General features: G+C 45.8%; 3 protein-coding genes and 2 pseudogenes across 5 annotated transcripts; 2 read left to right on the top strand and 3 right to left on the bottom strand.

Moving 5' to 3' along the window:
- Positions 1–25,845: 25,845 nt before the first annotated feature.
- LOC308170872 (septin-4-like) lies at positions 25,846–66,491 on the bottom strand (the record flags this gene model as incomplete). Its single annotated transcript, XM_080545729.1, has 7 exons — positions 25,846–26,009; positions 31,972–32,193; positions 33,650–33,659; positions 33,810–33,959; positions 34,661–35,017; positions 65,378–66,244; positions 66,363–66,491. 7 exons carry the CDS (start codon positions 66,489–66,491, stop codon positions 25,846–25,848), a joined length of 1,899 nt encoding a protein of 632 aa, XP_080401855.1.
- On the bottom strand, positions 47,045–48,136 carry LOC308170876 (protein regulator of cytokinesis 1-like; annotated as a pseudogene). Its single transcript has one exon. The product of its transcript is annotated as a protein regulator of cytokinesis 1-like (transcript).
- LOC308170875 (leucine-rich repeat-containing protein 28-like) lies at positions 48,650–50,428 on the top strand (the record flags this gene model as incomplete). The annotated part of the gene is made up of 4 exons (XM_080545731.1): positions 48,650–48,835; positions 49,069–49,764; positions 49,888–50,219; positions 50,416–50,428. 4 exons carry the CDS (start codon positions 48,650–48,652, stop codon positions 50,426–50,428), a joined length of 1,227 nt encoding a protein of 408 aa, XP_080401857.1.
- Positions 50,629–51,681, top strand: LOC308170874 (leucine-rich repeat-containing protein 28-like; the record flags this gene model as incomplete). The annotated part of the gene is made up of 1 exon (XM_080545730.1): positions 50,629–51,681. The coding sequence occupies exon 1, from the start codon at positions 50,692–50,694 to the stop codon at positions 51,679–51,681; it is 990 nt and encodes a 329-aa protein (XP_080401856.1). The 5' UTR covers positions 50,629–50,691.
- LOC308170873 (protein regulator of cytokinesis 1-like) lies at positions 61,501–63,604 on the bottom strand (annotated as a pseudogene). Its single transcript has 2 exons — positions 62,198–63,604; positions 61,501–62,022 (listed from the first exon to the last, which is right to left on the bottom strand). The product of its transcript is annotated as a protein regulator of cytokinesis 1-like (transcript).
- Positions 66,492–72,089: the final 5,598 nt, after the last annotated feature.

The raw sequence follows: 72,089 nt of genomic DNA, 5'->3' as shown, positions 1-72,089 counted from the left end.
TCAATGCATTACCTTGGAGGCCTCCTCGTGCAGGCTGCAGTACTGGATGCTGCGAGAGCGACCGCGGACAGAGCTCTGGGGCCTCTCTCTCTCCCCCAGGCCATACTGCACACTGAGGGAACGGAGCTTAGGCCTGCCCTGGCAGTGGTGGTGGCAGTGGCGGTGGTGGTGGTGGTGGTGGTGCTTTTCCCTGGGGCGATGGGGGAGGTGGGGGTGGAGGGGAGGAGGAGGAGGCGGTGTGGAGCAGCCTGGCCGGGTGGAAGAGAAGGAGGAGGAGGAGGAGGAGTGGGCTGGTGGTGGGGGTTCCTCCAGGAGGATGGTGTACTGGCTGTGGCTGGAGGAGAGTGACCCGCCCAGACCCGGAGGCTTCTGCTGCTGCTGCTAGAGTGCATAAAGCCCTATACTTACATAGGAGAGCGGTGGATGTGCCCTGGTGTGATGCAGCATCAAGGACGCACGCTGCCGTTAAAACCAAAACAACAAGAAGAAGAAGACGATGACGTGGTGTATTCCCGCGATACCAGGGAACGAGAAGTCGATCTAAGATGGCGGAGTCAGTAAACACACACCGTGCTGAAGACCTTACGAGTGATTATTAAGTTTACAACTGTGACAGAGGGCAAACATTAGTCACATCTAGTTCCATCCATAGATAGTTACATCTCTGTATTTGGTTTCCTTTACTGCGGATGAAAACATGTCAACAGTCAACAAGGAGAACGGGAGACTGAGTGTCGGAGGTCAGTAGAAGCCTTTGTCTCAGCTCGCTGCCTCACTGTCTAACATGTTATGTTGCCAGCTGTTTAGACATTAACAGTTATCTGATGATCTGTGTGAAACCCGCCTGGGCTTCACCTGGGGACGCCGGCCAACGGTTTGGTTCAACAGCACAAGTCCAGCTGATGGCGCTGCTGCTCTGGGCGGTTGGGAAGATCACGTTGATTGTCCGAGCTCCTCTCCGACTCTAAATTGGCGATTCTTTGGGACCTCCGACGTGGGCGGGAACGGCGTAATAATGCGATGGCTGCTTGTATGATCTGCGTCGGGGTCATCGTCGAAGACTGCGGTGGCTGCGGTGGTACAGGGGCATACACACTCACCCTCTCTCTGTTTCAGGTGTCTGCACATACACACACACACACTCACCCTCTCTCCCTGTTTCAGGTGTCTGCACACACACACACTGACCCTCTCTCTCTCTCTCTCTCCCTCTTCCAGGTGTGTTTGGCCGCGGTGGGACTGGTGTAAGGCTGCCACGATTAGTCGACTAGTCACGACGACGTCGACTACCAAAATCGTCGCCGACATATTTGGTAATCGCCGTAGTCGCATGTTTTTTTGGAGCTGAAATAAGCTTTTTTTTTTTTTTTTTTGGCCTAGCACCAGGGGAGCCCCCCCTCCCAAATTTCGTTGTTTGGTACCTGTACTATATCAATGACAATAAAGACCATTCATTTCATTCGATAAGCATTCGTTTTTCTTCCCTGAAGCTGCCACTGGCTAGCGTCTCCCAGTGTCTTTGATGTACATGCGCAGTGTCGGTCATCCGGGGCACACGTGACTTCCTCGGAAAAACAAACAGAGAAATGTCTTCCTGTCCTCGTACCTCTAAAGTGTGGGAGCATTTCAACCACAACGTTGAAAAAAAGAATGTAAAATGTAAAATTTGCAAAGCTGAACTCGCTTATCATGGCAGCACGTCTATGATGCGCGAGCATCTAAAAAGGAAGCACGTTGTGGCAGATGACGAGGAAGACGATGGCTCGTCTCGGTAAGCTAGTTAGCTTGTTATTGGCTAACGATATCGTTACGTTAAAAGCCTTCTTACATTATTTTACGTTGTCATCAAAGCGATACTTATCAAATAGCTAAAAATGTTGTCTTAACGTTACAGTGCTAAGAAGGCGCGTTCTACTATGAGATGAGTGAAGCAAAGCAAAACTTTTGTACTCTGTACAAGTATTTATTTTTGTTTTTGTATTCTTTTGGTTGCCTAGTGCCTAGCCTACCTCATTTTACTCAGCAGTTTGCACCCTCTACTACTCTTTACATTACATTACATGCAAGTGATGCCAGAAATAAATCTGCAAAGTTCATTAAAATATCTATTTTTGAGTGAACAATCATTTTAATTGTCTTTATTTTTAGTTAGCACATGCCTACAACAACAACTAACAACTTCAAGCAAAATTTAGAAGCTGATTTAGAAGATGATAGCTAAATAAGAGCGATTGAGTAATTGTGCGATAAGCTGTAATTTATGATCCGATTAGTCGACTAATCGTTAAAATAATCGGTGACTAGTCGACTATGAAAATAATCGTTTGTGGCAGCCCTAGACTGGTGTGTGACCTATGTCGAGCCCTGATGACCAACATCCTGCCTTACTGTGACGAAATCATGCAGCTGCTGCTGGAGAACCTAGGGGTGAGTCTAAGACCAGGGGGGCCTCCGTCTCTGTGCGCCGACCCAGGGAGAGAGAGGACGCACGGGCCAAGCTGTCCTGGTCCATAGTGTAGGCCTATGTCTTCACTGGTCCATAGTGTAGGCCTATGTCTTCACTGGTCCATAGTGTAGGCCTATGTCTTCCCTGGTCCATAGTGTAGGCCTATGTCTTCCCTGGTCCATAGTGTAGGCCTATGTCTTCACTGGTCCATAGTGTAGGCCTATGTCTTCACTGGTCCATAGTGTAGGCCTATGTCTTCACTGGTCCATAGTGTAGGCCTATGTCTTCACTGGTCCATAGTGTAGGCCTATGTCTTCACTGGTCCATAGTGTAGGCCTATGTCTTGGTCTCACCATCACTTCCTACCGATTGTCGGAAGAGAAAAAAAACACACAAGTTAAATGCCAAATGACAATGACATGATTGACACCAACCAGTCTTCAATCATGTCTTCATCTACTCTCCACCAGTCCTGTAGCTCCCTCTACTGGCCAGACGCTGCATGCTCCCCACAGGGGGCCCAACAGTGTTTACACAATTTAGTCTGGCAGTATTGTTGTTAATAGGACCACAGTTATAGTCTGGCAGTATTGTTGTTAATAGGACCACAGTTATAGTCTGGTAGTATTGTTGTTAATAGGACCACAGTTATAGTCTGGTAGTATTGTTGTGAACAGGTCTACACAGTATAAATCCTGATTTTATGACATTATAATTGTACTGTGGCCGTCATATTTTTTCTCCGCCAACTTGGAATGGATCTCTTATCCTTTAACACCCTAAGGAGAGACATGCACCATGCATGTCCATATGCAATGTTGGACCAATCAGACTTAAAGGTGATTTTAAGTTAATTTTTATAAGTATGGCCAGATTTTGCACCTTCAGAAAAATCCATCATGGCGGACCTTATTCTTGAGGCAAATATGTTCCCCATGAGGAAAGACACATACGTACCAAGTTTCATACATCCAGGGTGGAAATGCCAGCATTCTGAAGTTAATTATTTACTTTTGGTTATTATAGCGCCACCTATGGTTTAATCATGGTCATTCTTTCTGCCATAGTTACTGATGCTCTCTAGTTGTGGCATGCAAATGTATAGCATTTTCGGTCAGGGACTTTTTGAGCTATTTGACCAAAGCGGGGAAAAATAATAATAAGGAGTATACCACCAATAACAATACTGTTCCTACGTAGTAGTAGTAGTAGTAGTAGTAGTAGTAGTAGTAGTAGTAGTAGTAGTAGTAGTAGTAGTAGTAGTAGGAACACTAATTAAGACAAGTATCCCAGTTCTAGTGGCAGCTGTCATGTGAAAAAGATAGGATACTACATGAAAACCATTGTCTTTTTCAACATATTTAAACATATGGACATTTGATTTTCATTTGAACAATATTGATGGATGGAGGTAATATAACTAATCAAATGAAACAGAAATGATTATTTTCTTAAATATTTAATCTATTTGTAAAATGGAATTAATGGAAATGCAATTTTCGTGTGAGCAAAAACAAGACACCCCCCACATGTATTGCTACTTTGTGTATTGCTACTCTGTGTGTAAATGATTAGAACATTGTTAGAGAGGATTTTGGAGGAGCCTGTCTTATTTAAACCTCAGACATTTAGTTTGGTTTGCTCTTGATTGTTGAAGTGAGTGGTGTCACCATGGAGAGATTAATCGAGCTCTCTGAGGCCTGCAGAAAGAGGGTTGTAGATGTGTATGAGTCTGGGAAGGGATTTATAAAGATATCCAAACAAATAGAAATCAGCCATTCCACTGTCCACAACCCCCTGCCCTCGAATGGTTAATTGCTTTTCTACAAAAGCTACCACATAATATAAAAAATACACAGATGTAACATTATAAAAAATACACAGTTGTAAGTTGTAACATTAAATTCATTTATTTGCAATCATTAATCATTTCTTGACTTACTTGACTTAGGTCCTTTTTCTTCGGGTGTGAAGAGTAGGGCCTCCGACGAGTTTACGCCGCCGGTCTCTGTCCCTCGCCACAGCGGCCGCGGCCTCCCGGGATCTCAGACCCGGCATGTCCCGCTGCCTCTCGACGGTTCTCCTCCAGGTTTCTTTGGGGCGACCCCCTTTTTTCTTCGTCCATCATTCAGGGGTCCATCTGAGGGCTATTATATATTATAGCCTATGCGTTGATGGTCATCCGGGCTTTTCCTCAACACGTGGCCGATGTACTTCCATCTTCTCTTTCTGATCTGCGTGCTAACTTACCATCTCTATACCAGCACGTTTTCTCACTTCTTCGTTTGACACCCATTTCAGAATACATATATCCTTCCGCCACAGAATATAGTCCCATAAACAACATTACCGATTGCATTGTAGGCTAGGCCACAATTCACTTGCCTTTGAGCCAACTTGTTCGTGATTGGTGCCTTGGAATGTCACTCCAGATTGGTAGACTGATATTGGCTAAACAGTGGGCGGAGTCAGCACAGGTGTTCTTAATCAGATTGATTGGGAGGCGCATTGATACTGGAAATGCGGTCGGAGCTGAACTGAAGGGAGTTGGGGGTATTTACCACTGTTGCTAGCCAATCAGAATCCAGTATCCAAACATGCTGTTGGAGAAGTCATTGCTCACCATCATAGAATCCACTATGAATTCTATATTGTATCACAGGGTGCTTGAGGAAAATGTGAGACCATGCAAAATTTAAGCTAAAGCAGATGTGGACCATGCAACATGACAATGACCCAAAACATTCCAGTAAATCCACCAACGAACGGCTCAAAAGAAAGAAATGGAGAGTTCTGGAACGGCTGAAGTGAAAGCCTGTATCTGAATCCTATTGAGATGCTGTGGGGTGATTTGAAACGGGCTGTGCATGCAAGACAAGACACCCCTCAAACACCACACATCTGGAATAATTCTGCATGGAGGAATGGGGAAAAACTGTGTCAGAGATTTAATTGAGGTTATTTCAGCCAAAAAGTGCAATACCAGCTATGAGGAAGGCAAGTTGGTGGTTTTCATAGTTTTTTTTAACACATTTCACTTACTTTCAGAATGTCCTTTTGGCCATGTATTTGTTATTTATCTCAATATATCCCGTGTATCAACAGCCAGTCCAGGTGTGTCCCAATGATCTAAAGCAGCAGTATCCTCCTCTCTCTATCTACATGTCCTTTATGCTAACTCGTGACGTTAGAATTTTTTGTCAAAATTGAGTTTTTTTACATAATCTGATCCATTAGGTGTTTATTAATGCCTGTGTGGTGTTATTTTTAAAATGACATTTTTGAGTCATTTTAAAAATGACATTTTTGAGTCATTTTAAAAATGACTTTTTTGAGTTAGTAATTCATAAAATACAAAGGTTCCAACTTCCATCTCACAAAACAATGGAATGTAAAAACTTTGACGCTCAATATCTCTGAACTACCCTAAACGGAGATAGAACCTTATAATTCTAAGCTCACAAACTGACCTGGAAACACAGGACAGAAGACAAGAGGGAGGACGACTTTCAGCTGATGGTTTTAATCTGTTCAGGGGCCTCATTCATAAAAAAGTACTTGAACGTCATCTTTGACTTTCACGTAAGCACAGTTTTCTAAACGGACATAAGCATTATTTATAAAACGGGCTGAGATGGTTTCAAGTTGCGTACGTGCTTCCTTCTATAAATACCAACGCAGGTAAAAATGAACGCAGGTGAATGAGGCTTGTATTAACGCCCTGTGATAGAGGCTGAATTATAGCGGCTGAATTAAGACAAGTGCTATAATATAGGGTAGGCGTTCGTCTGGAAGTGGGAGAGGGCAGAGAAGAGTGGCTTCTCGGTAAGTTGCATTTGTAACATTTGATCATGACAACTAACCAGGCACATGCTTATACTCTACTCAAGTTGTAAAAGAAAATCAGGGGAGGTGGTGGATTTTATCATAAGAGGACAATTTTAGCATCCCCTCGCCAGTGACTTCAGTGTCAGTAACTGTCATTGCATGTGTGCGTGCCCCCTCGCACCTTGAAATAGCAGTAATACCACGTTCATTGATAAAATGACATTAAGTATGGAAAGAGGGGGGCGATTTTGACTGTTTTTATTTCAGGGGGGATGCCATCCCCCCTCAACTCGAGTGCTGCTTATACTGTAATAATATAATGGTCTTATTCTTATCAGGTGGTCTTATTCTTATATGGCTGCTCACTCCCTGACACCGGAGAAAATCCAGTATAATTTAGAGTTTGGCCGGGCAAGGTCCGTTGTGGAACGCACTAGGCATGTTGAAGGGGAGATAGACAGCTACGGAGGGATATAAAGGAAGACTGAAATACAATCAGAAACATCAGTTCCTTTTAAATCTTGAATTAAACTCATTTTCTCGGCTGATAACAACATCATTAATTTTATTACGAGCCACTTGCATGAATTACACTAGGCAGTGCGGCTCACATGCCTGTAATAACTCTGCAGAACCAGTAGGTAATGTGCGTAAGCAAGTTGAATACTCGACGTCGAGCTACGATCGTTTCCACGATCAAATTGACTCACGTTGAAATTTTATAAATCACTACGTTGACGTGGTTTTCTACGTAACGGGTAAGATCAACATTTTATCTAAGCACGTTCTATGAATGAGGCCCCAGGTCTATAATGTCAGTGCAGAAGAAGAGTAGGAGACAAATAGATAAGTAAAGGCAGCACTCAAGTTGAGGGGGGATGAGGGGGGATGGCATCCCCCCCTGAAATAAAAACGGTCAAAATCATCCCCCTTCTAAAACTGCCATCCCCCCTTTCTATCCCTTATGTCATTTTATCAATGAACGTGGTGTTACTGCTATTTCAACATTTAGTTTTGCGCATATTGAGTAAAATACTGTGGGCGAGGGAGAGGGCACGCACACATGCAATGACATTTTTACCAAGTCACTGACACTGAAGTCACTGACGCTGTGGGGATGCTAAAATTGTCCCCATATGATCAAATCCACCTCCCCCCTGATTTTCTTTTACGACTTGAGTACTGAGTAAAGGAATGGAGCTTCTAGGGGGGCGCTTAGGTGGCATAGCGGGTTAAGCGTTGACCATGTAACTGCAGGGTCCCCGGTTCGATTCCGTCCGGGGACATATCCTGCATGTCATCCCTCCTCTCTCTCTCTCACCCATCCTTCCTGTCTAAATCTTCACTGTAACTGTCAATAAAAAAAATTTAAAAATATGAGTGGGATATGAGCCACTCAGAAAAAAATAAAGGAATGGAGCTTCTAGATCAGTGGTACTCAACCTTGTCCTAATCAGGAGCCACATTGACGAAAAAATATTTTTGCAAGAGCCACAATCCAAAAACGCTCCTTTCCTCCTCCCTGAAACCACTATGCATTTGAGAATATGGATAATAGTAATATTGTTAGGCCTGAATCAAGCGGTCAAATGTGGCAGCACCCCAGAACAGACGGACACAGAGACTAGGGTAATAACAAAGGATATTTATTAAAGGGGTTAGGCAGAGAATGGTCGTAGGCGTAGGGAAAGCGGGGGTCAGGCAGGGGGAGTAGTCGGCAGGCAGGGGCTTAGGCAGGAGGAGTAGTCGTTAGGCAGGCAGGGGCTTAGGCAGGAGGAGTAGTCGTTAGGCAGGCAGGAGGGTAGGCAGGGCAGGCAGGCAGGAGGGTAGGCAGGGCAGGCAGGCTGTCCAGGGGTTGTTCTGGTCCTTGTGAGCACAGAAGTCCATGCAGGCGGTGACCCCAGAGAAGGGCCTGCCCTCCTTCAGCCCCAGCCTGCAGTCTGGAGCCGCCGACTCGTTCTGACACTGGACACACACACACACACACACACACACACGGGGAACAGGACGGGTCATGGGGGAGGTGGGGGTGGAGGGGAGGAGGAGGAGGAGGCGGTGTGGAGCAGCCTGGCCGGGTGGAAGAGAAGGAGGAGGAGGAGTGGGGTGGTGGTGGGGGTTCCTCCAGGAGGATGGTGTACTGGCTGTGGCTGGAGGAGAGTGACCCGCCCAGACCCGCAGGCTTCTGCTGCTGCTGCTGCGGTAGCCCCACCAGGGGGGCCTCCGTCTCCGTGCGCCGACCCAGGGAGAGAGAGGGCGAACGGGCCAAGCTGTCCTGGGGGGCACCCTGAGGGGAGGTGGCGGAGGAGGAGGTGGAGGGGGAGAAGTAGGGCTCGTCCCCGGCCCCGGGCCCCCCGCTACCCCAGACGCCGTCCCCCCCCCCACCGCCATATTGGTTATGAAATCAAACATACTGTATTTACATATGGTTTTCCCATTTCAGGCATGCAAGTTGTTTTTTGATGCATAAATTGTTGTTGATTGTCTCCCCCAATTATTTCAGGGGATCATCCGAGTGCCTGCACCCTGCCAGTATGCCCACAAGCTTGCTTTCCTGGTGGGACAGAGCATCCACAGAGAGCCCAACATGAACCTGGATGACTTCCTCTACTACCTGTGAGAGGGGAGCAGCTACCTGAAGAGCACTTTGGAGTGAACTTGCCTGCCCTGGCAGTGGTGGTGGTGGTGGTGCTTTTTCCTGGGGCGATGGGGGAGGTGGGAGTGGAGGGGAGGAGGAGGCGGTGTGGAGCAGCCTGGCCGGGTGGAAGAGAAGGAGGAGGAGTGGGGTGGTGGTGGGGGTTCCTCCAGGAGGATGGTGTACTGGCTGTGGCAGGAGGAGATTGACCCGCCCAGACCCGGAGGCTTCTGCTGCTGCTGCTGCGGTAGCCCCACCAGGGGGGCCTCCGTCTCCGTGCGCCGACCCAGGGAGAGAGAGGACGCACGGGCCAAGCTGTCCTGGTCCATAGTGTAGGCCTATGTCTTCACTGGTCCATAGTGTAGGCCTATGTCTTCACTGGTCCATAGTGTAGGCCTATGTCTTCACTGGTCCATAGTGTAGGCCTATGTCTCCTACTGAATCACTGGTCCATAGTGTAGGCCTATGTCTCCTACTGAATCACTGGTCCATAGTGTAGGCCTATGTCTTCACTGGTCCATAGTGTAGGCCTATGTCTTCACTGGTCCATAGTGTAGGCCTATGTCTTCACTGGTCCATAGTGTAGGCCTATGTCTCCTACTGCTTCACTGGTCCATAGTGTAGGCCTATGTCTTCACTGGTCCATAGTGTAGGCCTATGTCTTGGTCTCACCATCACTTCCTACCGATTGTCGGAAGAGAAAAAAAACACACAAGTTAAATACCAAATGACAATGACATGATTGACACCAACCAGTCTTCAATCATGTCTTCATCTACTCTCCACCAGTCATGTAGCTCCCTCTACTGGCCAGACGCTGCATGCTCCCCACAGGGGGCCCAACAGTGTTTACACAATTTAGTCTGGCAGTATTGTTGTTAATCGGACCACAGTTATAGTCTGGCAGTATTGTTGTTAATAGGACCACAGTTATAGTCTGGTAGTATTGTTGTGAACAGGTCTACACAGTATAAATCCTGATTTTATGACATTATAATTGTACTGTGACTGTCATATTTTTTCTCCGCCAACTTGGAATGGATCTCTTATCCTTTAACACCATAAGGAGAGACATGCACCATGCATGTCCATATGCAATTTTGGACCAATCAGACATACAGGTGATTTTAAGTAAATTGTTATAAGTTTGGCCAGATTTTGCACCTTCAGAAAAATCCATCATGGCGGACCTTATCGGTTCTTGAGGCAAATATGTTCCCCATGAGGAAAGACACATACGTACCAAGTTTCATACATCCGGGGTGGAAATGCCAGCATTCTGAAGTTAATTATTTACTTTTGGTTATTATAGCGCCACCTATGGTTTAATCATGGTCATTCTTTCTGCCATAGTTACTGATGCTCTCTAGTTGTGGCATGCACATTTATAGCATTTTCGGTCAGTGTAGCTTTTTGACCAAAGCGGGGAAAAAGAATAATAAGGAGTATACCACCAATAACAATACTGTTCCTACGTAGTAGTAGTAGTAGTAGTAGTAGTAGTAGTAGTAGTAGTAGTAGGAACACTAATTAAGACAAGTATCCCAGTTCTAGTGGCAGCTGTCATGTGAAAAAGATAGGATACTACATGAAAACCATTGTCTTTTTCAACATATTTAAACATATGGACATTTGATTTTCATTTGAACAATATTGATGGATGGAGGTAATATAACTAATCAAATGAAACAGAAATTATTATTTTCTTAAATATTTAATCTATTTGTAAAATGGAATTAATGGAAATGCAATTTTCTTGTGAGCAAAAACAAGACACCCCCCACATGTATTGCTACTTTGTGTATTGCTACTCTGTGTGTAAATGATTAGAACATTGTTAGAGAGGATTTTGGAGGAGCCTGTCTTATTTAAACCTCAGACATTTAGTTTGGTTTGCTCTTGATTGTTGAAGTGAGTGGTGTCACCATGGAGAGAGAAATCGAGCTCTCTGAGGCCTGCAGAAAGAGGGTTGTAGATGTGTATGAGTCTGGGAAGGGATTTATAAAGATCTCCAAACAATTAGAAATCAGCCATTCCACTGTCCTGAAAATATTTTACAAGTGGAGAACATTTAAAACAACTGCCAACATGGCCAGGTCAGGCCGTCCAAGCATTGTCAAACACCATGACTTCTGGAACAATGTGTTTTGGATGAAGTATTTATGCACAGTAACAGAAGACTTGTTTGGTACAAACCAAAGACAGCATTTGAGCACAAGAACCTCATAGCAGTGAAGCCTGGGGGTGGAAATGTAAGCAACTTACCATGAGAGGAAGGGGGTTGTGGAGTACCCTGTACCAGTGGTAAATGTCTCCACAACCCCCTGCCCTCGAATGGTTAATTGCTTTTCTACCAAAGCTACCACATAATATAAAAAATACACAGATGTAACATTATAAAAAATACACAGTTGTAAGTTGTAACATTAAATTCATTTATTTACAATCATTAATCATTTCTTGACTTACTTGACTTAGGTCCTTTTTCTTCAGGGGGGGTATTCCATCAACAACGCTAAAAGAAAATCCAGGTTTAGTCTGACAAGTCTCGCGAGAGTTCCTAAAAATATCCAGGCATATTGATAAGTCTCGCGAGAAGTTATCAAAAATAAGCCAGGATTTTCCTTTAGCAACGTTGATGGAATACCCCCCGGGTGTGAAGAGTAAGGCCTCCAACGAGTTTACGCCACGGTCTCCGTCCCTCGCCACCGGTCTCTGTCCCTCGCCACAGCGGCCGCCGCCTCCCCGGGTCTCAGACCCGGCATGTCCCGCTGCCTCTCGACGGTTCTCCTCCAGGTTTCTTTGGGGCGTCGTCCCCTTTTTCTCCGTCCATCAGGGGTCCATCTGAGGGCTGTGCATTGATGGTCATCCGGGCTTTTCCTCAACACGTGGCCGATGTACTTCCATCTTCTCTTTCTGATCTGCGTGCTAACTTACCATCTCTCTACCAGCACGTTTTCTCACTTCTTCGTTTGACACCCATTTCAGAATACATATATCCTTACGCCACAGAATATAGTCCTATAAACAACATTAACGATTGCATTGTAGGCTAGGCCACGTTCACTTGCCTTTGAGCCAACTTGTTCGTGATTGGTGCCTTGGAATGACACTCCAGATTGGTAGACTGCTATTGGCTAAACAGCGGGCGGAGTCAGCACAGGTGTTCTTAATCAGATTGATTGGGAGGCGCATTGATACTGGAAATGCGGTCGGAGCTGAACTGAAGGGAGTTGGGGGGTATTTACCACTGTTGCTAGCCAATCAGAATCCAGTATCCAAACATGCTGTTGGAGAAGTCATTGCTCACCATCATAGAATCCACTAGGAATTCTATATTGTATCACAGGGTGCTTGAGGAAAATGTGAGACCATGCAGAATTGAAGCTAAAGCAGATGTGGACCATGCAACATGACAATGACCCAAAACATTCCAGTAAATCCACCAACGAACGGCTCAAAAGAAAGAAATGGAGAGTTCTGGAACAGGCCAAGTGAAAGCCCGGATCTGAATCCTATTGAGATGCTGTGGGGTGATTTGAAACGGGCCTGTGCATGCAAGACAAGACACCCCTCAAACACAAACACATCTGGAATAACTCTGCATGGAGGAATGGGAAAAAACTGTGTCAGAGATTTAATTGAGGTTATTTCAGCCAAAAGTGCAACACCAGCTATGAGGAAGGCAAGTTAGTTTTCATTGTTTTTTTTAACACATTTCACATACTTTCAGAATGTCCTTTTGGCCATTTATTTGTTATTTATCTCAATATATCCCATGTGTCAACCAGCCAGTACAGGTGTGTCCCAATGATCTAAAGCAGCAGTATCCTCCTCTCTCTATCTACATGTCCTTTATGCTAACTCATACATATACATACTAGACCAAGAGGTTAGTCTAGCCTAGCCTGGGACATGGCCCGCTACACCAAGAGGTTAGCCTAGCACGCCTTAGCTTAGCATACATGGCCCGCTACACCAAGAGGTTAGCCTAGCACACATGGCCTCTATAAAAGTCATGACCTATTTGCATACTTCATGGTCAGGTAGTATGGTTGCATGTAGGTATACTACAAGTTCAGAGTCTCACAAAAGCGAATGGAACGAATGACTATGGTTTATTCAGAGGAATCTTAACTTGAATAATGAGGAAGAAAGTGCGAAAAACAAGCCAAAGACAATCCCCCAAAAGTGAAACTCTGGTAATATCCAGTGCGTCGTAATGATGTTTGTGTAACATCGGGCAACTTACCATCTTGCCATCGCTGCCAAACAGCACCAGGCCTGCCTTGGTGACCTGACCAGGTCGGCTGGCACCAGGGATTTCCAGGGGCTGTCCGTTAGCAGCGGTGCCGTCGTTTACCAGAGTGGAGCCGTAGAACGTTATCTTCTACAGAGAAAGGTTGGGATGACAACAGTGGGATGAGTTTCTGAGGTGCATCTCAGTCCTCCCGTTCACCTCTTGTGTTTTCAGGTCAGTGCTGATGAGGGAGAGGGAGAGGCCACTTTAAACTGCTGTGATTCAGTCTCTGTCTCAGAGGAGTTCCACTATAACACTGACTGTGGGCGTATTCTTTTTTTTCTGAGTGGGGCAGTCCCACTCATGTTTTTCTTTTTAATGACAGAGACAGATAGAGATTATGACAGGAAGGATGGGTGAGAGAGAGAAGGGATGACATGCAGGATATGTCCCCGGCCGGAATCGAACCGGGACCCTGCGGTTACATGGTCAGCACTTTAACCCGCTACGCCACCCAAGCGCCCCACTGTGGGCGTATTCTTACCTGTCCATCAACATCAGCCCAGGCACCGGGGACTTTGTCATGACCTCTGATCCAGTTGTGAAGGGCCTCGGCTGACTGGTTCCAGTCAATCTACATCACAGACAAAATGCAAAAATACTGATCAATTGTACATCTCATTCTAACAATGGACCAATATACACAGCAGAAACCCTAGTGAGTAAGTACAAATGTAAGTACGTCTGGTCATAATAGATTTGACATCACCGAATTTCTATGGAATTCCAGATAGCATTGTAGTAGTACTTGTGGGAAAAGCAAGATGGCAGGAGCAGTCTAGAGTGTTCTGTCCAGGACTAGGTCTTCAGTACCTTTGCGTTGTCTTTCTTCTGGATGCCCTCATAGGTGACTCCCTCCTCTGATTGGGTGATCTTTGGTGCTTTCCCCGCTGCGATCAACCTCACCGCCTCCACCTGTGAACAACCATGCATACTCAGCCCCCCCAACGGCATGGAATGGATATGTGTGAACCTATTCAAGTGTTATGACGGTGACATTTGGCATTTCCATGTTCATGCTTCATGCATCTTTCTCGAGACAAAACATGCTGGCTGTTTGAGATGTCACGAGTGTCGGTGTGCTTTTGTGTAAACACATCTTTACCATTCAGTATATCACATACAGCCAATACAGCCATTTACCGATTGTGATACTTTGACACAGTAACCTATCCCTCCATTGAGATACATTTGATAAGTGTCAATGTTAGGAATGTCTCCCATGGCCGTAGGCCGCCACTGATTCTATTAAAATGTATTTAATACAGTATTTAATACAGTACGTGTTTATATTTGGAATGTCACACATGGCCCTACCCCCCAATTTACAATGCCATTGTCTGCAATTGTGCCTCTCTGTAAATGTATATATTTGTTTTTGTTATGATGACTGATGTATAGATGATTCACTTACTTTAGACGTAAGTTGCTTTGGATAAAGGCGTCTGCTAAAGGTCTGCTAAAGGTCAATGTAAATGTTACTTATAACACAGTCATTGATCATATTATTATGCCCGGCTGCAACAGCTAAGCATTAGTACATGATGCCTTTTATGGATAATTATAATGCCATAATTGTAATGTCATAGCAAGTTTTATGGTAACCAATCAGGTCACCATGATTAGTCACCCTGACACATGGATATGCTCAATGTTATATCTATTTCAACCACAGGGCGGCGATTTTGTACAGGAAAAGTTATTTTGATTGCTTATGCCTGCCAGCTGCTTCCAACATTGCCCAGGTTAGGATCTCAAAATCACACTAAGTTCCAATACATATTTGAATATTCCCTGATTGTAGGTTAAAATAACATACAGGTTTCAATCGTCAAATCTCAAGTCAAGTCAAGTCAACTTTATTTATATAGCACATTTACATACAGCAGCAGCTGAACCAAAGTGCTTCACAGATGTAAAACAGGTAAAGTGCAGGATATTAAATAAAATGCAACACAATACAAGATGTGATAACAATTTAAAAGAAGAGAAGATAAAAGGACTAAAAACAATAAAACAATAAAAGCCAGGGACATAACAGTGGCTAAGTGGGGGGGGGGGGAGGCCAGGGAAATTTAAAAACCTCCAGATCTGTTCTGCTTAGTATTAAAAGTAAAGCAGAAACTTGTCCTGGTTAAAACAGGAAGAGGAGCTTTTTAATATGGAAGCATATAGTAGACTTAATTCAAATGCTAATGCAATATGAGATTGCAATTGCATGTTCCACTTTTGCATGCATTCTTTCAGACAATATTCAAATTCAAATGCAATTCTAATGATTTTCATTTTCATGTACCTGATGTGCACATTCACTGTCAATATTAAAATGATAATGCAAAGCCATTTGACATTTAATTTTCAAAGTCATGCGCTGCTTTGTAACTGACAACATTCAAAAGTTCATTCTAATGTCCAAATGACTATGCAATCCCAAAATAGCATATTCATTTGCCACTTTTGCCTGCGTTATTTGAGTCAATATTCAAATTGTAATGCAATAATGTGATTCGCAATTGCATTTACATGTTCTAGTAAACACATCCGCTTTGTAGCTGACAAAATTAAAATGACTATGCAATCCCAAAATAGCATATTCATTTGCCACTTTTGCCTGCGTTATTTGAGTCAATATTCAAATTGTAATGCAATAATGTGATCAGCAATTGCATTTACATGTTCTAGGAAACGCATCCGCTTTACAGCGGACAAAATTCAAACTCTCTATGCAATTCTAACGCATCCGGGTAGTCATGTCCACGCCCCTTTTTGGGTGATAGCAGTGTAGAAGTTTGACTGGCGGTCAATGGAAATTTCTGGTCTTTGCTACTTTAATCAGATGAAATAAGAAAACCGTAGTGCTTTTTAGATATTAGGAGCCCAAATCCGATTGCCAGTTAGGCAAACTATTATATAGTGTCGTTGCCGATCAATGATCGACTTCGTTATATAGAGAAAATTAATGAAATAGGGGTTGATTCATCAGAGCAGTCATACGTCCTCTCCCTGTCATCAGGGATGTGTCGATCTTTGATTTGATTTGCTGTGTAAATCCCCAGATGAGAGTGTTACATTAGTTTTCTTAAGATAGGATAATGAATACATCTGTTCAATGGGCATTTGCCTACTGTTAATCAGTGCCTACTGTTAATCAGTAGCCTGCCTGTATGGTGTATATGAAGATGTTATAGCTAGCTATACAATTTATCATGAAAATAATGAACAGCAAGCTAGATCCAAAACTAGGGCCGGTGGAGGAGGGCAAGTGTCACATTGGACAGACTACCGAAACAGAAAAATAAAGTATCTTAACGACAGCAAAAGTGATGGATGTCAGAAATTGCCTACATTACCTGGAGATTCAATAACGTACTTTTATATGACAGGCGACGTACAAAAATAATACATAAGCGATCAAAACCAGAAAAATAACAAACAATGCGTATAGAATATAGAATAGAATAGACTTTATTGTCCTTGTACAGTTGCCTATACAATGAAATTGTAGTGGTTCTTCTGAAGGTGCAAAAACAGAAAAACATATTCACATATTCACAAACCTATACACATAACATATCACAAATATTACACACTAGAAAAATTCAAAAGCGAAAATGCTATAAAACAAGCTAAGAGACAATGAGGTCCGTGGTGTCAAGTGCAAATAAAGACAACAATATTAAGAAAATAAAAACAACTATAAAAGCAAGCTAAAAGACATGAGGTCAGTGTCTCATCATATGACTTCTCAATACGGTGATCAAAGCAATAAACAAACAAGTAAACTCACAATAAACCCAGCCTGTTATACTAAATACCCCCTAAATCATATTCATGCCTCCGACAACACCTCAGGTCTTTGGGTGGTTCATCCACATGGATGGAGGCAGACTGAAAGTCTGTAATCCTACTTTGATTGTTTGTTTATTGCCTTGATCACCGTATTGAGAAGTCATATGGTTATGGGGGGTGATAATGCAAGGTATTTTAAGCACCTGCGCACCTTGCATTGCGGTAGTGGAGAGAGAGGGGAGCAATGTATTTTTGTTGACCGCATTATACGCATATGACGCAGATGAACCACTGATGAACCAGATGAGACACTGACCTCATGTCTTTTAGCTTGCTTTTATAGTTGTTTTTATTTTCTTAATATTGTTGTGAATATGTGAATATGTTTTTCTGTTTTTGCACCTTCAGAAGAACCACATTTTCATTGTATAGGCAACTGTACAAGGACAATAAAGTATATTCTTTCAACCCTTCCAACTTCCTGAATGAGCAGGGAGAGTTTGAGAAGCCTGAGGCCTTCCTGCCCTTCTCTGCAGGTATATAGCGCAAAACAAAGTACATCGCTATAGATAAATGTTGATGATGGATGGAAATAAATGGCTGATTTAGCTTTTTTCTTGTTATTGTTGTTAATGTTTCAGGGCCTCGTATGTGTCTTGGGGAAGGACTAGCTCGTATGGAGCTTTTCCTGATTATGGTGACGCTTCTGCGACGCTTCCAGTTTGTCTGGCCTGAGGACGCAGGGGAACCTGACTACACTCCTGTGTTTGGAGTTACTCTGTCCCCCAAGCCCTATAGACTAGGTGTAAGGCTGAGAGGGAACCAGTGAGGGGGAAGAGGTCAGGTATAGTCTGATATTATCGATGTGATATAGTTAAACCCTGTATGTTGTTGTTGTTGTTGTTGTTGTTGTACGTGAATCTATTGTACTTGCTATTGTGTTTTACACAAATAATTGTTGCTGTCAGTTTTGCTTTGTATAACCTTGATTAAGATTGATGGAACACTTGGCGCACTGTGTGACAAAATGTTGGTTCAAGTAAATATGTCTTCCTCCTTCGTCTCCTTCCTTACATGCGTTACCATTGAAGAGCATACGTTGTTAAAATGTTATTGGACTGGTATGTAATATTTTTGTAAAATAAATAGTTAGCAAACATTAGTTTAACATAAGTTATGTGGAATGTTTGGCTTGCTGAATTCTTAATAAAAGTATTTATAAATGATTGTTCTGCAGTTGTTCCTCGTCTCTAAAGCATCTTTCACAGGTCACAACCAATGAATCGAGACTAGCAACCTGTCTTGTACAGTTGCCATCAAAATTATTCAACCCCCAATTGCACATTAGGTTTATTGGCAAACTATTTCTCAGCTGTTTGCAATAAACAAATTACACAATAACTAAGTAGTTCAATGAAACTAATATAAAAAAATAAACTAAACTAATAAAAACGAAAAAAAAAAAAAGTTTTAGTAGAAGGCGATAATAGGGAGAAGGTTTTTCCTTCTATCAGTGGCCCCGGGCCCGAGCTAGAGTACTCTTCCTGCAACGAATGGTGGACTGCTGATTCACATGCTTAGTATTCAAATGTATTGATTGTAAGTCGCTTTGGAATAAGGCGTCTGCTAAATGCCAAAAATGTAAATGTAAATGTAATATTACACGTTTTAAAAAAAAAATCCAAATTCAACACAAAATTCTACTTGAGTAGGCTACAGCTCAAGCAGGAGTTGAAAATGTGAGAAAGATGCGGTGCCAACAGATTAACATCGCTATTAAAATCGATTTTTCTCGGACCTAGCAAAAGTGAACCCTCGCATATGGAGTATACGGTTTTAGCAACAATGCATAACAGACTGAAAGGATATTACTATGGAAGGAGTCGTTATATTATTCTATATTATTCTATATATTATATTATAGGAGTCGAGTTATATTATTTACAGTGCAATAAAATATGAAATAAAATTGTATTGGTCATTTACACACAATATGCAAGACACAGCGTAATGAAGTGCTTTTGGGCAAACGATGCAACAATCAACAATACATTTTGTTGTCCTGGTGACGCCATGACGTCATAATAACATAACGTCGTCATACATTGATATATAGCCCATAACAATCATCAACAACATTCAGACACGCTGTATCTATCAGAGAGTACACGTATTGCGACAGACTGCGCTTACTTATCTATAGCCATGGCGATGTTACCGGACCGTTAACATGTCAGCCACTTCAACCAAATTCGTGCGCTTCCGCGTGCCCTTGCAGTCGTCTGCAAGCTTGGATCCAAGCTCGGTTCCAAGGTTGGTTCCCAGCTCGGAGCTTCAAGGTTTCGATGCGGTCATTGGATTGCAGCTCATGGTGTGTATCCTCTCCTTGCTCTGGCTCCTGAGCTGGATGATTAACCGGAGGAAAGGTGGCACCGGCGCGCTCCCGGCAAGCGAGGTAAACTGCGCGTCAATATTAATATTAATGAGCGTAAAGCACCGTTGGGCTAGTGCTGTGTGTTATGATTAGGGTTGTGTGTCAGGGCTGTGTGTTTTAATGCTGTGTGTCAGGGCTGTGTCTTAAGGCTGTGTGCTAGGGCTTGCGTGTATTTAAAAGGCTAATACTTACATTACATTCCCATTTTGTATTTGAACAGGAGGAAATCTCGACACCAACAATTGACCAAAAAATGTAAGTGTCATTAATTATGATTTGTCATAATTCTTTGTTAAACTAAAGTGGTTTGATGATAACATGAACAGCCTAAATCTCTGCTGTGTTAGCCAGAATGAGAGCCCTGTTTGTTGTCCTCCTGCAGAAAGCTGTTGAAGGAGTTCACAGACCAAATAAAAAAAAAGCGATTGGAGAAGATGCTGGACATCCTGGAGTTTAAGCTGGATACTCACCTGGGCTCTGACTCCTCCTCTGACTCCGCCTCCTGCTCCAATTGGCCCTCCTCCTCGGCTCAGTCGTCCAGCTGCTGCTCTCAGAGGCCCTGTAGAACGTGTCGCCATAGGAACAGAAGAGGGGGGGGGGACAGGTGTCCAGGCGTGCCAGACTTCTTCCAGTCAAAAAGTTCAGCCTGCCAGCAAGACTCCAGTGCCTGTCACAGTTCCTCTGAGAACACGACCCGTGACCCCCTGCTGTCTCTGGATTTTCAAGACTCTGACCCGGACCTCCATCACAACCAGCACAAACAAGACCTGACCACTAACCCCCACGCCACTCTCAACCAGAGCCCCGAGCAGAGTACTACCCACGCCACTCTCAACCAGAGCCCTACCCCCAGACCGGGCCGGCTGGTCGTGCAGTGGAAGCGTGGACCCCCGGAGGCCCAGTGCCGCCCCAGCCGCCCCCTGGAGTCTGGCACGAGTGCCTCCTGCCCACGGGCCAACTCTCCGTGCCAGCCTGTCACCACGGCAACGGAGGGCAAGCCCATCATGATGTTCCTGCGGGCCGCCTCCATCCCCATCATCTCTCAGGAGACCAGAGAGAAGTTGGAGTCGCACGTCCGAGGCAAACTCAGCCATCGTCTCTGGGGCTTCCCCCAGCGGGTCACCAGGTACGTGGGAGACCTGACGCCTCTTCTGGTGCCCTCGCTGGCCACGGGAGACAGCAGGGTCATGGGCCATGTGACCGGCTCTGTGTTCTCTCTGTGGGACAGCCGGCTGAGGGACAAGAGCAGACCACAGGTTAACCCCAACCTGAACACAAAGCCTAACCTGAGAACGGTCATCCTGCCCCAGCCGGCTAGTACTGGTGACACCAACCCTTCCCAGAGGGCTTTGCAGGAGAAGCAAGAGCCCAGGCTGGACATGAGCCTGAGGAGGAAGTGTCTGGAGGTCAAACTGTCTCACAATCAGGGAGATTCCCTCCATGAACCAGCCAACCAGGGAGGTACCCTCCACCAACCATGTCATCAAGGAGGTTCCCTCCACCAACCAACCAATCAGGGAGGTTCCCTCCACCAACCATGTCATCAGGGAGGTTCCCTCCACCAACCAGCCAATCAGGGAGGTCCCGTCCACCAAACAGATCATCAGGGAGGTTCCCTCCACCAACCATGTCATCAAGGAGGTTCCCTCCACCAACCAGCCAATCAGGGAGGTTCCCTCCACCAACCATGTCATCAGGGAGGTACCCTCCACCAACCAGCCAATCAAGGAGGTCCCGTCCACCAACCAGATCATCAGGGAGGTTCCCTCCACCAACCATGTCATCAGGGAGGTTCCCTCCACCAACCAGGTCATCAGGGAGGTTCCCTCCACCAACCAGCCAATCAGGGAGGTTCCCTCCACCAACCAGGTCATCAGGGAGGTTCCCTCCACCAACCAGGTCATCAGGGAGGTTCCCTTCAGCCAGCCTATCATCAAGCAGCAGCTCTCCTCAGGAGGAAGGTATCGTTGTTTATGACCCAGGAAGCTTTGAGGCGTGTGGAGGAGAACCTGGTCATGAAACGCCGGAATAATATTCCGGAAAAAAAAGCTCAGTGGCTGTCAGTGGCTGTCTCAGTGGCTGAGTCAGTGGCTGTCTCAGTGGCTGTGTCAGTGGCTGTCTCAGTGGCTGTCAGTGGCTGTCTCATTGGCTGTCTCAGTGGCTGTCTCATTGGCTGTCTCAGTGGCTGTCTCAGTGGCTGTGGCTGTCTCAGTGGCTGTGTCAGTGGCTGTCTCAGTGGCTGTCAGTGGCTGTCTCAGTGGCTGTCTCAGTGGCTGTCTCAGTGGCTGTCTCAGTGGCTGTCTCAGTGGCTGTCTCAGCGGCTGTCTCAGTGGCTGTGTCAGCGGCTGTGTCAGTGGCTGTGTCAGTTGCCGTGTGAGTGGCTGTCTCGGTGGCTGTCTCAGTGGCTGTCTCAGTGGCTGTCTCTGTCACGTCCTAACTCTGTCACGTCCTAACTCTGTCACGTCCTCTCATTTGAGTGAGGATGCTGCAGTCATGGCTGATGCAACAAGAAACAGCAGAAAAGCTGGTTCAACCCCATGGCTCCCGGACATATTAAGCATTATATTTGGGATATTTTGGATACAGTGGAAGATGTATACATTAAACTGTCTATCTTTCTCTACATATTTCTCAATTTTGTGTTCCTGAGCTGATTGTTGACTTCATGTAGCCTATGGGACCAGCCTCATTTATAAAGCTTTGCGTATAACTGGCGTAAACGGCTTGCGTACCTACGCAAAGCAAGAACATTTACCCACACCAACATTCGGATTAATAAAACGGTGCGCACGTCAGTGGCATTTGCAAGTCCCACGCCTGCTTCCATTTATGAATCACAATCAACTCTAAAATGTTGTGCACGTGAACGAGCATCTTGTACCACCCTTTTTAACGCCCATAGTTGCCTATAATAATAACTTTGTATTTGTATAGCACTTTTCCTGCAAACGTTGCATATAAATGGTCAGTCAAAAGCCAGACAGAACTCCGAAAAATGCCTGTAATAACTCTGCATAACCAGTAGTCAAGTCAATTCAATTACGTCAAGTCAATTACCTGACGTAGAGCTACGATCGTTTCCACGGTCAAATTGACTCACGTTGAAATGTTATAAATCACTACTTTGACGTGGTTTTCTACGTACGACACGTGTAAGATCAAATTTGATCCAAAGTACTTTCTATAAATGAGGCCCCAGGAAACGCAGATGCATTTCATGATCATCGATACCCCAAGAGGCGAGATCTTGTGAAACTGTGCGCACCTCTAAGCCAGTGGAGGCTCCTCCATAGAGGTGGAGGAGGCCTGGCCTCCCCAATAATTTGAGAGAAGAGAGAGAGATTTAAAAAAGCAATAATTATATGTTTTTTATTTTTTATTTTTTTTATTTAACAAAAAAAATATTTTAAATTGTTTTATATTAATATTATTTATTAATATTATTTCCGTTTTGTTCATAAATATTTTCCATGGCTAAAACCCAATATTGCCATTGTAAAGCACCTACAGGCCAGAATCCCTATCCGTTTCTATTGAAGGAGGCCAGGCCTCCTGTCGAAAAGTCCAGGCCTCCTGTTGGAAAGTGGTTTCTCTTAGAAGTCAATGTAATGCAATTTTTTTCATGGCAATATGTGATTGGCCCATCACTGAAAATGGGTGGGAACAGGAGGCCTCTCCTCCGTCGTAGTACCTTTTTTTCGCCACACGCGTGTATGAGTGCTGTTCTGCAGGATAAATATTAGAAATGAGTCCAGGGCTGAATGATTGACATTTTGTCAGGCAAAATGGATGTGAGAGAGGTACATGCAACAGGTGCTTGTGGTGGTGGCATGGGTCCGAATCCAGTGGGAGAGGAGGATGGGTTGAGTTAAGTTTTTTTTAATTGTTGAAATCCTGCAAGTTGAAATCCAGCAAGTTGAGTTGAGTTGAGTTGAGTTAAGTTTTTTTTAATTGTTGAAATCCTGCAAGTTGAAATCCAGCAAGTTGGCTTGCTGATATCACTTTAATATTGGGACAAACCTGTGGAGTGGAGTCCTGGAGAGAGCATGCCGCCCCTCAGCTAAACCAGAGGTGAGTTGAACTAATCAGATGTCTCTACCAGTGTTACACCACTAGTTCTCAGTAGTAATAACACTCCATTGCATGTCTGTGTTTCTCAGCAGATGAAGCCAGCTGGAACCAGTACTGTCCTCACAACATTTAAGCAAATACATATTTATATTATATTGAATAAAACTACATTTGATAAAGAAACTGTTACGTATCTTTTTTATATGCTAAACGTGATTAAATTGATGATTACATGTTGAAGCTGTAGAAGAAGAAGAATGAAAAATGTAGGCTAAAAATTGTTTTTTAACCACATAATTATCAAATTCCTGCCTTTGACACATGTTCACTGGGCATTTATATTACATCCAAATGTCATTTCTCAACATAATTATCAGGCAGGCTCATAGACTTACAGCAATGTCATTTCTTCAGGCAGGCTCATAGACTTACAGCAATGTCATTTCTTCAGGCAGGCACATAGGCTAAGCTCTGCACAATGAATTCCATCAATCAGAACTTTCTGATTGTAGCTTACACTCCAAATAGTATGCCTTTGGCCAGCACAAAGACAGATAAGAAGAACAGGGAACATTCCATTGCGAGTGAAGCGAGCAAGCGGGAAAAAATTGGCCTCCTCAATTCTGGAAGTCACCAGCCTCCACTGCTCTAAGCACACTGGCAGCCATGCGTACGCATAGAAACTGGAGAAATTATCAACTGCGCCTCCGCTGGCAGAAGTATGAAAGAGGAGAAACGCTTTGAAATGGATACCATTTCCACCGACATAAGAAATATTGCCTCACGTATTATGAAGGAGTGCACAAAGGATACGTGCGCACTGCACATATCTTATTCGTCCTTGTCCTGTACGCATCACACTGTATAGATATATCTTTACTGTACATATTGATATTCATGCAAATATATTTACTATTTACATTCATATTCAGTGCACGTAGCGCGAGGCTACATTAACAACTTGACCACCGTCCGCATTGACTTCACAGTAATCAACGTCACTAATAAATGACTATTCTGAAAAAAATATGCTTGCTTCAGCTTGATAAAAGTATGTACATGTCAATGAATAGACAGTAGGCTACAGTGGTTAATGTGGGGTAATATAACCAGGCTATCCAATTTTATGGAGAGTGAGGACACGATACTGTACTATCAATGAGCAACGACATGGTCACTAGGCTACCAAGGTATGGAAGCATATAGTAGACTTAATTCAAATGCTAATGCAATATGAGATTGCAATTGCATGTTCCACTTTTGCATGCATTCTTTCAGACAATATTCAAATTCAAATGCAATTCTAATGATTTTCATTTTCATGTACCTGATGTGCACATTCACTGTCAATATTAAAATTATAATGCAAAGCCATTTGACATTTAATTTTCAAAGTCATGCGCTGCTTTGTAGCTGACAAAATTCTAAAGTTCATTCTAATGTGCAAATGACTATGCAATCCCAAAATAGCATATTCATTTGCCACTTTTGCCTGCGTTATTTGAGTCAATATTCAAATTGTAATGCAATAATGTGATTCGCAAAACCGATTGCTAAACCGTATACTCCATATGCGAGGGTTCACTTTTGCTAGGTCCGAGAAAATCGATTTTAATAGCGATGTTAATCTGTTGTTGGCACCGCATCTTTCTCACATTTTCAACTCCTGCTTGAGCTGTAGCCTACTCAAGTAGAATTTTGTGTTGAATTTGGATTTTTTTTTTAAACGTGTAATATTAGTTTCATTGAACTACTTAAACAGTTATTGTGTAATTTGTTTATTGCAGACAGCTGAGAAATAGTTTGCCAATAAACCTAATGTGCAATTGGGGGTTGAATAATTTTGATTGCAACTGTACAAGACAGGTTGCTAGTCTCGATTCATTGGTTGTGACCTGTGTGAAAGATGCTTTAGAGACAAGGAACAACTGCAGAACAATCATTTATAAATACTTTTATTAAGAATTCAGCAAGCCAAACATTCCACATAACTTATGTTAAACTAATGTTTGCTAACTATTTATTTTACAAAAATATTACATACCAGTCCAATAACATTTTAACAACGTATGCTCTTCAATGGTAACGCATGTAAGGAAGGAGACGAAGGAGGAAGACATATTTACTTGAACCAACATTTTGTCACACAGTGCGCCAAGTGTTCCATCAATCTTAATCAAGGTTATACAAAGCAAAACTGACAGCAACAATTATTTGTGTAAAACACAATAGCAAGTACAATAGATTTACGTACAACAACAACAACAACAACAACAACAACAACAACATACAGGGTTTAACTATATCACATCGATAATATCAGACTATACCTGACCTCTTCCCCCTCACTGGTTCCCTCTCAGCCTTACACCTAGTCTATAGGGCTTGGGGGACAGAGTAACTCCAAACACAGGAGTGTAGTCAGGTTCCCCTGCGTCCTCAGGCCAGACAAACTGGAAGCGTCGCAGAAGCGTCACCATAATCAGGAAAAGCTCCATACGAGCTAGTCCTTCCCCAAGACACATACGAGACCCTGAAACATTAACAACAATAACAAGAAAAAAGCTCAATCAGCCATTTATTTCCATCCATCATCAACATTTATCTCCATCCATCATCAACATTTATCTATAGCGATGTACTTTGTTTTGCGCTATATACCTGCAGAGAAGGGCAGGAAGGCCTCAGGCTTCTCAAACTCTCCCTGCTCATTCAGGAAGTTGGAAGGGTTGAAAGAATAGACTTTATTGTCCTTGTACAGTTGCCTATACAATGAAAATGTGGTTCTTCTGAAGGTGCAAAAACAGAAAAACATTCACATATTCACAACAATATTAAGAAAATAAAAACAACTATAAAAGCAAGCTAAAAGACATGAGGTCAGTGTCTCATCTGGTTCATCAGTGGTTCATCTGTGTCATATGCGTATAATGCGGTGTGAGAGAAAACTATTATATGTAATAAGAAATTTTTCTACATTTAAGATTCAAACTTCACAACAGAAAATTGAATATCTAGAGAAAGCTATAGAAACTGATTTCCTGTTGTAAACACAAAATGAAACCAGTTTCTCTACTTGAAGCTTGACATTGGCTAGACAACAGACATATTTAAATGATTACAAAGACCTGATTGCTCTCTTTTCTACCTAGATGGACTAAGCCATCTAGAGCAGTTTTGGACTTTTGTGTTTCCCCAGACCCAGTACTCTAAGACCAGACTAAACCAGTTGTAGCCATTGTGTTCCTTTTTCACCTTTGTGTCTTTAGGAGAAAGTGGGGGCCGATTCCCCCTTAACCTTCATCCCCCATCATCTTCCTCGATGTACAAATCCACACCCATTGCTCATGATTGGTCTAGACCTCTTACCTGAGGGTACCTGAGTGCATAAATACTGAGATGTAATGAATGATCTTGACTTTACGAGGAACTTTGAATCTTCAGATGCGTCTGACGAACCTGTAAACTTCCTCCTTCTATAGAGGAAAATATTACATATCATTTCTTATACATCTTGAAACGAAACAGGCTGCCTTTATTGATAATTTGCTCTAACAGCGGTCAACAAAAATACATCGCTCCCCTCTCTCTCCACTACCGCAATGCAAGGTGCGCAGGTGCTTAAAATACCTTGCAATATCACCCCCCATAACCATATGACTTCTCAATACGGTGATCAAGGCAATAAACAAACAATCAAAGTAGGATTACAGACTTTCAGTCTGCCTCCATCCATGTGGATGAACCACCCAAAGGCCTGAGGTGTTGTCGGAGGCATGAATATGATTTAGGGGGTATTTAGTATAACAGGCTGGGTTTATTGTGAGTTTACTTGTTTGTTTATTGCCTTGATCACCGTATTGAGAAGTCATATGATGAGACACTGACCTCATGTCTTTTAGCTTGCTTTTATAGTTGTTTTTATTTTCTATTAATTTGTCTAGTGTGTAATATTTGTGATATGTTATGTGTATAGGTTTGTGAATATGTGAATATGTTTTTCTGTTTTTGCACCTTCAGAAGAACCACTACAATTTCATTGTATAGGCAACTGTACAAGGACAATAAAGTCTATTCTATTCTATATTCTATACGCATTGTTTGTTATTTTTCTGGTTTTGATCGCTTATGGATTCTTTTTGTACGTCGCCAAGTTTGATTGTTCTATTCAATAAATGCTCTAAAACGTACTTTTCATCTCAGCGGATTGTTTGGCGCGTCATACAATTACCAGCCCAGACCCTGGTTGCGTCTCTCAGCGACTTTTTACTTTTGGCTCTATCTATCTATCTCGCTACAGGTGTCATATAACCCTAACCAATATCCTGTCATATAAAAGTACCGTATTGAATCTCCAGGTAATGTATTTCTGACATCCATCACTTTTGCTGTCGTTAAGATACTTTATTTTTCTGTTTTGGTAGTCTGTCCAATGTGACAATTGCCCTCCTCCACCGGCCCTAGATTTGGATCTAGCTTGCTGTTCATTATTTTCATGATAAAACGTTATAACATCTTCATATACACCATACAGGATAAATACTGATTAACAGTAGGCTACTTTGGCAAATGCCCATTGAACAGATTTATTTATTATCCTATCTTAAGAAAACTAATGTAACACTCATCTGGGGATTTACACGGCAAATCAACTGAAGAACTACAAATGCCTGATGACAGGGAGATGACGAATGACTGCTCTGATGAATCAACCCCTATTTCATTCATTTTCTCTATATAACGACGTCGATCATTGATTGGCAATGACACTATATAATAGTTTGCCTAACTGGCCATCGGATTTGTGCTCCTAATATCTAAAAAGCACTACGGCTTTCTTATTTTATCTGATTAAAGTAGCAAAGACCAGAAATTCCCATTGACCGCCAGTCAAACTTCTACTCTTCTATCACCCAAAAAGGGGCGTGGACATTACGGGAGGGGAAAGTACCCGGATGCGTTGCTCTGATGAATACCTCCATTGAGAAGTTGGTGGAGCTCACACAGGAACACCTCTCAAAGTTCTCCAGGCACATTTACAATATCAAGCACCAGTTTGAAAGACTGAGGAGTTTGAGAGAAACCCTGACCCAGAATGACGTAGTTATTCACGTAGACCACATGTGTCAAAGTCAAGGCCCGCGGACCAGATCAGGCCCGTGAATGAGTTCTCTCTCGCCCGCGGGATGATATTTAATTACTATTAAAACCGGCCCGCAGTATTCTGTGCCCGAAGCACCATAATACTACAAGTACCAAGATGCACTGCTAGTGCATTGGCGCGTACCGAGTGCCCGCGAGCGAGCGCGACCCCGCGTCTTCTCTTCACGTCAGTACTAGTCATGAGCAGTAGCAGCACAGTCACAGTGGAGGTCTGAACACCGCCGTCAATTCCCGAGTGTTCCCGAGTACACAGTTTGCTGACAAACCGCCGAATTCAGGCGGAGATTTTCCGACTTTGAAGCCCAAAAAAGCAGGCTTCAACTGCTCAGCAATCCATTTGCAGTTGACGTGGAAAGTGCATCAGCAAATCTCCAAATGGAGCTGTAATGACACACTGAAGGCAAAATGGCGTCCGTGGCGCTGCTGAGTTTGCTCGTTTCATCCCCGACACAATGCCTGAGCTGCGCACCCAAGTTGCTCGCACGCTGTCTATGTTTGGCAGTACATACGTGTGTGAACTACTGTTTTCGTTGATGAAACTAAACAAAATATCACATAGGAGTCGTCTTAGTGATGAACATCTGAACTCAATCCTGAGGATTTCCTCAGCTCAGAGCCTGACCCCAAACATTAATGAACTTGTACTCAAGATGAGACACCAAGTATCGGGCTCAGCCTCAGACAAGTGAGCAGAAAGGACTTGGACTTGATATTTATTTGAAGGGATTTTTATTTATTTTTTCCAGTTGAATGGACCCAGGGAAATGTTGCCTAAGAAATTAATGCAACTGTTTTGCACGTTTGCACTAACTTTTCAAATTTTATTATAAAAGACAGTCATTGGTGAGGATCAGAGCAGCAAACTGATTTGTTTTTTAATGCATGCTGTTTCATTTTTGCATTTATCTTGCCATTGAGCTTTGAATGAAAATTACATTTTGCTGTTTACCTGTTAAAAAAAAGAAGAGAAAAAAAACGTTTTCAATTTATTACTGAAAGAGCCTTGAGAAAATATTGCAACTGATTTTATTTATGTTTTACTTAATTTAATTTAATGATTAATGTTAAGTGCAATATAGGCTGTGTTATTGGTATTGGTTCAATATGTGCAATAATTGCGAGTTTTAATAAACATTGAACCAGCCCGGCCCTCCACTTGTAACAAATTTTTATTTTGGCCCCCTGTGTATTTGAATTTGACATGACTGACGTAGACTATAGTGAGAACTATTCTTGTAAATATAGCAGAGAGATTAAAGAAACTCACTTTGGAGGTGGCAACCAGCAGGTAACCCTCCATACTGGACTGGTGTCATCTATCACAGTGGGGGCAGGGTGGAGTCATTTGCATCGCTTTCAGCCTGTCTTCAACACGACGCCACAGCCACATGGGCTCACCTTTACCCATGACCATGAGGCTTTGCAGCTGCTGCACCTAAACTTTGGAACAGCCTCCCCCTCCACGTACGGGCCGCTCAGACCCTGGAGATTTTTAAATCCCTCCTTAAAACACACATGGCTCAAAACAAAGGGTGGCCGTGCTTTTACTGTTGGAGCTCCAACATTATGGAATCGCCTCCCCCTCACTGTCAGGTTAGCTGGGTCTGTACCACTTTTTAAAAAACGTTTAAAAACCCACTTATATAGGATGGCATTTTTATACGTTGTTTTCTCTTTTTACTTCTGATATTTGCATTGATTTTATCATTCGTTCATTTGATCATTTGTTTTATTGCTTGTGTGAAATGCTTGTTTACTTTTTTATGAATTACGCTGGCTGTTTATTTAGATAGATAGATAGACTTTATTTGTCATTGCTACAATACAGGTACCAAACAACGAAATTTAGGAGGGGAGGCTCCCCTGGTGTTTAGGAAAGGAAAAAGAAACACATTTTGGAAAAAGCATAGATGCATAAAATCACAAGAAGGTAAGGAGCTGGTTTACATCAATAGAGGCTATGTACACAATCCACTGTACTATACTGCACAGATAGTCAACTAGGGTTGTCATATTTCACAAGAAAGTATTTTTTCACATTATTTTAAAGTGTCACAGTTTGCAGGCTTGAAAATGTACATGTTTGTGCCTCAGCACTAGCTGCCATACAATCCGTCCGGACTGTCCTGGGCCCAGAACTTAGGCCTTTTCTGTGTTCAGGGCCTTGACGGCCCTGTGGTAGAAGCTGTCCTTCAGTCTGTTTGTCTTAGCGGCCGGGGTCCTGTACCTCCTGTTCGAGGGCAGCTTGACAAAGTGTTCGTGCCCAGGGTGGGTCGGGTCCTTGGAGATCTTGGAGGCCCTCCTGAGACAGCGTGTTTTGTACAGCTCCTCTATTTGCTCCTCTATTTGCTATTTGCTGTGTTATGCAATATTCTACCAAATGTACCGTGAAGCACTTTGTGACTGCTGTCTTAATAAGTGCTATACAAATAAATAAAAGTAAAGTACGGGATGTCTCTTTCTGGCACCATCATGAGGGACTGCGTTCCATATTGCTTTTGCAATTTGGGGTTTGTTCACTGGGAGAAACACTGTTTATGAGCAGAGCGCAGGTGGATACCCACAGAGTTCATACTTGGAAGTCTTCAGATAATTTGTTCAGTTTGACTGTGGATTTGTAATCCATGGTGACTGCATGTGCTTTCCTCTTGAAGGTATATTCTGTCACCTTTTTCCCTACCATGTCCTTTAAATGAAGGCTGTTCATAATCGTGGTGTAATCTTTCCAAAGTTAGAACTTACGTGGAGTTTTTCGAAATGTAGAAAGTCCTCCACATTCTCTTTGCAGACCGAAGCTATAAACGCCTCTCGCTTCGACATTGTTATCAAATGCCGTGAGATAGATAGCTATGTTGTGAGATTTAAGACCCTTCTACCAACCTCTTTTGAATGGTCCACATTCACCGTATTATGGGCTGTCACACCAGTGATTAGGTGTTGAAGGTGTTCATACCCGGCAACAGATTTTGTGACTCCAACAATCAAGTATCATCAAGTATTTTGATGTCTGCCTATGTCTGTTTATTTAGTGTCTGCGTTGTCTCTTTCCTGTGTTGATGCAGAACGGTCCTTGTGCTGTTCACTAGTTTCATAGTTTACCCCTGTCACTTCTTTCATTGCATTGTTGATTTCAGATGTTGCAGGGTTGGAAAGAACCCACATCCACTAGAACCAAACGTTGTGTTTCATAGCTACAAAGTCTTTATGTGAGCATCTGAACTGCTTCAAGAATATGTTCAAATTTAGATTTTTCTTGGCATCAATGAAGGATATCTCTTTGGGCTCTCGTTTGACCGTAGTGTTGGTACTTTTGGCCTTTGAGTCAGTCACTGGCAGACAGAAGAGCTCCTCAATGCTGGAGTAGTCAGGTTCCAGGGAATCAGACTGCACTGACGACCACATGGATTGGCTTTCAGACACCACTCTGGAGGACAGCTTCTGCCAGTTGAGCTTCTTCATGCGCAGTGTGGGACAGCGGCTGGCCTTGGGGAGAGGAGCGTTCTGGGGCACAATAATACCTCCTCCAATACCTGGGGGAGGGGGTGGTGGGGGAGGGGGGCCCATACCAGGCAGGGGAGGGGGAGGTGGGGGGCCCATACCAGGCAGGGGAGGGGGAGGTGGGGGGCCCATACCAGGCAGGGGAGGGGGAGGAGGTGGACCTCCCTGCCCCATCCCTGGTAGAGGTGGTGGAGGAGGAGGTGGCATCCCAGGTAAAGGAGGAGGTGGTGGGGGTGCACCAGGGGTGGCGCACCAAAAGTGTGCCAGAAGTGGTGCACCATAAGTGGTGCCTGGCAGGGGTGGGGGTGGGGGAGGAGGAGGGTTTGGGGTAGCAGCAGGAAGTGGAGGGGGAGGAGGGAGAGTTACGGAAGCCATGTTTGATTGGTTGGTTGTGCTGCCGAGCAAGTCTGTCTGGATTGCCCTGTTGGTGGTCTTGGTCTTGGGACTGGCTGAGATCTGTTGTCTCATGGAAGAGAGCAGGCGCTCCATCAAACGTTCAGCGGAGTCCATTTGTGAGTCGTGGGCCAGCAGAGTGGCACGTTCAATATTGGAACCTTTCTAACATAGGATTTAAATGAACTTGCAATGCGCATACGCCTATGCCTTTTCTCAGATAGGGGATAGCCTAGAGTAAAAACAAAATAGAAAATAAAATAGCCTAGAGTAAAAACTCTGAAAATAAACAAAAAAATAACAATGGCTGCTCATATCATTCAGCTACTTATTACGTCGCTTTTTGAAAGCATTGAAGCGTGCAGCTGCGGACTTGAAATCAAAGGTGCAAAGTGTCTCTCCGCAACTTGCAATGCGCATTAGCCGTGTGACCTTGCCCTCCCCAAGGCGACTTCGGTGCGCAGTTTTAATTGGGTTCTGCAGAGAGAATCCTCTCTCTGCAGGCACACTGGAGACGGGAATCAAGCAGGCTATGTTGGCCAGTGTGGCCCACTCTGGGTAAATTTCGCTGATGAGGACTTCGCAGGCTGTTGAGAAACGCAAGCCCCCATAACCACGAAGCGCTGTCATGACACCGATGGCATCTCGTTGTACGTTTGTGGCATCGATGACCGGGGCTGTGGCTGGTGCTGAGTCATCATCGCTGGTCATTTCTTGGCCAAAATGACCAATGATGGTCTGGATGGCCGGTTCGGCATATTCTTCAAGCGCTGAGAGGACGGAATGAGTGATAATGAATCAGTGATGGCCTGTTTTTTTTATGACAAAATGACGTCAACAGCCAGATTAACTGAAAAGTAGGAAGGTTTAAATGTTATCCTGTTGTTTTCATCATTGTTGTTATTATAGCCTAATAATTATTATTGTTATTATGATGATGATAATTATTATTAGCCTATGATGGGCGGCGGCCATAGTCTACATTTCGCAATTTAGACAAGCATTTTAGGTTATTCAAAAAGGATAGGCCTATTTAAAGAATTATACTATGCATTTTGCAACCAACTTAATTAAATAGGCCTAGCTTCTACTTACCATCCTGCGTCTGTGGGTATTGGGAGGGGTTCAGAAGGATGTCGAAGCTGTTCAGTACATCTAGGGAATCTTCGGGGAATCACTCGTGTAGTGCATCTACTAGATGCTGGATGTAGCGTGCTCGGGCATTTTTAAACGCCTGAACGGACCGGTCACCTACATGTGTCACTCTGACATCATTGTACAGGCCGTCTTGGCAGTCCGCCTGGAACTTAACTTCTTCTGGGCCTGGGGCATCTCGTAGCTGTGTTAGTGCCGCTACGGATGCGTGAACCATTGGTCGGATCATGGCCAGATTTACGTCGTCTTTCTGGAAAACCAAGTTCAATTTGGTCATCACCGGTAGCACATCAGCCAGTGCGTGAGTCCAGGCGATAAAGCTATACGGCTGGATTTGACCTCGGAGGCCTTGGGCTTGGGCATTTCCTCCCACAGCCTCTTCATTTAGCTCCATCACCAGAGCAGGCCAGTTACGTTTGATACCCTCCACTGGGGTTCCATGAACATGTTTATTAGAGTTGAACAGAGAAGAACACTGCTGCCATCCAGGTGTGTTCAAGAATTTTATTGTAAAATGTGAACGCAAATAAAGATATTAAATGTGTGTGTGTGTGTGTGTGTGTGGTGCAGAAGTCGGCCGCGAAAAGGTCCAGTTTGACTTGGAACGCGCCTGTTCCAAAAGATCAATCACAGTTTTGTCTCTGCCTTGTAGCCCCACATTTAGGTCATTCAGGTGTTTGAATGTCGCTCAGAAAGCAGACATCAGCCATGAAGTTGTCGTCCAGTATGCGATTCAAGTGTGTTTCTGCCTTCGTTTGCTTGCTGCTGCTGCGGAGGAAAGTTGTAATCTCCTCTCTGAGATCACAGAAACGCTCCAGTGCCTTGCCTTTGGACAGCCACCTGACGTCGTTATGCAAAAGCAGATCGTGGTACTCAGCAGACATTTCTGACAGCAGCTTGCGGAATAAGTTAATAATAATAATAATGTTGGAGGCTCGAAGTGGCGTTCACCTCCACAGACCCAGAGATGGAGGAGGACTCCGCAGACTTGCGGTTGCGCTCCTTGACCACCATGCGGGTCATGCTCTGGATGCAGTGGGCCCTGTAGTTCTCGTAGTGGGTCTCCCGCGTCACGTCCTTCAGGTCCTGCATGTGAGAACGCACCAGCATGTTCCGCAGCTTCACAAAGTCACAGTGCGCCGAGTTCTCCACTTCTACGATACCCCAGGGGTACAGGCGGCCTCGCACCCTCTTCCCCTTGGCCTCCACCACCGTGTTGCTGCCGATCACCGCGAAGGGAATGCTGTCCTTCAGCTCCTGGTCCTGCTGTTTGAAGTCCTCGTCTGAGTCTGAGTCACAGTCGGGGAACTGGTAGATTTTATTATTATTATTATTTTTTCTTATTCAAACATTTATTTGATCCAATTCTTTGGAATGTAGTAGTCATTGAGTCAGAGACAACAGAGACGGGCTGGGTGTCGGGGCTGACTGCAGAGTAGAGGGGATGGTCAGTCAGAGTAGTAACATTACTTCAGTCTTTAAGGCCTCACTGCTTTTACTTAGTTATTTTCTCCTCTTGTTTTAATATCTGAGACAGCGAATTACAGAAGCAGTATTGAAAATAAAACTTCTTTTTTGGGGGGTAGAAAAAGAATGGCACATACATTTTGTGACGGTACAAAAACACAAGGTGATATCATATAACATAGCAGGTAAATAAAACATGACGTTATTAGAGACGTGTATAGCTTTTTCCAATAATGAAAAACATCTCTGTAATTGTACATTTCAGCCTCATATCATTTCATCTGAAACCATATGGAATGGAATGGAATGGACTTTATTTGTCATTGCTACAGTACAGGTACAAAACAACGAAATTTAGGAGGGGTGGCTCCCCTGGTGTTTAGGAAAGGAAAAAGAAAACACATTTTAGAAAGAGCATAGATGCATAAAATCACAAGAAGGTAAGGAGCTGGTTTACATCAATAAAGGCTATGTACACAATTGTTAGGGATTTGTATTAAATACTGTGTGTTCATTTAAATAACATGTGACTGAGATCAGTTGAAGGCTCCCAGAACCATAAAAGAGAGGTTCTGCTTTTGAGCGACGTGGGGGGAAGGGGCTCCTGACTGGGAGAAAAGTATTGTGGTTCAAACCGCCTGTAGATTGCTTATTTTTACCTATGTACTAACAACCATTTTGTACCTGCTGTTATGATATCCTATTTTCCTATACTCATTTTATACTATCATAACTAATGATTAATGATAAGTCTATTCTTCAATATTGTATTTTAAACTTGTTAATCGAATCCCAAGCCATGGGAATCTGTGGGCCTGGCAACAGTGATGTTTACACAAGCGATCCTGATAAGGACATAGGACCATACAGACCTGGTCATGGAAGGAATGTGTTTGAAGATTAAATAACTGGCCAATTAGTGCTTTAGAACGTATGTAGAATACACCCAAAATAACTATCAAAATATCTGTGCATTCTAAAAACATAACTGTGTGCATATGCTTACTGGTTCCTTAAAAAAACATTAGAATGTGTGTGTGTGTCTAAGGTCGTGCTAGGCTGTGCAAGTACCGTTGCAGACAGAGTGTCCAAACACTCCCACCATGACAAACGACTGGGGGGTCAGAAGAAGAAGATAACACACTCGCACGGACACAAAGGAGTCGAACGCCACATTCAGACATAAAACAGACGTTTACCATAAAACCTAGGAGAGGGACAGCCCATCCCAAAATGTTAATGAAAAATAGATATAGACTGTGGACCCAGGGGAAACGTGGCTCTTCTCTGGTGAAACTTCTGCAGTTAACCAGCTAATCCTGGTCTGTGGAGGTGAAGCTAGATAAAGACCCCTTTCCATGGAATGAAATGCTATTGTATGCTGATATTATTGTTTGCAGATGTGCTCGAATAAATATTCTCTTAAAGAACAGTTCAGTAGTGGTGCCGAATATTTGATTGGATCATTTTATCTTAGAAGTTATATCAAGGACGTCTCGTTGAGAATAAACGGACTCGCTTGTAAGTGACGACTCAATTAAATCAATTCTGGAGAAGTTGATCACCTTACAAAATTGGTGACCCCGACGTGATTTTCAACGGGATGCAAGGAGGAGTGGGCGAGGCTGGGTTCGGACTAAGCACTTCCACGGTACCAAAACAAAAGAGGTGAGCAGAGCCATTTAATGAAATCTGCTTAGGTAGACAATAGTATTCTAGGTGGAAGTGCTGGGCCTGAATCGTCAAACCCATTCTGATCTGTGTCTTTGAAGATCCGTCACAAAGTAAGGATAATCATTAATTAAATTGACATTCTATACATTATTGAACACCACTGTCTGATATTTAAGCACATCTTGTATTAACGTGTAATAGACCCGCCGAGGTCTAAAGAAGGGACAGTAGCTAAGTCCTGGAAATAAAAAGGGGTAACCAGCCCCCAGGATAGACCCGCCGAGGTCTAAGGTAAGGAAAGACACGACAGTCCTGGATATTAAGAGGTAACCAGCCCCCAGGATAGACCCGCCGAGGTCTAAAGAAAGGACGGTGTCCCGAAGGTTGAAATACCTTGCAAACCAAGTGAGGAGTGTAGGACATTGCGGATAGGGTAGCGTCTACGGCAGGACTGCAGTCCGGTAGAGGTCCTATTTAGCGTGCCTCCCCTCACAGCGGGCGCTAAAATAATTGTGACGTTAGGATTATAAGGTTCTATCATCATTTTAGTCAAAATTGAGTTTTTTGCATAATCTGATCCATTAAGTGGTTTATTAATGTGTGGTGGTATTTTTAAAATGTTGACATTTTGAGTGGGTAATTCATAAAATACAAAGGTTCCATCTCACAAAACATAATGGAATGTAAAAACTTTGACGCTCAGTGTCTCTGAACTACCCTAAACGGAGATAGAACCTTATAATTCTAAACTCATGCAAAGGTGTTACGTAATAGTGTATGTAAATCATAGATGGAATTGTTATTATTATTGTAATTATTACTATTATGCCTATATATATATATTATATATTACTATTATGTTATGCCTCGTTCAAGGTGTTTAAAGAAGTGTTGTGCTGCGGGTGTGACCCACCATTGAAGCGCAGACAGCAGGAAAAAAAAAAAAAAAAAAAAGGCTCACTAGGAGTGTCTCGGTTGATACGTGGCGATTTGTGTCTCGTCGTCTTTGCAATAGTGGTATATTTGGGGTGTTTGATTAAATTGTGGTTTTGTTTAGTTGTTCAGTTTGTTTAGTATTGGTTGGCAATAATAATATTGATGATAAGGGTGGCAGCATAGCCACACGATACAGTGAACCCTCAGTAGAATGACTATCTAGATGAGCAGATAATGCAGAACACATAAGACAGAAGAATACATAGAGGACCGACAAGATAGATACACACAGAGACCCTATAAGATATAATATAAGACCTTAATTAATTCAGAAGAAATAAAAACCGACGAGACCGAGGAGAAACTGGCCGTGCAGCGTGAGAGGTTGTTGAAAATGCAGGTGACCGTAGTTGTGGCTACGACAAGGAAGAAGGAATGTAAAGAATGCAAGATATTGGTCCAGCTTGGAGAGGTGCCGCAGGCCTCTGCAGCACCACAGCCGCCGGCTCAGTACCAATCCTTCCCCGAATATCAACAGAGAGGCGGAGGGAGAGGACGTGGGCGAGGAGGCCGCAGGAGAGGCCGTGGAGGACCAAGAACACCAGGAGCAGGTGCCTGCCACACATGTGGAGGAACAGGACACTGGAAGAAGAAATGCCCTAACCAAGGGGGCCAACAGCAGTCATGGGGACCAACGCAGCAGCAGCAATGGCAGCCCCAGCAGTTTCGACCCCCCACACAGCAACAGTGGGGGGGGCCCGATGCCAGGCCAACTGGCACCAACCATGATGGCCCCCATGATGAATCAACCACAAGGAGGGGCTCCTTATGGTCAAAACCTATAGGGATGCCCGGGAGGCGAAAGGGGAACCTACCACTTCCACCCGAACGAAGAACCAACGATTGAAATACTGGTGGGAGGAGAGAGAAAAAGAAAAAAAAAACAGTTCATGGTAGATACTGGAGCAGCAGCGTCCACCATGAGAAACCACAAGGGTAGAGTTCCTCCTCTGTCGGAAACAGGGGCGGATTAAGGATCGTAGGAGATCCGGGGCTTAGCCCAGAGGGAGAATATAATGTGCGCGCGAAGCGCGCAGAATGTTTTTGCCTTCAACCTTCAACTTACCACCACCTTAAAACGGACAAAAGGCACTGGAGAACACATATACATTCACACCCTTTAATGAAGCAAACTAATTGTGGTGGTTCTGGGCACAGAGGGAGGTCAGCACACGTAGCTCCCCCTGTCAGTCACCATCATTTATATTTGTTTAGAATTACATAATTGATGGGCTGAGGCTAGTTATGTTACAGTATGTATATCAGGGCAGACTCTGTGCTCACCACTTATATTGTATTTAGAGTCTTGTCCTGTGTTATATGACGATATATTACATGTATTGTTGGCCTGTGTATAGTACTGTGAAATCAAATCCCCCCTGGGACATTAAACAAACTTAGTTAGTTAGAGTTACATCTTAGGATAGATTTGAGTCATGTTCTGTATACATACATACTACCATAAGGGCATACTTAATGTGGTTACTCCATGTTTACTAGCTGTAACATTAACGTTACATCATTCTTTTTCACTTGTTACTCAGTCAACCAGAGTGCAGATATCAAAGACTATCAGCCTGTTATTCACTTTATTTGAATAAGTATTATAAGTATAATATTACTTTATTTGAATAAGTATTATCCTTTGTTTGATTTCTTACCATGTACCGTAACAGTGCTATGTTTGATTTTCATTATAACATAATGTTATGTTATGATAGCCAGCTAGCATTAGCAAACCGGAAAAGTAGTGTCAGTGAGTCAGTCACCTTTCTAATAAGATTCACAAACCTGAAACATCATCTATGTCATCACTGCTGGTGAAGTCATTGTTGTCAGCTGCTGATACGGCTGCTGCAACAGTTCTTGGCGCTTGTTTTGTTGAAAACAACTTTGGGATATCCATCCTTACAATTGTGCAAGTCAGGCACTGATTGAGATCACTTCTTCTTCAGGGCAGGGCAGGCTACGCAGTATGCAGGCTAATGTCGCGCAGCTGCTGCCTCTCTGTTGGACTCCGGTACTGCACGTTACTTACGAGAGTTTTTTTTATTTTATTTTTTTAAGTAAAACATTCGGGGCTTTTCAGAAAACATCCGGGGCTTGTGCCCCAGTAGCCACAACCCTTAGCGCCGCCCCTGGTCGGAAAATTTGGCCAAATCAGGCTACTCCGGACAGGCACAGACACAGAAATAAACAATCCCCCTAGAAACAAAAATAGGCCACCAGAAAGTGTCACACAACTACCTGTTCGCTCCCCAATGCCCCGTAAACGTAATGGGGAGGGACCTGCTATGTAAATTGAACGCGGAGGTAACTTGTGGACCAGACGGATTAACAGTAACACTTCCCGGCGGCAGGAAAGTCACCGGGGAAGCCCCATGCAGAATACTAATAATGAGAGATATGTATTGACTTCACGGACATGGGAGTGATTGATAGATTGTCAAGGTGGCCTGAAGCATATCCGTGTAAACGGGAGGATGCCGCATCTGTAATAAAGTGCCTCTTAAAGGAATTCATACCACGGTTTAGTTTCCCTACAATAATACACTTTGATAATGGGTCACATATAAAATAAAATAAAAGTCCATATGGCTGCAATTGAGACTGCAATGGGGATTAAGCATCGATTTGGTTCAGTCTACCACCCCCAGTAGTCACAGGGTTAGGGTTAGGTTGAGAGGGATAACCAATCTATTAAAAGAAAGTTGGCCGACATGATACAGAGACAGAGGGAGGTGGCTTGAACCCCTTCTCCATGAAAATGAATATATGTCAAAACTCTAACTAATCTCAATCGAGTTTTCTCTTCACAGGAACTGAATGCTGCGGAGAAAGCAGACAACGGCGCAAAACAGACTCCTATTTTAGACCCAGGCGATGTGGTGGACAAGACTGTGGGAGGTATATTGACCACCTCACACGCTGTCAGAGTCGAAGGTAAACCGGGTACAGGGTGGCCTCTCTTGTCACACTGTACCAAAGCAGACCCACCACATGTATACAATTTTCAAATCTTGGCGATTCTGTCAGCATGCACCCTCCTTTCGGTGATGTTTACTGGGGTCCCAGGGGGGGGGTTTGGGTTCCAAGAAGCATTTCATGACTTAGCCTCAGGCTCAAATAATGTGGAAAGTAACACAACAAGTGGACTATTAATCCATGATATTAGCGAACACCTGCCTGTCTTTTCATTTTATGAATGTAATTATAGAAAGAAGAGTGAGTTAAAGGAAATGACATACAAGAGAATAAGAACTGAGGAATCCATATCTGCTTTTAGAAATGAGTTAGTAAAATGGAATTGGAAGGGTGATATGAAGAATTAGATGTGGACAAAGCGTATGGGTTATTGCTAGAAACATTTAAAGTTCTATATGAAAAAACTGCCCACTAAAACAATGTAGCAATAAGAATAAATATTCTGAAAATCTGTGGATGTCCAAGGACATTAAAAATGAATACAAGAAATAGAATACTCTAGTTGGGTATTTATACAGCATAAAACAAAGGAGGCAGGGGTTAAATATAAGAAATACAAAAACAAACTAATTAGTATTATGAGAATATGTAAGAAGGAGTAGTATAACAAATTATTAGATGAGAATAAAAAATAATGTTAAAGGAACAAAGTGAAACACCTCTTCACCAATTACAGACCGGTATCCTTATTATAATAGTTAGGGTTAGGGTTTGATAAACTATATGATGAAAGACTGGCCAATTTCATTGAAAAACATCAACTATTAATGGATAGTCAGTATGGTTTTAGAACAGCTAGATCTACTGCCATGGCATTACTGGAGCTAGTAGAAGCAAATAACAACTTGTACAGAGAGAAAGAAATATGCATTGGGCATATTCATTGACCTTAAAAAAGCATTCGACACAATAGATCATGAGATTCTACTTTAAAAAAAAAAAAAAAGACAGGTATGGTGTCAGAGGGGTCGCACTTGAATGGCTTAAAAGCTATATTAGTAATAGACAGCAATTTGTTCAAATAGGCCAGAACAAATCAAGGTGCTTAAATATTACCTGTGGTGACCCACAGGGGTCGAATTGGTTGTCTTGGCAGATGACAGAAAAATGTTATGTTATGGGGAAGATCTGCAGCAGCTTTTAAAGGTGGCAAAGAAGGAATTGTACAAATTAAAATGCTGGGTTGAGACAAACAAGCTATCATTAAATCTGAATAAAACCAAAATTCATGCTATTTGGAAATTGCAATATAAATACAGAACTCCATCTGGAAATTGAAAATGTCAAAATCGAGAGAGTATATGAAATCAAGTTTTTGGGTGTCTTAAATAGACCACAAACTCTGCTGGAAACCACATATACAATATCTGTGCTCAAAGATTGCGAGAAGCTTGGGAGTTCTGGGTAAAATTAAATACATCTTAAATCAGAAATCACTATACACTCTATATTGCACACTCATTGTACCCTATCTGTCATATTGTGTTGAAGTTTGGGGAAATACATATAAAACCAACCTAGAAAAGATATGCACATTGCAAAAAGAGCTATAAGGATAGTACTTCATAGAGATCATACCAATTATATACAAATAACAGAAAGTCAAACTGAAGTTTGGAGAAGTGTAAATTCAGAGCTGCACGATTCATGTTTAAAGTAACACAAAATAAGGTCCCTGGCAACTTACAAAAAATGTTTTGTTCATGAGCAGAGATGGGGGTTGTAGTCTAGGAGGGAAATTGAATGTAGAACAGCCTGTTGTCCGTGCAGCGCTCAGGGGCAGGGGCATCTCAGTTTGTGGGGTGTCCATTTGGAATGGCCTTGATGTAACAATGAAAACAAGTAATACTATTGAAGATGAACTGGGATTTTTGGAGTCCTTTTGGGTAGGCAGGGGATTGTCTTTTGCTATAGTAGATAGGTATATTATTATTGATATTGATAGATAATCTATTGCATAAAGTGATGATATTGTGGGGAAGGGGCAGGACCAGATGGGCTTTGCTTCTGTCTGTCTCTTCTAGAACAGGGCCATTGCCGACTGTTGCTTCCATGTCGAGGAAGATATATTTTATTTCAATTTATATCTTATTTTATTTGTATTTTATTTGTATTTGAATTTATTTTTTGGGGTTTGCTTTTGTTGTTTTTTGTTGTTGCAGATGTGTGTGTTTTTTGTTGTTGAAATGTAATGTGAATGGAGAGATCCACCATTTCTAAGGTGACATGTTTAGTCTGCTTGAAACAACCTAGAGATACTAGACTGTTTCCCTCCCCCTACAAACCTGATAATTGTTCAAGTTATAGAATAGGGATGGGACGAGGGGGAAAACGAATAGCTGATAGTGACGAGTTCTCAATTGACATTGGTAGAGGGGGGATATACTGTATGTACGACTGCAATTTGTTGATGGGCCTACCTGTCAGCCACTCTCTCTCTAGGAAAAACTGCCCCGGTATGACTAGCACTAAAGGCCCCATGATATATGAGGGACATCACCCTTTACACTTAAAAAAAAAGCCTACGACTGCCTTAACAGGACGGGCAAGGGGGGCGATGTGTGACGTCTTAATGCTACGCGCTTATATAGGACTCTGTGCCAGTGCGATAACAGCACTACTTGTACTTTTAATGGGTTACGGCATTCTGACTTTTCAGACAAAAAAAATGTCTTTAAAACAATAACAATGTGACAATGTTTACTGAAAACTGTGTGAATACTGAAAACTGTGTGAATGACAAGAATGCAGAGCAGGATACTCCCATGTGATAAACAAAGGTTTTACGACTACTGATAAGCAGAGGGCTTCGGAGGAGAAGAAGCGCTGTTCTTTCTCACTCTGGGACAGTTATGTTTAGTATTCTGCGTATTTGACTCTGACATCAAGGGACAGGGAATCAGACACAACCTGTAGCAGATATGTTTTGGAAAGGTGGGGGATCACAGTTGTTTTAGATATCTGCCTTTAGATTGGAGGCACCGCTGGAGGGACACTCGAAAGCCGACACAGACGAAGATAAAGGAAATGATGCTGCAGATGCAGCTGCTAAATCAGGAGGGGGTGGCTGTGATGCAGGAGGTAGAGCCGCCATCTAATGATCGCAAGGTTGGCAGATCGGCGGTTCGAGCCCCGGCAGGCCACATGTCAGAGTGTCCTTGGGCAAGACACTGAACCCCGAATTGATCCCAGGGCCGGCGCCTTGTATGGCAGCTTGCCACCATTGGTGTGTGAATGGGTGGATGAGAAGCCATTGTAAAGCGCTTTGGATAAGGGCGCTATGTAAGTGCCTTCCATTAATATGTCCCCAGAGAACATCAGCTGGTTTCAATCCAGCTAGACAAACCTAAATGCTCTGTACAGACTATAGATGACATACAGGGGGCCGCCTCCCCCCAAGAAAGGTCAGTGTGGGTAACAAGGGGGGTGACGCAAAGCTGGTCCTCTGAAAAGGGCTACGGGTTGTGAGCGCATGAATGTTATTGGTGCTGAGGCACATGGTCCCACTCATGGGTCGGTGCGAGACACTTGGGCGCTGATAATGAGAAATTTGGGTAGATCATGGATCGTGACGTAGGGGTTGAAGAGCTGTTGTGATTATGGAGGTTTGTGATGGAATGGTGAAAATAAAGGCATTTGCGGTCTGTCCTAGACCCATCTCACCACGTCCGGCTACAAATTCTCTGTGATGGTCATAATTTTGTGTATGACCAAGGGGGGATTTGTTAGGGATTTGTATTAAATACTGTGTGTTCATTTAAATAACATGTGACTGAGATCAGTTGAAGGCTCCCAGAACCATAAAAGAGAGGTTCTGCTTTTGAGCGACGTGGGGAGAAGGGGCTCCTGACCGGGAGAAAAGTATTGTGGTTCAAACCGCCTGTAGATTGCTTATTTTTACCTATGTACTAACAACCATTTTGTACCTGCTGTTATGATATCCTATTTTCCTATACTAATTTTATACTATCATAACTAATGATTAATGATAAGTCTATTCTTCAATATTGTATTTTAAACTTGTTAATCGAATCCCAAGCCATGGGAATCTGTGGGCCTGGCAACAGTGATGTTTACACAAGCGATCCTGATAAGGACATAGGACCATACAGACCTGGTCATGGAAGGAATGTGTTTGAAGATTAAATAACTGGCCAATTAGTGCTTTAGAACGTATGTAGAATACACCCAAAATAACTATCAAAATATCTGTGCATTCTAAAAACATAACTGTGTGCATATGCTTACTGGTTCCTTAAAAAAACATTAGAATGTGTGTGTGTCTAAGGTCGTGCTAGGCTGTGCAAGTACCGTTGCAGACAGAGTGTCCAAACACTCCCACCATGACAAACGACTGGGGGGTCAGAAGAAGAAGATAACACACTCGCACGGACACAAAGGAGTCGAACGCCACATTCAGACATAAAACAGACGTTTACCATAAAACCTAGGAGAGGGACAGCCCATCCCAAAATGTTAAAGAAAAATAGATATAGACTGTGGACCCAGGGGAAACGTGGCTCTTCTCTGGTGAAACTTCTGCAGTTAACCAGCTAATCCTGGTCTGTGGAGGTGAAGCTAGATAAAGACCCCTTTCCATGGAATGAAATGCTATTGTATGCTGATATTATTGTTTGCAGATGTGCTCGAATAAATATTCTCTTAAAGAACAGTTCAGTAGTGGTGCCGAATATTTGATTGGATCATTTTATCTTAGAAGTTATATCAAGGACGTCTCGTTGAGAATAAACGGACTCGCTTGTAAGTGACGACTCAATTAAATCAATTCTGGAGAAGTTGATCACCTTACACAATCCACTGTACTATACTGCACAGATGGTCAACTAGGGTTGTCATATTGCACAAAAAGTATTTTTTCACATTATTTTAAAGTGTCACAGTTTGCAGGCTTGAAAATGTACATGTTTGTGCCTCAGCACTAGCTGCCATACAATCCGTCCGGACTGTCCTGGGCCTAGAACTTAGGCCTTTTCTGTGTTCAGGGCCTTGACGGCCCTGTGGTAGAAGCTGTTCTTCAGTCTGTTTGTCTTAGCGGCCGGGGTCCTGTACCTCCTGTTCGAGGGCAGCTTGACAAAGTGTTCGTGCCCAGGGTGGGTCGGGTCCTTGGAGATCTTGGAGGCCCTCCTGAGACAGCGTGTTTTGTACAGCTCCTCCAGAGAGGGGAGGGGGGCGCCGGTGATCTTCTGTGCTGTTCTCACGACTCTCTGTAGATCGCTTCTCTCCGCTGTTGTGCAGCTGTGGAACCAGTTGGAGATGCCGAAGGTGAGGATGCTCTCCACTGCGCCGTGGTAGAAGGCCACCAGTATCTCCTGCTTGTTGTGTTGTTTCCTGAGGCATCTCAGGGTGTATAGCCGCTGTTGTGCCCTCTTGATGGTGCCTTTAGTGTTGTCCTTCCAGGCCAGGTCATCCCGCATGTTGTGTCCCAGGAATCGGAGGGTTGAGACTATCTCCACGCTCTCTCCGTCGATGAGCAGGGGCTGGATCTCGGACTTTTTCTTTTATAAAAAGAATAAACCATAACACTGTCTTTTCCTTCTCTCTTTCTCTCTCTCTCTCTCTCTCTCTCTCTTTTTCACAATTCGATATCATAAAACACATAGATCTTTTAAATATATCAGTGCAACATTGTTTTTACATCTAGTGCTGCAGCATCCTTTCTTCATGAGGTTCACACCAATCAGGGCTGGGGTCAACTCAATTAAAATTAATCAATTCAGGAAGTAAACTGCAACTCCAATTCCAAATGTCCCCCATCCTTTTCAATGAGGAACATTTAAGAACCGGAACCTCAGTGAACTGCCTAAACTGAATGAAACTGAACGGACCCCAATGCTGACACCAATAACATTAGGCCTTTAACGTTATGTGAAATACGGATACTAAAAAAGCTAAAAGCAGAACAACAAAACATGTTTACCTACTCGGAAGGACAGTAAAAACAGAGGGCGAAACACAGAAGCTCTAAACGGCCATAAGGAATTAACAATTACACATCACATCCACTGATTACTGGGGGTCTGTGTTGTTTCTGCCGTTTACAGTCCAGTTGTCTGATAGTAATTCACATCATTTTCATTGTGATGAGGTAGGACATTTGGACTTTCCTGCTGATCTAAAGCTTTACTGGCTTCTGTTAAACTGCATTTTGAGAGGTGTGGGATCTGTGTTGACAATGCTCTCTGTTTGGCAGGATCACAAGGCACTGGGGGTCACAGTGCCAAGGAACCTCCTTTTAGTCGGTGTTCTGACGGACGTTCCATAGAGCATATCCATTTCTGTCTGCTTGCTTTTCTTCAATTGGCTCTCCAGTTTCTCCTGCTCCTTCTCCACGCGGTGCGTCTCCCACTGCTCCTCCACAAACTGCAGGAACTGCCGTCCGTTGACCAGGAAGTCCCGCCCCTGCTCCTGCTCCCACACGTCTATCTGGGCTTTCAGCTTCTTCTCAAGCTTGGGCAGGCTTTTGTGCAACTCTGACCTCTGTCTCTCCTCTTTGAGGAGGGCCCCTCCTCTGTTGGTGAACCTGGTGGGGTCTGTGGCTTTTCTCTCTAGATCCAGGAAGAGCCTCCAGCTGTCCTCCCAGTGGTGGACCCCCTCAAACAGCTCCTTGTGCTCTTCAAAGTGCTGGTTCAGCCTCAGGACCTCACCCTGGTGCAGACCCAGCAGCTCCTCAGTGGACTCCTGGCTAAAGTAGGGAGCGAAGGCCTGCCGCTGTCCAGTGCTGAGGAAGCACCTCTACCATAACACAGCTACCTCTGACCGGATGGCATCGGTGACGTGACGGATGTTCAGCAGTTTGAGCTCCTCCAGACGCCTGATCTCCTCTTGTGACGCATCCAGGTTCTTCTTCTTGGACTGGACCATGTGATCAGAGAAGGCCCCTCTCTCCTCCTCCGGGACCTGCAGCCGGTCCCACAGCTTCTGGACCCTCTCACGGTGGGCCTCAAACACAGCCTCGTTCTCCATCGTACGTTCCTCCAGCTGGCAGAGGAGAACCTTCAGAGATGCAATGTTCTCTCTGGACAGGCAGAAAGCCACCTCAGCCCGCCCTCTCCTTCCTCCCACCCCCAGAGATGGGAGACAAGCCCTCCCCCCCCCCTGGGCAGAGGAGCTCAAAGCCAGAGCCACAAACCGACAGGCCAACCACAACCCTGCAGCATCCGCTCCGGCGCTTGTCGCGCAGCAGCCCGCTAAGGGCCCGGCCGTGGCCCCTAAGGGCGGTCTCCCCCCCGTCAGTCCAAGTGGGACCAGTTTCGGGGTCCGAGCGGTCACCACGGCGCCCACCATGGCACCGAAGCAGAACCAGAACCAGAACCACACCCCTGCTCCGTTTGGCGTCGCCCCTAAACCTTCCGCTGCCACCTACCCCTCCCCCCCCCTCCTCCCCTCGCCCCTCCAACCACCACAGTAGCTCCCCCAGCCTTCAATCACACAAAGGGCTCTTCTCCCATTGGCAGACCGGAGAATGTGAACCCACCCCCTCCTGCTCCTGTGGCCCCTCCTACTCCTGTGGCCCCTCCTCAGCCCAAGGCGATGACATCACCACCCTCTTCTTTCAGCCAGCCAATGAAATCTCCCCCGTCATCAAAGCCCTCACCCTCTGGCCCGTTCCGTATCCCCGGCGGGGGGGTGCCTCTCTCCATGAGGGAAGTGGAGGAGCTGGAGAGAATGACCCACGACTTCATCAAAGACATGGACACACACGCACCTGTCATCACCTCAGCACCTACAGGGGGCAACAATGGTATAGAAGGCAGAGTGACAGAGAAACCCCCCTTGGTAAGGGGCTTCTCCATAGAAATGGCCTCAGAACTCCATGAGACGATATGTATGGCCAAACAGGAACGCCACAAGAACCTGTTCCTTAACTACAGGAACCTCAACAACTTCCCTGTAGAACTCCTGAAGGATGAGGGTCTGCAGTTCTTGGAAAGGCTCTACATGGAGATGAACTCACTCACAACTCTGCCTGACAATCTTGCACAGAAGCTCCCAAACTTGAAACCCCCTTGGTAAGGGGCTTCTCCATAGAAATGGCCACAGAACTCCATGAGACGATATGTATGGCCAAACAGGAACGCCACAAGAACCTGTTCCTTAACTACAGGAACCTCAACAACTTCCCTGTAGAACTCCTGAAGGATGAGGGTCTGCCGTTCTTGGAAAGGCTCTACATGGAGATGAACTCACTCACAACTCTGCCTGACAATCTTGCACAGAAGCTCCCAAACTTGATTGAGCTGTATCTACACTCCAATAACATAGCCATCATTCCTGAAGCTGTAGGAAACCTGGCCAAGCTCCAGTCATTGGACCTGAGTGACAACGCTCTGCAGGTCATCTGTCCTGAGATCGGCAGACTGAGGTCTCTACGGCACCTGAGGCTGGCCAACAACCAGCTCAAATTCCTTCCTCCAGAGGTCGGGGACCTCCGGGACCTGGAGACCCTGGACGTGTCCATGAACCTGCTGGCCTGCCTGCCGGAGCGGCTGCACCAGTGCCTGTCCCTGCAGTGCCTGACCCTGGACCGCAACCACCTGAGGGGCTTCCCCCGCCAGCTCTGTCAGCTGCACAGCGTCAACGAGCTCTCCATGGCCGCCAACCGCCTGGCCTCGCTGCCCCTGGACTTGGGTCGTTCGCGGGAGCTGCAGTTTGTCTTCGTCGAGAACAACGTCCACCTCAAAGGCCTTCCGTCATACCTGTACAACAAAGTGATCGGCTGCAGCGGGTGTGGTCTTTCGCCGCAGGTCTCTGACGGTACGCTGCTCTCCCTGGCCCTAGGCGAGGTCACTGTGCCTCTACCTGTCAAGGTCAAGTCCATAGGCTCAGAGGCAGAGCGCGTGGTCCCCCTGGAGGAGCTCGCCATGAGGGCCCTCTATGGCATATACCGCCAGCCCCTCAAGGCTGAGGAGAGGGCAAACACAGCTACCGCGAAGCATAGACATGGAGAGCCGAGTCTCCTGCCGCCCTTCCCGTGGCTCGCGAGCCGCATGTTCATGTTCAAACCTTCCAACCGTCCATGATCGTCGTTCATTCAGTTACCCAATCAGCACTCGGCAGCACCTGCCCCCAAGCCCTCCCCCCACCGCTCCAAAGCCCGCCCTCTCCTTCCTCCCACCCCCAGAGATGGGAGACAAGCCCTCCCCCCCCCCTGGGCAGAGGAGCTCAAAGCCAGAGCCACAAACCGACAGGCCAACCACAACCCTGCGGCCCTTGTCGCGCAGCAGCCCGCTAAGGGCCCGGCCGTGGCCCCTAAGGGCGGTCTCCCCCCCGTCAGTCCAAGTGGGACCAGTTTCGGGGTCCGAGCGGTCACCACGGCGCCCACCGTGGCACCGAAGCAGAACCAGAACCAGAACCACACCCCTGCTCCGTTTGGCGTCGCCCCTAAACCTTCCGCTGCCACCTACCCCTCCCCCCCCCCTCCTCCCCTCGCCCCTCCAACCACCACAGTGGCTCCCCCAGCCTTCAATCACACAAAGGGCTCTTCTCCCATTGGCAGACCGGAGAATGTGAACCCACCCCCTCCTGCTCCTGTGGCCCCTCCTACTCCTGTGGCCCCTCCTCAGCCCAAGGCGATGACATCACCACCCTCTTCTTTCAGCCAGCCAATGAAATCTCCCCCGTCATCAAAGCCCTCACCCTCTGGCCCGTTCCGTATCCCCGGCGGGGGGGTGCCTCTCTCCATGAGGGAAGTGGAGGAGCTGGAGAGAATGACCCACGACTTCATCAAAGACATGGACACACACACACCTGTCATCACCTCAGCACCTACAGGGGGCAACAATGGTATAGAAGGCAGAGTGACAGAGAAACCCCCCTTGGTAAGGGGCTTCTCCATAGAAATGGCCTCAGAACTCCATGAGACGATATGTATGGCCAAACAGGAACGCCACAAGAACCTGTTCCTTAACTACAGGAACCTCAACAACTTCCCTGTAGAACTCCTGAAGGATGAGGGTCTGCAGTTCTTGGAAAGGCTCTACATGGAGATGAACTCACTCACAACTCTGCCTGACAATCTTGCACAGAAGCTCCCAAACTTGATTGAGCTGTATCTACACTCCAATAACATAGCCATCATTCCTGAAGCTGTAGGAAACCTGGCCAAGCTCCAGTCATTGGACCTGAGTGACAACGCTCTGCAGGTCATCTGTCCTGAGATCGGCAGACTGAGGTCTCTACGGCACCTGAGGCTGGCCAACAACCAGCTCAAATTCCTTCCTCCAGAGGTCGGGGACCTCCGGGACCTGGAGACCCTGGACGTGTCCATGAACCTGCTGGCCTGCCTGCCGGAGCGGCTGCACCAGTGCCTGTCCCTGCAGTGCCTGACCCTGGGCCGCAACCACCTGAGGGGCTTCCCCCGCCAGCTCTGTCAGCTGCACAGCGTCAACGAGCTCTCCATGGCCGCCAACCGCCTGGCCTCGCTGCCCCTGGACTTGGGTCGTTCGCGGGAGCTGCAGTTTGTCTTCGTCGAGAACAACGTCCACCTCAAAGGCCTTCCGTCATACCTGTACAACAAAGTGATCGGCTGCAGCGGGTGTGGTCTTTCGCCGCAGGTCTCTGACGGTACGCTGCTCTCCCTGGCCCTAGGCGAGGTCACTGTGCCTCTACCTGTCAAGGTCAAGTCCATAGGCTCAGAGGCAGAGCGCGTGGTCCCCCTGGAGGAGCTCGCCATGAGGGCCCTCTATGGCATATACCGCCAGCCCCTCAAGGCTGAGGAGAGGGCAAACACAGCTACCGCGAAGCATAGACATGGAGAGCCGAGTCTCCTGCCGCCCTTCCCGTGGCTCGCGAGCCGCATGTTCATGTTCAAACTTTCCAACCGTCCATGATCGTCGTTCATTCAGTTACCCAATCAGCACTCGGCAGCACCTGCCCCCAAGCCCCCTGGCCCTCCCCCCACCGCTCCAAAGCCCGCCCTCTCCTTCCTCCCACCCCCAGAGATGGGAGACAAGCCCTCCCCCCCCCCCTGGGCAGAGGAGCTCAAAGCCAGAGCCACAAACCGACAGGCCAACCACAACCCTGCAGCATCCGCTCCGGCCCTTGTCGCGCAGCAGCCCGCTAAGGGCCCGGCCGTGGCCCCTAAGGGCGGTCTCCCCCCCGTCAGTCCAAGTGGGACCAGTTTCGGGGTCCGAGCGGTCACCACGGCGCCCACCATGGCACCGAAGCAGAACCAGAACCAGAACCACACCCCTGCTCCGTTTGGCGTCGCCCCTAAACCTTCCGCTGCCACCTACCCCTCCCCCCCCCCTCCTCCCCTCGCCCCTCCAACCACCACAGTGGCTCCCCCAGCCTTCAATCACACAAAGGGCTCTTCTCCCATTGGCAGACCGGAGAATGTGAACCCACCCCCTCCTGCTCCTGTGGCCCCTCCTACTCCTGTGGCCCCTCCTCAGCCCAAGGCGATGACATCACCACCCTCTTCTTTCAGCCAGCCAATGAAATCTCCCCCGTCATCAAAGCCCTCGCCCTCTGGCCCGTTCCGTATCCCCGGCGGGGAGGTGCCTCTCTCCATGAGGGAAGTGGAGGAGCTGGAGAGAATGACCCACGACTTCATCAAAGACATGGACACACACGCACCTGTCATCACCTCAGCACCTACAGGGGGCAACAATGGTATAGAAGGCAGAGTGACAGAGAAACCCCCCTTGGTAAGGGGCTTCTCCATAGAAATGGCCTCAGAACTCCATGAGACGATATGTATGGCCAAACAGGAACGCCACAAGAACCTGTTCCTTAACTACAGGAACCTCAACAACTTCCCTGTAGAACTCCTGAAGGATGAGGGTCTGCAGTTCTTGGAAAGGCTCTACATGGAGATGAACTCACTCACAACTCTGCCTGACAATCTTGCACAGAAGCTCCCAAACTTGAAACCCCCCTTGGTAAGGGGCTTCTCCATAGAAATGGCCTCAGAACTCCATGAGACGATATGTATGGCCAAACAGGAACGCCACAAGAACCTGTTCCTTAACTACAGGAACCTCAACAACTTCCCTGTAGAACTCCTGAAGGATGAGGGTCTGCCGTTCTTGGAAAGGCTCTACATGGAGATGAACTCACTCACAACTCTGCCTGACAATCTTGCACAGAAGCTCCCAAACTTGATTGAGCTGTATCTACACTCCAATAACATAGCCATCATTCTTGAAGCTGTAGGAAACCTGGCCAAGCTCCAGTCATTGGACCTGAGTGACAACGCTCTGCAGGTCATCTGTCCTGAGATCGGCAGACTGAGGTCTCTACGGCACCTGAGGCTGGCCAACAACCAGCTCAAATTCCTTCCTCCAGAGGTCGGGGACCTCCGGGACCTGGAGACCCTGGACGTGTCCATGAACCTGCTGGCCTGCCTGCCGGAGCGGCTGCACCAGTGCCTGTCCCTGCAGTGCCTGACCCTGGACCGCAACCACCTGAGGGGCTTCCCCCGCCAGCTCTGTCAGCTGCACAGCCTCAACGAGCTCTCCATGGCCGCCAACCGCCTGGCCTCGCTGCCCCTGGACTTGGGTCGTTCGCGGGAGCTGCAGTTTGTCTTCGTCGAGAACAACGTCCACCTCAAAGGCCTTCCGTCATACCTGTACAACAAAGTGATGGGCTGCAGCGGGTGTGGTCTTTCGCCGCAGGTCTCTGATGGTACGCTGCTCTCCCTGGCCCTAGGCGAGGTCACTGTGCCTCTACCTGTCAAGGTCAAGTCCATAGGCTCAGAGGCAGAGCGCGTGGTCCCCCTGGAGGAGCTCGCCATGAGGGCCCTCTATGGCATATACCGCCAGCCCCTCAAGGCTGAGGAGAGGGCAAACACAGCTACCGCGAAGCATAGACATGGAGAGCCGAGTCTCCTGCCGCCCTTCCCGTGGCTCGTGAGCCGCATGTTCATGTTCAAACCTTCCATCCGTCCATGATCGTCGTTCATTCAGTTACCCAATCAGCACTCGCTAACACCTGCCCCCAAGCCCCCTGGCCCTCCCCCCACCGCTCCAAAGCCCGCCCGCTCCTTCCTCCCACCCCCAGAGATGGGAGACAAGCCCTCCCCCCCCCTGGGCAGAGGAGCTCAAAGCCAGAGCCACAAACCGACAGGCCAACCACAACCCTGCAGCATCCGCTCCGGCCCGTGTCGCGCAGCAGCCCGCTAAGGGCCCGGCCGTGGCCCCTAAGGGCGGTCTCCCCCCCGTCAGTCCAAGTGGGACCAGTTTCGGGGTCCGAGCGGTCACCACGGCGCCCACCGTGGCACCGAAGCAGAACCAGAACCAGAACCACACCCCTGCTCCGTTTGGCGTCGCCCCTAAACCTTCCGCTGCCACCTACCCCTCCCCCCCTCCTCCCCTCGCCCCTCCAACCACCACAGTGGCTCCCCCAGCCTTCAATCACACAAAGGGCTCTTCTCCCATTGGCAGACCGGAGAATGTGAACCCACCCCCTCCTGCTCCTGTGGCCCCTCCTACTCCTGTGGCCCCTCCTCAGCCCAAGGCGATGACATCACCACCCTCTTCTTTCAGCCAGCCAATGAAATCTCCCCCGTCATCAAAGCCCTCACCCTCTGGCCCGTTCCGTATCCCCGGCGGGGGGGTGCCTCTCTCCATGAGGGAAGTGGAGGAGCTGGAGAGAATGACCCACGACTTCATCAAAGACATGGACACACACACACCTGTCATCACCTCAGCACCTACAGGGGGCAACAATGGTATAGAAGGCAGAGTGACAGAGAAACCCCCCTTGGTAAGGGGCTTCTCCATAGAAATGGCCTCAGAACTCCATGAGACGATATGTATGGCCAAACAGGAACGCCACAAGAACCTGTTCCTTAACTACAGGAACCTCAACAACTTCCCTGTAGAACTCCTGAAGGATGAGGGTCTGCAGTTCTTGGAAAGGCTCTACATGGAGATGAACTCACTCACAACTCTGCCTGACAATCTTGCACAGAAGCTCCCAAACTTGATTGAGCTGTATCTACACTCCAATAACATAGCCATCATTCCTGAAGCTGTAGGAAACCTGGCCAAGCTCCAGTCATTGGACCTGAGTGACAACGCTCTGCAGGTCATCTGTCCTGAGATCGGCAGACTGAGGTCTCTACGGCACCTGAGGCTGGCCAACAACCAGCTCAAATTCCTTCCTCCAGAGGTCGGGGACCTCTCTGTAGGCTAACCTCTCTGTAGGCTAACCCTGCTGTAGGCTAACCTCGCTGTAGGCTAATCTCTCTGTAGACTAACCTCTCTGTAGGCTAACCTCTCTGTAGGCTAACCTCTCTGTAGGCTAACCTCTCTGTAGGCTAATCTCTCTGTAGGCTAACCTCTCTGTAGGCTAACCTCTCTGTAGGCTAATCTCTCTGTATGCTAACCTCTCTGTAGGCTAACCTCTCTGTAGAATAACCTCTCTGTAGGCTAATCTCTCTGTAGACTAACCTCTCTGTAGGCTAACCTCTCTGTAGGCTAACCTCTCTGTACCAAGGCTCTCTCTGGGGAGACTGTAAGCCTACTCGTCTCTCTTGAGCTCGGTTTTAACATGAATTGTGGAACACAGGACATGTTAGATGCTTTACAGCACATGTGTCAAAGCCAGATCAGGCCCGTGAATGAGTTCTCTCTTGCCCGCGGGATGATATTTAATTACTATTAAAACCGGCCCGCAGTATTATGTGCCCTTAGCACCATAATACTACAAGTCCCAAGATGCACTGCGAGTGCATTGGCGCGTACCGAGTGCCCGCGAGCGAGCGCGACCCCGCGTCTTCTCTTCACTTCAGTACTCGTCATGAGCAGCAGCAGCACAGTGAAAGGTAGACGCTGAAAACAGACAGGGGCTTTCAAGACAGGTGGGAGGCAAAAAGTAAGAAAAGAAGTCAAAGGAAAGCCTGTGTGTCTTGTGTGTGGAGACAGCGTGTCTGTTATGAAAGAATATAACTTAAGAAGGCACGCCCCGCGGTGGTGTAGCGGTCTACGCACTGGCCGCTAGTGCATGCTGCCCACCGGGGCCGGGGTTCGTATCCCGGCTCGCCAGATCCAGATATGGCCGAGGCACACGGGAAGCGGCATATTGGCCGGCCGCTTCCGAGGGGGGTATAGGAGTATTTCTGGACTAGGATCCGTCGCGCAACACCGCCCCCTGGGTGCCGGAATAACGGTACTGGGCTCGAGGAGCCAGTCAGCCTAGTCTGCCTGGCGCCCTCCTCTGGGACTGCCGGCCACGGGGTCGTGCGGCGGATCCCATGCAATAGGCAGGGGATAATTGGATGCTAAGTTGGGTTAAATTGGCTACCAAATTGGGTGAAAAAGGGATAAAATCTGAAAAAAAAAAAAAAAAAAAAAAGAAGGCACTGTGAAACATCAACGAAACACACAGACGCACAGAAAGACAAATACAAGAATATGAACACAGAACAAAGGCTACAGAAGGTAGAAGAGTTGTATGTACACTGCGCATGAGAATAGTTCAGTCTTTTAGTCCACTGGTGCTATTGAATGTATTTCCAAGTCGCACAGAAATATATTCACTCGCAAATGCGACCAAAACAGTCGCAATGTCGAGCCCTGCCTTTTGCTCTAATGAAACGCCGAGTATGTCAGCAAGTTTGCACTAACTTTTCTAATTTTATTATAAAAGACAGTCATTGGTGAGGATTAGAGCAGCACACTGATTTGTTTTTAATGCATGCTGTTTCATTTTTGCATTTATCTTGCCATTGAGCTTTGAAAGAAATTTTGATTTTGCTGTTTACCTGTTAAAAAAAAGAAGGCAAAAAAAAAAACGTTTTCAATTTATTACTGAAAGAGCCTTGAGAAAAAAAATTTGCAACTGATTTTATTTATGTTTTACTTAGGCTAATTTAATGATTAATGTTAAGTGCAATATAGGCTGTGTTATTGGTATTGGTTCAATATGTGCAATAATTGCGAGTTTTAATAAACATTTTTTTTTTGGCCCCCTGTGTATTTAACTTTGACATGACTGCTTTACAGTAATTCCCCAAATGACCAGAAAAAGTAGCTAGATTTGTCGCTGGTCGCTTTTGACTAATTAAGTCGCCATGGGGGTCTGGAAAGTCGCCAGATATAGCGACAAAGTCGCCAACCAGTCTACGGGTTGTCTGCTTTACAGTAATTCCCCAAATGACCAGAAAAAGTAGCTAGATTTGTCGCTGGTCGCTTTTGACTAATTAAGTCGCCATGGGGGTCTGGAAAGTCGCCAGATATAGCGACAAAGTCGCCAACCAGTCTACGGGTTGTCTGCTTCAGAGCGCTGTGTTTATGACAGAAAGAAGAGGGGGTGGGCAGTGGGAGATGTTGGAGGAGGCGGGCTAGTCTGCCCACCCAATCAGAAGTTAGAAACGGTACCGGTATTTTCTGTGATATTTTTCTAATTGGTGAAGACTATAAATAGGGTCCCCCAATGTTGGGCATTGGTTCTCGCCCCCCCCTGAAAAAATGTATATTGGGAGAAAGTATTTGTAAAAAAAATAAAGCTAATAATAATTCTCATTAAGATTTTTTTCTCATAATTTTTGATAGGGTGGGCACGACTCATGTCAGGAGACGCAGCAGACAGCCCTTTGCTAGAACCGGCCCTGCTGCAACATACTGTACTGTATGTTTCATGCACCATTTTAGTGTGTGTTTGTGTGTACCAGCTAGCCAAACAAGTGTTAGCTTGTTAGCTAGCTAGCTTTGTTAGAGATATAATAGATTATAGAAAAGGTAAATGCTTTTGTAATGAACGGTAATGTTGTGCGGAATCAAAAAATAATGATAAATTCATTGACTGGTAGATTTGCTGTAGAATAATACTGTGGATTGAAATTATTTCACTAGCCTACTTCTTACAGTACAAGTACAGTACACTGAGAGTCTATGGAAAACCTACACTATAGAAGTGTCCACACCTCTGACCTGAAATTGTCCTTGTATAAGCAATTATATGAGATCAACAGAATTTCTGCTGCCGGTACAAGGATCGACAATGGAGAATTGATGACCTCGTTCATTGCTGACTACATGAACGGAGGCTCTTCGGAGACAGATCCTCTGTCCTCCTCGGATTCCGATAGCGAAGAAGAAGACTCGCTTCAACCACAATCTCAGATAGCTGATCTCGCCGAAGATTGGTCTGACGAAAATGTTGAAAATGAGTTTACCGAGGAAGACTCCGAATTGGACAAAATCAAACGATTTGAGTGCAAATGCAAGCTTACACGCACAGACAATGCTCGACCGAGAATCTCTTGCAGCAAAAGACTGTCTTCTGAACTGATCTACAAGACACGGTTGAATACAGCATCTTTAAATCCAGAGAACAAGGATTTGCTAGTTATGGGCGCTCTCTTGACGTGAAAACATGTTTCCTTCAAGGAACTCAGTAGTATTGCTCTCACTGCATCAACATGTAATCTCACAGGACTCTCTTTGTAAGAGGTGCTGCTACCGTTACTGTCAGAGTCTTCGTCCGTCTGGTAGTACCCACTCAAGCCAGAAAGACCATCACTGCATTTTTTGCGCCCCGACCGAGAAATAGGAGACAGCCAATTGGAGCGCTGCTACAGCTCACGTGTAAGCCAAAAGTATTTGGACTGCCATAGACTGCCATTCGGCCGGCGCCCCGACTCCTCCCCTATGTATTTTCACAGTGAATTTTACACACACACAGATAACAATGTTTATTTTAAAAAATCTTTTACAAGTAACATAACATAACAACATAAGTAGCACACAAGTAGCAACACAACACAACAGCAACACAAGTAGCAACTGGAAGTGGGGCTGCGTTGGAAGGTGGGGGCGGCGCCCATAGCGCCCTTTATTGGCCAGCCGCCACTGGTCAGAGTCTTCGTCCGTCTGGTAGTACCCACTCAAGCCAGAAAGACCATCACTACACTGTTTACATATAATATATATTGCTGAATCCTTTTCTTCGCAGCAGTTGTGTTGCACCCTCTGGCCCACTAACTTCTCAGGTTGTTTTATGTAGTCACAGATGTTCTCTTTCTGTGTTTCTGTCTGTCTTTTCTTCCTTGATGCACTCAATTTCTCGGACAACTTCCTTTTCTCTTCAACAAGTCTTGTCATGGCTTCTTCTTGTGTCCTATAAGTTAGAGCAGGCTGCAGATCAGGGGGCGCATTTTTTGCGCCCCGACCGAGAAATAGGAGACAGCCAATTGGAGCGCTGCTACAGCTCACGTGTAAGCCAAAAGTATTTGGACTGCCATAGACTGCCATTCGGCCGGCGCCCCGACTCCTCCCCTATGTATTTTCACAGTGAATTTTACACACACACACAGATAACAATGTTTATTTAAAAAAATATTTTACAAGTAACATAACATAACAACATAAGTAGCACACAAGTAGCAACACAACACAACAGCAACACAAGTAGCAACTGGAAGTGGGGCTGCGTTGGAAGGTGGGGGCGGCGCCCTAGCGCCCTTTATTGGCCAGCCGCCACTGGTCAGAGTCTTCGTCCGTCTGGTAGTACCCACTCAAGCCAGAAAGACCATCACTACACTGTTTACATATAATATATATTGCTGAATCCTTTTCTTCGCAGCAGTTGTGTTGCACCCTCTGGCCCACTAACTTCTCAGGTTGTTTTATGTAGTCACAGATGTTCTCTTTCTGTGTTTCTGTCTGTCTTTTCTTCCTTGATGCACTCAATTTCTCGGACAACTTCCTTTTCTCTTCAACAAGTCTTGTCATGGCTTCTTCTTGTGTCCTATAAGTTAGAGCAGGCTGCAGATCAGGGGGCGCATTTTTTGCGCCCCGACCGAGAAATAGGAGACAGCCAATTGGAGCGCTGCTACAGCTCACGTGTAAGCCAAAAGTATTTGGACTGCCATAGACTGCCATTCGGCCGGCGCCCCGACTCCTCCCCTATGTATTTTCACAGTGAATTTTACACACACACACAGATAACAATGTTTATTTAAAAAAATATTTTACAAGTAACATAACATAACAACATAAGTAGCACACAAGTAGCAACACAACACAACAGCAACACAAGTAGCAACTGGAAGTGGGGCTGCGTTGGAAGGTGGGGGCGGCGCCCTAGCGCCCTTTATTGGCCAGCCGCCACTGGTCAGAGTCTTCGTCCGTCTGGTAGTACCCACTCAAGCCAGAAAGACCATCACTACACTGTTTACATATAATATATATTGCTGAATCATTTTCTTCGCAGCAGTTGTGTTGCACCCTCTGGCCCACTAACTTCTCAGGTTGTTTTATGTAGTCACAGATGTTCTCTTTCTGTGTTTCTGTCTGTCTTTTCTTCCTTGATGCACTCAATTTCTCGGACAACTTCCTTTTCTCTTCAACAAGTCTTGTCATGGCTTCTTCTTGTGTCCTATAAGTTAGAGCAGGCTGCAGATCAGTTTCATTTTCTTCCTCTGCTTCTGCACTTTCCAACTGGTTTATGTGCAGAACTTCTGCTAAATTTGAGGTCAACTCCTCCAAAGAGAAGACGTGAACTTTTCCATCCCTGGTCAGTTTGTTGGAAAAGTTCCCTTCTCCCATCTGCTCTAAGGACCATCTTGTGAAACTGTAACTGAGTGAGTAAGGCTGCTTTTTTCCCCTTATCACCTCCAAGACCTGCAAGATTGACATCCATGTCTGTGAGGGATCGCCAGACACCCCCCAATTTGGTGATCATATTGGTGATCTCAATCTTCTTTGTCTTGTCACACCTCTCCCTCTTTTTTTTTGTTCCTGTTTTTTTTCCGCATGGCGGTCGTCGCCGTGGCGATGGAGGCGTGGCCTTGCAGGGCGTGGAGCTGGTTCAGGGGGAGGGGGGCGCCAGACATGAGTGTGAAGCCCCCGGGTAGGACCACCCCTGTGGGCGTGGCCGAGCCCGCAAACTCTGGTTCGAAGAGCTCTGGTCTGGCTAAAGAGCGGTTGCTCTGGTCGTCCATCATTACATAAGCTTTTATAGCTTTATCGTTTGATCCTTTGGGATAGATCATTGCTAAGCAAATCTTTGAGCATGAACGGCTCCACTGTCCTGGACCGCATATTTCTGTGCAGCTTGTGTTGACCTCTATGTCGCTGACTTCAGTGTCGCTGACCTCAGCTTCATCCACTTCAGTTTTTTTAGGTTGCACTTCTTCCTCCCCACCGTTCTCTTGTGACGGTGGAGGAGCCTTGTTGTTTGTTTGAGGCGATGGGCCAGGGTGCATGGCCGCATCGTGTCTAGTGCGGTCGCACTCCGAGCATTTTACGCCGCTCTCGCAGTCTTTGGCAAGATGGGATCCACTTCAAATTTTTAAATAAATAATATGCTTAAATATATTATCGTTTTTTCCTAAACTTACTTAAAGTACATTCAAGTTGTACAGACTTTATACTTCTGTGTACTTACTCAAAGTATACTGGCATTTCATGCCCTTAAATTTGTGTTTTAGTTTACAACATAGTTTGAACTTGGGGGGTGCCTTCTTGTCAGCGGGACATGCGACGTCTGCCATTTCGATTGGTTACTGTGCCTGGTCCTGACTTCCTACACGGTCCCCAAAGTAATTTGGTCTCTTCCTCTCCCTGGGAGGATAGCGTGGAGACTCCTCCCTAGTCTGGTGGAGCTAAACCGCTGACACAGGGATCTGAACAGTACCTGGAGGCCCGGTCAGGAACACCTGGGGAACACCACCTGTACAGGTGGTGTAGACAGGGAGGTCAGAGGTCGGGGAGACGGAGCTGGGGGGTCTGCAGGTGCTGAGACATCCCTCCTCCTGTTACGGTGGGCAGGCGGAGCAGCGTGGTTGGCTGTGTGTGCATGGCGGCCGTCGCCGTGGCGATGGAGGCGTGGCCTTGCAGGGCGTGGAGCTGGTTCAGGGGGAGGGGGGCGCCAGACATGAGTGTGAAGCCCCCGGGTAGGACCACCCCTGTGGGCGTGGCCGAGCCCGCAAACTCTGAATAAGTGCTGGCAACGGAGTTAATGCTGAAGTTAGGATGTGGACTTGCCGGGGTCTTCAACACGCCGGCGTTCTCCTTGTTGAGTCGCTCCTGTAGCCCTGAGTGGGGAGGTTTCCCTTGCCCTGGGGTTCGCACCGCCATAACCTTGTTTGCAGACAGTGGGGGGCGGGACACAGGTGAATGGCAGATAGTTCCACCAAAAGCTGAGCGGACGGTGCTGTTAGAGTTGGCGCTAGAGATGCTGGAGGTGGCATTGAGCTTTCGTGTTTTGAATGGTCTTTGGTCTTTGGTCTTTATTGTCATTGCTACAGTACAGGTACCAAACAACGAAATTTAGGAGGGGTGGCTCCCCTGGTGTTAGGAAAGGGAAGAAAAAAAAAGCACAAGAAGGGAAGGAGCTGGTTTACATAAATAAAGGCTATGTACACTATCCACTATACTATAAACTGGGGGTCACAGTGCCAAGGAACCTCCTTTGAGTTGGTGTTCTGACGGACGTTCCATAGAGCATATCCATTTCTGTCTGCTTGCTTTTCTTCAATTGTCTCTCCAGTTTCTCCTGCTCCTTCTCTACGCAGTGCGTCTCCCACTGCTCCTCCACAAACTGCAGGAACTGCTGTCCGTTGACCAGGAAGTCCCGCCCCTGCTCCTGCTCCCACACGTCTATCTGGGCTTTCAGCTTCTTCTCAAGCTTGGGCAGGCTTTTGTGCAACTCTGACCTCTGTCTCTCCTCTTTGAGGAGGGCCCCTCCTCTGTTGGTGAACCTGGTGGGGTCTGTGGCTTTTCTCTCTAGATCCAGGAAGAGCCTCCAGCTGTCCTCCCAGTGGTGGACCCCCTCAAACAGCTCCTTGTGCTCTTCAAAGTGCTGGTTCAGCCTCAGGATCTCACCCTCGTGCAGACCCAGCAATTCCTCAGTGTACTCCTCGCTAAAGTAGGGAGCGAAGGCCTGCCGCTGTTCAGCGCTGTGCTAACACAGCTACCTCTGACCGGATGGCCTCGGTGACGTGACGGATGTTCAGCAGTTTGAGCTCCTCCAGACGCCTGATCTCCTCTTGTAACGCCTCCAGGTTCTTCTTCTTGGACTGGACCATGTGATCAGAGAAGGCCCCTCTCTCCTCCTCCGGGACCTGCAGCCGGTCCCACAGCTTCTGGACCCTCTCACGGTGGGCCTCACACACAGCCTCGTTCTCCACCGTACGTTCCTCCAGCTGGCAGAGGAGAACCTTCAGAGATGCAATGTTCTCTCTGGACAGGCAGAAAGCCTCCTCATCCTCACACACGATGTCCTTCTCAAAGCTGCTCCAGCTCATCCATGCACAGGACGATCTTCCTCTTGAGGCCCACAAACTCAGCGTGCCTCTGGCTCTTCTCTGCGTTCTGGCTGGCGATGTGCTTGCGGAAGCTGTCCAGCTGCTCCACAGAGGGGACGTCCTTGGGGGCGATGGAGAAGGGCTGGGCGCAGAGGATGTCACACAGGTCCTGGTCCTGCTCGACCAGGGCTTTGAGCCGCTGCATCCTCTGGTTCTTCTCCTTCAACAGAACCTCCACCCGAGTCCGGATGTCCTTCTCCTGCTGGAGCATGCTGTTCCCCCGCTCCTCCTCAACATGGGGTCTGCAGTTCCAGACAGAGTGTGTCCAGATCTTTCCTGCATTTGTCCATGCTTATCAGGAGTCTCTTCCTTAGGGACTCCTCATCAGAAATCATCATGTCCAGCAAACTTTTGATATGGTTCTTGACCACATTGGTTCTCTCCAGTCTCTGGTCTTCTGGGATGCCGATCTCTTCCCAGATGTCCTTCAAGTGGCACAGGGCTTTATTCAAGCATGCCACAGACTCCGCTGCGAGCACCTCACTCTTCCTCATCGTGAATTCCAATAATGTTGTTTCCTTTCACAGTCGTGTTCTTGTCCCTGGTAAAGCAGAAAAAGGACTGAATCCACAATCCCACTCAGTTCTGCTCGCGTCGTTCAATCCGCTCAAGCCGTTTCTGTCCGATTCAAAATACGGATGGATGCTGATTGTAGCCGTGTGTTGTTCTACTTTCAGCTCTTACTGTAGCATTCCAGCCGGACTTAGTATAGACGGTGACTCCTTATTAATAACTGATGGTCAATGATGCAGTTTTTTTTTTTTTACATTTGTTTTTCAGATTTTATCCCTTTTTCACCCAATTTGGTAGCCAATTGAACCCAACCTAGCATCCAATTATCCCCTGCCTATTGCATAGGATCCGCCGCACGACCCCGTGGCCGGCAGTCCCAGAAGAGGCCGCCAGGCAGACTAGCTGACTGGCTCCTCGAGCCCAGCACCGTTATTCCGGCACCCAGGGGGCGGTGTTGCGCGACGGATCCTTGTCCAGAAATACTCCTATACCGCCCTCGGAAGCGGCCGCCCAATATGCCGCTTCCCGTGTGCCTCGGCCATATCTGGATCTGGCGAGCCGGGATACGAACCCCGGCCCCGGTGGGCAGCATGCAAATGATGCAGTTTAACCTTTTATTTACACGCACCAAAAGCACCATAGACACACCGTAAGAGCTGAAAGTAGAACAACACACAGCTACAATCAGCATCCATCCGCTAGCATTCAGTATACTTTGCTAATTCCAGAGCGTTTTCCACAGCATTGAATCAATACATTCAAATCATACACAACAATGCAATTAAATTGACAGTCAATACAAACATACCTCTTCGCCTTCCAGCTAGTTGCTATAAAACGATAATGAGACGATAATTCTTCACAAATCCGTATACCAATTTAACCGTCTTTCTTAACCACCTTGCCTTCTTCTCCGTTCTTACTCCTTTCTAACTCTCTCGCGCATGCGCAGTAACACAGGGAGAATATACTTGTGTTCTTCAAATTAAAGTTGTGTTCTTCAAAATAAAGGCGGTAGGCTATAATAACATTTTGATATTCAAATAATATGTGGTATACAAAGTACCATAATGAAAAGTCCTTATCTTAACCTTGTTATACATGTTATAAAATATATGGGTCATTTACACAGCTCTTCATCCACATGTTCACCGTCATCTTTACATCTGGCCACCCAGAGAACAGATACAAGCCTCACACCAGTCTTCTGGGCTTTATCCCATGTGGCTGGATGGCCGTGTTGAAAGACCACATGGGTGACTCGCTTATTTAATCTTTTTGTCACCTCAGCTCCCATATCGCACAGCTGCTGGATGATGGACTTGGAGTAATTCTCCGTTTTGCTTCTGGACCACACATCAACATAGGCCACAACATCTTTAAGGATGGCAGCAGAGTTGCTGTTTGTGGTCATCTTATTCACATTCACGTGCACATCTATGGTGACCACACACTCCAAACCAAGTGTAAATGTGCAGAAAACTCGAAGTTATTAACATAACTCGAGCCGAGAGTTGTCGGCCATGTTTTTTGTTTTTGAAAAGCAAAAGTTTGAAAAATATCAGTTGGCGCATGTATGTTAACCCTTAACCGCCCGTTGTCATACTCGATGGGGCGGTTACGTGATGGCTGATTCGACACGATTGCACACAGCTAGATATGTAACATCAATTTAGTAAACCTAGGATTATATTTCAGCAAGATTATCTTGAGTTGCAAACGTTGTACGAGCGATGCGTCAAGAAAGGCCGGAACTGGTAGATCTTGATGCCGTACTGCTCGATCTCCTCTCTGATCTTGAATTTCTTTTTCTTGACCTCAGCCGGGGTGTAGGTGTCTGCCTTGGCCAGCACAGGCACGATGTTCACCTTCTCATGCAGAGCCTTCATGAACTCCACATCCAGAGGCCTGAGACCGTGGCCGAAGGGAGAGATGAAGTAGAGGCAGCAGTGCACGCGGTTGTCCTGGATGTTCTTGCGGTTCAGGCCGCTCTCGTCCCTGAAGTACTGCTCAAACTGCTGATCGATGTAATCCGCCACGGACTTCCATTCAGTGTTGTTGACAGCGTCCCCAAACCCGGGCGTGTCCACGATGGTGAGCTTCAGCTTCACGCCCTTCTCCTCGATGTCCACGGTGTGCTTGGTGATCTCCACCGTCTGAGTGATACGCTCCTCAGCGTTGAGCAGCTTCCTATCCTTGTAGAGGTCTGTGAGGAAGAGGCTGTTCACAAGAGTGGACTTGCCCAAACCCGACTCCCCTGCTACCATCAGGGTGAAGTCAAAGCCCTTCTTGACAGATTTGCGGTGCACCTGGTTTGGCAGCGTAGCAAAGCCCACGTATTCTTTGTCTGCGTCCTCCGGGTAGTCGTAGGGGTCAAAGCGACCCCAGGGGCTCTTGGGCCTGGCAGGGCTGATGGGCGAGGCCGGGTCACACTCATACCCCTCCAGCTGCAGCCCGCGCTCTACGCCCGGCTCCGCCTGGGCCCGCCCCCCCGCGGTGGGGGGGCGTAAAAAGGTGGGTGTCCCCGGGGTGCGGGGGCGTTCCTCAAACTGCCTGTCCAACGGGTGTGGAACCTCATGGCTGTGGTGGGGGGGGGGGGTGGAGGGGAGGCCTTGTGTCCCCTGGGAGGAGAAGGGCCCAGGTATGAGTCCATTGCTTCATCCATTACTCAAATGGATTTAGATGATGGATGTAGCGTGCTCGGGCATTTTTAAACGCCTGAACGGACCGGTCACCTACATGTGTCACTCTGACATCATTGTACAGGCCGTCTTGGCAGTCCGCCTGGAACTTAACTTCTTCTGGGCCTGGGGCATCTCGTAGCTGTGTTAGTGCCGCTACGGATGCGTGAACAATTGGTCGGATCATGGCCAGATTTACGTCGTCTTTCTGGAAAACCAAGTTCAATTTGGTCATCACCGGTAGTACATCAGCCAGTGCGTGAGTCCAGGCGATAAAGCTATACGGCTGGATTTGACCTAGGAGGCCTTGGGCTTGGGCATTTCCTCCCACAGCCTCTTCATTTAGCTCCATCACCAGAGCAGGCCAGTTACGTTTGATACCCTCCACTGGGGTTCCATGAACATGTTTATTAGAGTTGAACAGAGAAGAACACTGCTGCCATCCAGGTGTTGATAGAGGTGTTAAAGATATTAAATGTGTGTGTGTGTGTGTGTGTGTGTGTGTGTGTGTGTGTGTGTGTGTGGTCTTCGCAGGTCCATTAGTGCGAAGCTCCTGTGCCATGGTTACGGATGACTGCATGTCAACAAGTTCGAGTATGAATTTCCCCTCGTCGATGGAAGGCACCACTCCCTTTCCTCTGGTGGATAAGTCCCCTTCTTTTTTTCCCCTTTTTTTTTTTTACAGAATCATTAAAACCACTTTATTGAGAAGCATCTTGAAACAGCTCACTTAAAAGTTATGCAGGCAACATTTACAAAGCACACTGAACTTATAATATACAGATATAAAATTAACCATATAACAGGCAGTGAAGAAAAAAAAAGGCAATTGTGAACAAAATACCTCTATTTAACAACACAGAACTACTTGTACATGGCTGGTTGTTTCCACTCAACTCTGTCTCCAAAAATATTCATTCACAAACGGGATTCTTTGGCCCATGGAGAGCATCTTTAGGGGACCACAGTGTTAGGAAAATACTGATACCAATTTCTTTACAAACAAATGGATATAATCTTCACAGCTACAGGAATACAAATAAATACAAATCACATACAAAATATGGTACAAAAATATACTACAACAGCTGAGTAGAAACAAAACTTCTTGGTAAAGCACCAAAAATACAACACCGTGACTCGTTCACATTATACACATAGAAAGAGTTGGGGTTCTACAAGTGTGTGTGTGTGTTGATCCGACCATAACGATGACAGTTACCCTGGATAGATACACACAGGGCGTCACGACTCACCAGTTGCTACGGCAACGTAACCGACCCACGTGAGGGGGAGAGAGAGAGAGGTGAACGGTGAGCCGACAGGTAAATAAACTGCGACTTCTGCTGTGCTTCGTCACGGAGGCAGCGAAGACTGTCCTTCTCCACGGCTAAGGAGCAGTGACGTGCACGTCCACAGACACAAGATGGCGCCCCTGCGAAGCTAAGTTAGCGTTAGCTGCCCCCTCGCGGTCCTCTCTCCGTGGCACAGAATGGCTGCCCTGTTCCACTGGTTAGATGGAGATTGGAGAGATATGGGGCCGTTGATAAGTCCCCTTCTATTGCAGCAGTGAACGGGTCTCTGGCAAAGCCCATCACCTCTGAGGGCAGAGCAAGTCCATCCAGTCGACCAGCAAAGTTCTCTTTCAACCTCGCAATGAAAACAGTCATCACATCTGTGATTTGTGCCGGGGATGAGACGCATTTGTGGAGCGTCGGGAAAATGCAGCATTCTGCCGGTGCAGAAGTCGGCCGCGAAAAGGTCCAGTTTGACTTGGAACGCGCCTGTTCCACAAGATCAATCACAGTTTTGTCTCTGCCTTGTAGCCCCACATTTAGGTCATTCAGGTGTTTGAATGTCGCTCAGAAAGCAGACATCAGCCATGAAGTTGTCGTCCAGTATGCGATTCAAGTGTGTTTCTGCCTTCGTTTGCTTGCTGCTGCGGAGGAAAGTTGTAATCTCCTCTCTGAGATCACAGAAACGCTCCAGTGCCTTGCCTTTGGACAGCCACCTGACGTCGTTATGCAAAAGCAGATCGTGGTGCTCAGCAGACTTTTTTTTCTTTTTTTTGTGCTGATGATGTGCTTTTAATTCAGAGTGCAAAAATCAATCACAAATATATAAAATAAAATTACTTTACTTTTAACTTCCACCTTTGACTTCTATCATCACTAAACAAACTCCCAGAACTTTATTTATCTTGTCTATCTTGCCATATTTGTATTTGTGCTGCCAAGGAATGTCAAGGAATGTAAGAAGAAGAAAAAAACATACGAATGAAACAACAATAAAACTTAATTAACAGTAGGTTGAATCATTGGCGTAACCATCCCCCCCCCTGCTTCACTCTGTCCTGGCTGCATGGCTGACATCTCAGCAGACATTTCTGACAGCAGCTTGCGGAACAAGTTAATAATAATAATGTTGGAGGCTCGAAGTGGAGCGAATAAAATTAATTGTAGCCATCACGTTGTCCATTGTTGTTTTAAGCTCCCCGCTTAGTTTGTTTAGAGTGTTATATTCACGTTCTGTAGGCTACTATTGTAGACATTTCTGCATGAATTTCTGAACACTTGCGAAATACGTTTTTCTCTGCTTTTATGGCTGGGCCAATCGGGGGTCACGTCTGGGCCGCATTTCTGCTATGATCCCAATCATTGGCAGTGGCACTGGTCAGGTTGATGTCAGGCAGCAGCCTCTCCCGGTCCTTCGGGGGGGCAGGGTTGACCTTGGGGGCATTTTCCATGGCTCTTCTGATGAGCAGGGGCTTAGGCCTGAAGTTAACCCCTCTGACAGGCGCTGCTGGCTGGGCAATCTCAGGCATGGCAGTGGCACTGGTCAGGTTGATGTCAGGCAGCAGCCTCTCCCGGTCCTTCGGGGGGGCAGGGTTGACCTTGGGGGCATTTTTCATGGCTCTTCTGATGAGCAGGGGCTTAGGCCTGAAGTTAACCCCTCTGACAGGCACTGCTGGCTGGGCAATCTCAGGCATGGAGTGCACAATGATTTTTGTGAACCTTGACTCATCGAAGATAGGCTCTTCCAAGCACAGATGAGTGGGGCACCCAGAGCTGCTAAGACGCTCAGGAGACCGAGTGGGGCACCCAGGGCTGCTAGGTCTCGTAGTAGGCAGACTCATGTCACCACAATCCTGAATCCAGAAACAGAGAATCTGTATTTATTTATTTTTTCTCTTTAGTTTTTAACTTCTTATGATGATCACCTGGATTTGATATAATTGATATAATTATAATTTGAAACATTTTTGAAGAACAAAAGGACATCTTACCTCTTGACAAAAACTCCAAAATGATTGTACATTTTAGAAATTGTTCATAACATATCTATATCACTACATCCAAAAATTCACGGTGAAGTTCTAACCGCTAATGATTGGCATACTTGATGTTTGATGATAACTACATATTGTGACGCAAACTTGTGATAATTACATCTGGACGCATATTGTGACGCAATAATGCATTTTAACTCTCATGCCGGACAACATTCCATATTACTGCAACATTGTTGCCAGCGCCAGTCGGTTAGCAATCCATCTATAGTTTGATATTAAGCAATAAATCATTGAAAAGAGATTGCTGCATATTAGCATCCATTAGTCTACTGACATAAATCACAAAAGAATGCAAGAAAGAAATTAGGCATAGTCTATATAGGTACCCAATGATGCGTCCTATGATTTAGTTTGCCTCCCATTTCTCTCATGAAGCATTTAATTTGCTTCAAACCTTCATCCAACTTCAAATATCTGTTTGAAATCGTGGATGCACAATTCACAAACATGGAACTTGATATTTGGATAAATACATGGATTACAATCATGTCTTCATAAATAGCTCGTTTTTTTAAAGATTAAATTAGATTAGATTCAACTGGGTGTTTGAATGTCGCTCAGAAAGCAGACATCAGCCATGAAGTTGTCGTCCAGTATGCGATTCAAGTGTGTTTCTGCCTTCGTTTGCTTGCTGCTGCTGCGGAGGAAAGTTGTAATCTCCTCTCTGAGATCACAGAAACGCTCCAGTGCCTTGCCTTTGGACAGCCACCTGACGTCGTTATGCAAAAGCAGATCGTGGTGCTCAGCAGACATTTCTGACAGCAGCTTGCGGAATAAGTTAATAATAATAATAATGTTGGAGGCTCGAAGTGGAGCGAATAAAATTAATTGTAGCCATCACGTTGTCCATTGTTGTTTTAAGCTCCCCGCTTAGTTTGTTTAGAGTGTTATATTCACGTTCTGTAGGCTACTATTGTAGACATTTCTGCATGAATTTCTGAACACTTGCGAAATACGTTTTTCTCTGCTTTTATGGCCGGGCCAATCGGGGGTCACGTCTGGGCCGCATGCAGCCCCCGGGCCGCTAATTGAATAGGCCTGGTCTACAGCATAGTTTGCTGGAACAGGCAGTTTGACTTGAAAAGTTTTCGCTGCCAGTAGGGTGTTCAGTGCTCTATCAACCAGGTATGGCCCTGGCAACAAGCCAGAGCCTGACATCAAATGACCAACTGCGCCAAGGAAACTCATGAGCACATGGAACCCATTAAATCGAAGAAAGTTTGATTTCAATGGACTGCCAGGTGCTTCACTTTCAATAATTGTCATCTCTTTCCACCATATTAGTTGATCAAAGGTTACAATTGGAGTGACCTGGTAGCTAGCTGTGTGATCATGAACGAACTGGAGAGTGGAATGAATGCAAGTCAGATCTCCTGGATCCATGTCAATCATAACTAATAATCTAACCTCTAGCTAACATGAAATGAAGAATAACCTGTAATTCAATGCAGCTAAAATTAAGATTGATGACAATTATACAAGAGTTTTTATTGTATTGAGTCATAGAAATAAAGAAATGTCTAATCCTTTGTTTGAACTAGGCTATTTACCACTGACAGCTGTACACACAAGCTAGCTAGCAAACGTCAGCTAACTAGCGAAGAGTAACCTGCAATTCAATGCAGCAAACATTACGACTGATGAAATGGTTTTTATTGTATTGAGTGGTCGAATTAAAGAAATGTCTTTGTTTGAACTACTTACTAAGGACAGGCTGGGGGTGGGGTGTGAGGTTTTAGCTATAGGCTATTGCTCTCACTTGTTTGTATTTTTTTGCTAAATTAAGCATTTAGAATGTAGAGTGCATATTGCGAAATTTCGCAACGTCAAATTATAACAAATAAACGCCATCGGAGGTCAGTGTGCAAGGTCTCTGTGCGTAACGTTTTTTTCCGGATGTCGGATTTAAAAATATGCATGCGAAAAAAACGCATTGGTGTGCAAAAACCTTTAGTGTCTTTGCAGGACAATCTACTCTGTATACTGCAATTACACCTCCCAGTGAGCAAAATTGCGTTGAAAAGACATCTAAAAGACGACTTTCCCCTACATCTATTCTACATCCGGATTTGGTTGACGTTGCAAGGTCAAAAGACGTAGTTTTTAGGTCGTTGAAAATACGTGGTTTTCAGGTCGTTGAAAAGACATGGTTTATAGGTCGTTGAAAAGACGTGGTTTTCAGTTCGTTGAAAATACGTTGTTTTCAGTTCGTTGAAAATACGTTTTCAGGTCAAATGATCGACGTCCTGCTTTTGGCCAACCTGATTATGTACGATGTAGGGAAAAAAACAATGCTCCCTCCCATACCTAGAACATTTCTGTATAAAAAAATCTAACTCTTGAATCAAATCTGCCATACATGTACATGATTTTACATTGGCATAAGAAAAACAAGTACCATTTATTAAATACACATGTACTTTATTAAGCATA

This window comes from Nansenia antarctica, assembly GCF_963989245.1.
Source record: "Nansenia antarctica genome assembly, chromosome: 15".
In the NCBI taxonomy this organism is placed as follows: domain Eukaryota; kingdom Metazoa; phylum Chordata; class Actinopteri; order Argentiniformes; family Microstomatidae; genus Nansenia; species Nansenia antarctica.
The sequence above is the reverse complement of the archived record's forward strand: the minus strand, read 5'-3'. Positions and strand labels throughout refer to the sequence as shown.